Consider the following 72,089-nt stretch of genomic DNA (forward strand, 5'->3'; position numbering starts at 1 on the left):
GATAGCAGCTTTTTGGCTTTTAGCCCAAAACTGGAGGGAAAAAACCCAAATATCCATCAATAGGAGAATAAATCGATAAACTGTGGTCAAGTCTTACAGTGGGACGCCACAGAGCGACGAAAAGAACACAATGGCATGGATTAATTTTACAGCTACAATGACAAGTGAAACCAAAGTCCCAAAGAGGACATGTTGTATGATTCCATTTATACCTAGGTCAAAAGCAAGGAAAACTAACTGATGGTGACAGAAGTTGGAATAGTGGTTCTTTCCGGAGAAGAGGATATTGACTGGGAAGTAACTAACATGAGAGAACTTTCTGGTGGAGCTGGAAATAGCCTACACCCTGATCTGGGTGGTGGTTACACAGGTGTATACATATTAATATTCATCAAGCTATAGACTAAGATGTGTACATTTTACACACATGCCATGCATGGTACACCTCAATTTTTTAGGTGTTTTTTAAAAAGAGAGAGACGGGTGATGTGTGTCGGGCGAAAACATCATAGAAAGGCTAGAAAATGCGAAAGGGTGTAGTACATTCTCAGACAGAGAACTACTTCCTTGTGGCCGAAAGAAGGTGGCTGACGGAGAGGCGTGCAGACATGAGGCTGGTCAGCAAATGGGGGCCATGTCCAAAGAAGCCCGGCGGTCACAGATCCAAACTGGGTTTCTCCATAGCTTTCTCCAAAGCCCTACACGCAAGCTTCCAACCTCTGAGAGCTGCCAACCAAAAAGGGCCCGTTGAGGCAACCTCTTGGGGACGCCCATCCATCAAAGTGTGCAAGGAAGTAATGAGAAGATATACGGTCAGTGGCACGGAGAGAAATGTACTGGAGCCAAGGACAGTAGATGGATGGGGGAAGGGAGAGAGGGAAATGGGCGGCCCTCTCACTGTGCATTTATCCAGCAAGAGAGTCCATCCTGAGCCCAAGGGACAGGAGGACAGAAGATGACCCCATGTGGGAAGGCAGAGGGAGCTCAGCAGGAAAGCTAATGAATGTCTGTTCTTCTCCCATTACCCCGTCCCCTCTACACAGCACACAAAAATCCAGCGAGCATCTCCTCGATGGTAACTCTTTCCGCTCAGCCTGGCTCATTTCTTCATAACTGTGAGATGGCGGTGCAGCATTTTTAATTAACAAGTCGCGTCTATCCCACTGCACATTTATTTAACTGCTCAAGGCACCAACCAGGTACCTTGCGGGAAGGAGGAGAATTTTAAGAAGGCGGGAAGGGGGCGGGGGGCAGCTGCTAAAGGGTGTCAAGTGAACAGGTGCAGGCTTGTTAGTCACAGAAAACGCATAAATCTTTGAAATGAATTGCACTGATGGTTCAGTTTTCATTAATGTTTTCCTGGCCATAAAAAAAAAAAAAAAAAAAAAAAAAAGTAACACTCTATTTTCCTGCACCCCAAGGGACAAAGACACATTCTTGGAGAGAGGACCAGACTCAAACACTACACGTGTTCTCAAAGTGAGGGGCAGAGCCTATGGGGAGGGAGGTGGCCCAAGGAAGACCCTGGCCCAGGAGCTAGACACATAGATGCAAGTCTCCCTCAAGCCCCCTGCGAGCTGAGGAGCCAAAAGTGAGTCACTGATCACTGATCTGATTCTCAGGTCTCCCCAATGAAGGGAAAGAAACCATAGGGAACAGGAGTGTTGTAAATACGACACAAATCAAAGGCGAGGGAAACATGCACGCACTGAGCTCGCGTGTGTGCATCAAGGTTTGGGTTTTTTGTATGTTCGGTTTTGGCAGAGAATAAAAAGTGACTCCGGCTAACCTGGGAGTAATTTTTCAAGCAGAAAGAAAGAAAATGTCATTGGGAGCCTCCAAGGGCAGCCAAGGGCCTGGGGCAACCTACATTCATGTATTCTTTCTTTCATCCATTCATCTACCGTCCAGTAAGTCCTTTAGGAGATCCTGCCACGTGCCGGGTAGAATTTTTAGGTGAAGCAAACAAGACAAACATAATTTCTGTGCACTCTGAACATACAGCCTGGTGAAGATTTTAGAGACGTAAACGGGTCACTATCATCTTTCTTAATAAGTATGATCATGGGTAAATATGAATGGGTGATGAGAGCACAGATTAGCTCTGTGTCAGTCAGCTATCGCCACGTAACAAACCATCTCAAGAGTCACGCAATAGTAAGTGACTGGTACCCTACTCAGCTGGAGTGGCTCTGCTTCAAGCTGCAGGGCTGCAAAGATGACAGGGCCCAAGGTGACTCTGCTCCACATCTTTCATTCCTCAGGGACCATCAGGGCCCCAGGAGATGGTTTTCATGGCTGTGATGGAAGCCTTGCACCTATTAGAGAGATTTTAAACTATAAAACCTATTAAAGAAATACAGTGTTTTCTCTTTCACGTGTGTGCACTGAGCATCAACAACAAAGCATTGCCGAGTGGAAACTGGCTCAGGGCTGCTTGCTCCCTCATAATCTATTTACATGTCACTGATCTGCCCCACATCACCAACGTAAAGTACAAAGTGAGCTCCCTTGTTAATATTCTAATTAAATTATTCCAGGAGCATAAATTGGTTCAATCTTTTCGGAGGGTAATTTGATAGCATCTTCCAAATTTGGAACCTGTTGACCTTTGAACTCAGCCCTTAAACTTGCAGGAAGCTGTACTACAGAAATACTTGCACAAATACATAAAGACCTAACTGTTCGTTCAAATATGTTTGCTGCAGCATCGTATGGAAAAGCTGCAAAAGAAGTGGGACTCACACGATGCCCATTACCAGGGGACTGGTTAAAAAGAATGAGGTGGATATAGATATCCTTGTTTCAAACAACCTCCAAGGCAATCATCTAGCGATAACAGGTCACCAAACCACACAGACAACACAATCACATGTATATTTAAAAATAGATTACCTATATTACCTCTATAGATATGTGTATCTACACCTATGTTTTTATCCAAATCTATATCTACATACATGTGTATCTATGTTCATATGTAATCTATAGCTATCTAGAGCTATGTCTGTCTATATCTACAGATGACCCTTGAACAAGACGGATTTGTACTGAGTGGGTCCACTTATATGCAGATGTTTTTCAATGAATAGTGGAAATATATTTTCTCTTCAACATGATTTCATTGATAACATTTTCTTTTCTCTAGCTTACTTCATTGTTAGAATGTAGTATATAATACATATAACATACAAAATATGTATGAACCGACTGTTTATGTTGCCGGCCCGGCTTCCGGTCAGCAGCTGACTGTTAGTAGTTAAGGTTTGAGGGAGTCAATAGTTACACTTGGACTTTCAACTCTAGGGGTCCAGGCCCCTAACCCCACTGTGTTCAAGGGTCAGCTGTGTATCTACCAATGTCTATATCTCTATCTGTATTTATATAATAATCTGAGAAAGGAAATATTATCAAGAAATGAAGTAGAGGGGAACTTTCACTTGTGACTCTGTTTCTGTGTGGTTGGAGTTTTTCGTATATCTCTATATTACTGATGTAATTTCCAAAATTCAAATGAGCCTGAGCCACACCATGCATCCCAGGGAGGTCTTTCTTCCTGCTCACGGTCCCCCAGCCACGTTCATGCCAAGGACATCAGTCCTGGCCAGTGTCACAGGAGAGAGGGAAACAGGGACCTGGGAGTGGACTGTGGAGGATTGTGTGCGGCACACACTGCCCTGGGGCCAGCTCCGACTCCTGCAGATCGACCCCAGCACAGAGCACTAGTGGGTTTCTCCTGCTCCTGAAAGGGGCTCAGAAGTGCAGTACCCCTTCAGCAAGCTGCAGTATTTCTTGGGCCTCTGAATGCAGTGGCAGAACAGCTGAGAATGGCCGCAGCAGCAGCCACGTCAGAGCTGGACCTGCAAAAAGATGCCACATTGACTTGAACGAGCCAAAAACTAAGGAGCAAAGAGAAACAAGGACATCTCAGCCTGGAAAGGTGGTGGCACACAGCCAGGACCCCACCAGGCCTCGGATCACAGAAGCCCATCTGCCAGGACTTAGACACAACCTGGGGAGAGAAGCCAGCGGGAACCCCGTGACAAAGGTGACAGACAGTCCACCAGCCAATGGGCTGAGGGCTCCATACAGGCTTGAAGTGACCTTTCCTGCACACCCGAGAGCGTAAGCGGAGCTCTTTACATTACACAGCGCACACACGTGCAAGCACACATACATACACACGTGCACACCCGTCATCAAGATTTGTCTCAGAAGCAGACTCGGAGAAGGAAGGACACTCAGTGCAGCATGCTTTTCAGCAGCTCACGGCGGCGGGGGTGGGGGGTGATGCCCCACTTTCTGGGACCCTCTAGGAGGCAGCGTACCTCGCCAGAAACTTGCCTGACAATCACTGGTCCCTGGAAGGAAGGTCCCTGGGTGGGAGTGAGTGTTAACCTCCTCTGTTTATTTCCAGGGCGGCCATAACCAGGAACAGACTGAGTGGCTTCAACCACAAGCTATTTTCTGTCTCCCAGTTCTGGAAGCTAGAGGCCCAAGAGCAGGTGTCAACAGGGTCGATTCCCTCTGAGGGCTGGGAGGGCGGGATCTGTTCCACGCCTCTCCCCACCTCCCACCTGGTTTCTGGTGGTTTGCTGGCAATCTTTGGCGTCCCCTGTAGATGGATCACCCCACTCTCTGCCTCCATCTTCACACAGCATTTTTACCTGCTGCCCGTCTCTGTATCCAAATCTCCCTTTTTTACAAGGATAAAAGCTGCCTGGATTAGGGCCCACCCTGATGACCTCCTCTTAATTTGATCAACTGCCACGACCCTATTTCCTAAGAGGGTCACATTCACAGGGCCAGGCCTTAGGACTTCACTCTCTTTGGGAGAGGACACAATTCAACTTATAACGTCCCCCCAGCACTTCCAGCCATGCACAGGCCAGCAAGGCAAGCCCTACCCTGGGACCAAGAAGACGGCACCAGCAGCTACAGCCTCTGAGCCTGCGAGGCAAATTCTCCTGGCTGCACTTCCAACGCAGAGCAACTTGGGTTAAAGCCGAAAAGGCCTTCGGTCCCTCAATCATGACTAAAAGATGAAAAGTCCTGCCTCAAAACCAAAAGCCAAGTGTTTGTTGGGGCCGCGACTCTGGCCGGCTCAGCTGCCAAGCAGTTGTCAGGGCAGACGAGCAGCTGCATAACGGGAAGTGCCCCCTAATGGCCCTTCAAATCATTTCATTACACGTTGCAGCGAGAGTCGTGCTGGGAAGGCCATCAGGTTAATCAAAATACGAGGACAGCTCACCATCTACTCTTAATTAACAAATTAGGTCCCACTGCCGACTCAGCAAATGACCCTTGGGACGGTCAGAATGCTCAGGGCACACGTCCATATCACTGACAGCCAATCGGAACTTAAAGCAGGACCTCAGCGCCTGGCAGGAGGACTGTTCTCCCTGTAAGCACATTGGAAGAGCTCCAAAATGGCTCTTTAACCACCCAAACACCCGCCATCCTCTAATATTTGTTTATCGTATTCCTTGTGCTGCAGGGTTGGCTCAGTAAGGTGACCACCCATCCTAGTTGGCACAGCACTGCGGCATGTCCTGTGACAATGGAATTTCAGTGCTAACACCAGGATGGTCCCAGGCAGAGGTATTTGGTCACTCTCGCTGCCTGAAAACAAAGATGTGGCCTGTTTTGCTCATGTCTGTATCCCCAGGGCTATAATGCTTGGCACACAGCAGACCTTAAATAAATATTAATTGAACGAAAATATGAACAAACGAATGAATGAGAATATGAATGAAGAAATGAATGAGTCTGCCCCTCTCCCCAGTGACGCAAGGTAAGTAATTCAAACAGCCTAGAGTATATTCTTCCATGCTTTGCTTTGCTTTATGCTCACGCATGCACGCACACATACACACACACACATTCACTCAACAACACATAGTCCATCTCTTAGATGAATACATACAGATCTACCTAATTCTCTTTAATGGTTCATGATGTGCCATAATATTGAGTGTACCCCAATTTATTCTATTATTCACCTGTTGATTAAAATTATGTTTCCAATTATTTCCAGTGCGAACAACTCACCAATAAATATCTTTGCACACGTATTCTAACATGCTGGCCATTTTGTACATCAGGACAGATTCCTGAAGGTCAAGGGAATTGTGCGTCTTTAACTTAAACAGACAGGACTGACCTGAGTTAAGACAAAGCAAAGAAAGCTCACCTTAGCCCATCCCAGCGAGACTGTCAGGTAAGAAATCCAGTAACTGAGGCAGGCCCGGTGGCTCAGTCAGTTGGAGCTCCGTGCTCTTAACTCCGAAGGCTGCCGGTTCGATTCCCACATGGGCCAGTGGGCTCTCAACCACAAGGTTGCAGGTTCAACATGAGTCCCACAAGGGATGGTGGGCAGCGCCCCCTGCAACTAAGATTGAACACGGCACCTTGAGCTGAGCTGCCTACCGGATGGCTCAGTTGGTTGGAGTGCATCCTCTCAACCACAAGGTTGCCAGTTCGACTCCCACAAGGGATGGTGGGCTGCGCCCCTTGCAACTAGAAACGGCAACTGGACCTGGAGCTGAGCTGCGCCCTCCACAACTAAGACTGAAAAGACAACAACTTGAAGCTGAACAGCACCCTCCACAACTAAGATTGAAAGGATAACAACTTGACTTGGAAAAAAGTCCTGGAAGTACACTGTTCCCCCAATAAAGTCCTGTTCCCCTTCCCCAATAAAAAAAAAAAAGAAAAAAAAAAGTCTTAAAAAAAAGAAATCTAGTAACTAAACATCTCAGATGCCCACATCCCCAGCTCTCTCCCCAGGGTGTGTCCACCCAAGGGATTGCTTACTCCCTGGCAATGCAAAGAAAACTACCATGTGGTCCCTAGTCTGGAAAAGCCACAGTCCAAAACAACAGGAGCTATCATGTGTTGGACCGCTGCTGGGTGCCAGGTATTATTCTAGGTTCTTCCATACATGGGATGCTTACAATTCTGCAAGGGAGGAAAGATGCTCTCAGTTCTATAAAAGAATTGTGGGCCAAAGAAGTGATGTGCTTGCCCAAGGTCAAACAGCTGAACAAGTGCTAAAGCTGGGATCTGAACGTGGGCCTGGCTAACCCCAAAACCACTTTCCACTACACCAGTGGGCTCGACCTGGGTTATACTGGAATCACCCGGGCACCTTCAAACACCCACAGATGCTGGCCCCAACTCCAGAATGCCTGACATAACTGGTTTGGGGTGTGGTGCCCTCATCAAGGCTTGAAAAAGCCAAGTGATTCCAAACCGCGTCCAAGATTGAAAACAGCTACAGGACACCAGCAGGTTTCCCACTTGAACCTGCATCAAAGTCACCTGGACAATTTGTTAGGCAACTACAGAGTTGATTCAGGGGCCTTGGCCGGGGCCCCAAAACATGCATTTCTAAGCAGCTCCCCGTGAAGCAGATACTGCTGGTCTGGGGTCCATGTATAGCAAACACTGCCCTCCCTACGCCATGAACCAGCCTGTGACAGTTCTCCCTGTTTCCCAGATGGGAACAGGAAGAATCATGGAGCAGACCACGTCCATCTAGACAAGTGCAGGCAGCCACAGGGGGCAGTCAGATGGTTTTGCCTCACTGCTTTCTTGGAGGCCTTAAAGGGTAAGAGAGTGTCATTTGTGGGTCCTCAGTGCCCCAGCCTGGCCCTAGTTGACCTTCTTTTTTTTCCTGCCTGATATTTGTCATGTGTTTAAGAGGCCCACTTTTAATTAAAGAAAGCCCTGGCTGCCCCCTCACTCCCGGCCCCTGTTAATCCCTCTACAAACACATCCGTACTAACCAAAAGGAGAGGTGAAGGGATGTCGTGCGGGGAAGCCTGCAGGGTCTCTGCTCCCGCTCCCCATACAAGAACGCAGGATATGGTGAGGCCAAAAAGGAACACCCACGGAGCCATAGGTAGGGGAGTCATACCACTACGGTCTCACTGGAGGCTGGGTTCACTGGACGTGCGACCTGCTGTCCCTTTTGTCTGCAACCCACCGACGACTCTCTTTGACTCTCTTTCACTCTCCTCCACTCTCCTCCCTCTCCTCAGTAGCCGCAGCAGTTATATTAGTGGCCAATGGCTCACTGGTTACAGCTGACGGCCAACTAGCCACAGCTGATGGCCATGCAATCACAGTTGGCCATTTACTACCTGAGCCAGCACCTATCTATGTGAGGATGAGAGCCTGGAAACTGCTTTCTGGGGCTCTGTCCCCACAAGGGACCACACTGAAACTCCAGGATGCCAGCCACCTACATACAATATGAGCTGCATGTTCATTTTATTCCATCTTAGGGAAAGTGGGCAGCTCCTCCTGAGCTCCTGGCCGCTATCAGCTAGCTCCAGGCAGCTCATCCCGTGCCTTCCTCTGCAAAAATTGCTGAGATTCAATGGGCAGAAAAGACACTTGGAGGTCATCTGGGCCATCTCCCCACATCTTCCATCACCTGGCTGGGTGCTGCTGGCAGAGAAAAGTGGTCCCCTTGCGCCCCCTGCTGGCTCAGTTGGGAATGGCTGAAAAGCCAGGACTGCCAGAATTACAGGCCTTTTCCAAGGTTTCTGGTCGCCTGGGGTTGGCAGTTCTCCCTGCCTCCTCTGGTAAAATGTAAATTCCCCTGGAAGGGGCTTCAGTCTTTCCAAAACTGCCTTGAGTACCTGCAATATGCCTGCCCATTTGTCATGCGGGGTGTTATGCAGGGTCTCTGGTCCCGCTCCCTGCATAAAAACGCAGGATACGGTGAGGCCAAAAAGGAACACCAATGGAGCCATAGATAAGGGAGTCATACGGCTATATTCTCGCTGGCGGCTGGGTTGGAGATACAGGAAGCAGGAGCCACACGAGCCTGCTTCTGCTTCTGCCATCCACCTCCACAATCTGCCGGCCACTTCTCTGCCAACTGCACTCGGCGCTGGCTAGCTCAGCCACGGCAGTTATAGCAGTGGATTATGGCTGACCAGTAACAGCTGATGGCTAACCAGTAACAGCTGATGGCCAATCAGTTACAGCTGATGGCCATCTACTACCTGAGCCAGCACCTTTCCACGTAAGGCCAAGAGCCTGGAAACTGTTCTCTGGGCCTCTGTCCCCACACTATTCTTATGTCTATTACCACCTTATGCCCACAATTGTATCTCCAAGAGATACATGGACATTCAGTATCTCAAGTAATTCCAAAGCCTAAAATATTTACTCTGTTCCTTTCCAGGAAAAGTGTGCCAATCCCTAGTCTACTAGAAAAAAAAGAAGAGTTAAGAGGGAACTGAGTTTAGTTGAGCACCTACTATATGTCAATTTCTGTGCGAGGTGCTCTACACGCATAATCTCCTTAGTCCCCAGGACAGCCCTACAAGCTGTGCTTATTACCCACGTGACAGGTGAGGAAACTGAAGCTCAGAGAGGTCACTCAACTTACCTAAGACCACACAGCTAAGAAACAGCAGAGCTGGGTTCAAAGAAGCTCAGAGAGGTCACTCGACTTATCTAAAACCACACAGCTAAGAGGCAGCAGAACTGGGTTCAAAGACAGGTCTGTCTGACTCCAAAACTCATGTTTATCCGATTCCTCTAGGATGCCTCCCAGCTCACAGTCTTAGTATTTGTTCCCACTTGACAGATAAGAAATCTGGCTCATAGAGGTGAGGTGATGTGCTCGAAGGGATCTCAGCTAGCGTAAGGTGTAGAGGAGGAACTTGAACCCTGGCGTCTCATGGCAAATTCAGTGCCGCCTCCTAGCCTGAGTCTCCTAACATTTGATTAGGAGTAAGTTCATCAGATTGACTCTCTGTAATAATCAACCTCCGAAACATAATAGTAGGTACCAAGAGGGAAGGAAGTGATGGGTTTCTTGTTTTTCTGTGGGGGTTACTCCTGCCAGCCCCAGACAGACTGCATTTCTACACCAAGGGTAGAACCTGCAGTGGTTTGCAAACTGTCCTGTATGAAAAGCACCAAGGGCTGGCAGAGGTTAGGTGAGAAGGACGTCAAAGTAGTGGACTCAGGCACCTCTTCCCATTACTTCAATCAACTGGAACAACCCCACTGTTTGGCTTTATGTATCGAGCTGTCAAACAAGGTTTCATTTGGAAACAACACCTATGTGGTTAAGGAAATAAAGCTTGAAACCGATGACTTGGCTGAGTGCCAAGTCATTCGGAGCTGGCCCCAAGGTCCAGGGTCAGAGTGGGACTGTGCATTAGTCAGCTCGGGCTGCTGTCATAAAGAACCAGAGACGGAAGTGGCTTCAACAACAAATGTGTCCTCCCAGTTCTGGAGGCTGGAAATCCAAGATCAAGGTGTCGGCAGGTTGGCTTCTTCTGCGGCCTCTGTCCTTGGCTTGGAGACAGCCATCGGCGTGTTACAGGGCATCTCCCTCTGTCTGTGCCCACATTTCCTCGTTTTGTAAGCACACCAGTCATATTGGATTCGGGCCCAACCTAAGGATCTCATTTAACTTAATTACCTCTGTAAAGACCCATCTCCAAATACGGTCACATTCTGAGGTCCTGGGGGTTAGGACATAACATATGAACTGGGGGAGGAAGGAGACACAATTTAGCCATAACAGGGTGTTAGGGTAAGTGGTGTCACCTGGCTCCTCTCTCCTACAGGGTCCGCCTTAAGGGACAGGAGGGATTGCAAGGAGAGGAGAAGGTCCAGAGAGTCCGCTCAGGGAGAGGGCTGATAATGGCTGGAGCAGGGCCTGGCATAGCTGTGTGGGGTCCCTCCCAGCCTGCCGAGCACCCAGACCTCAGTGAACAGGACTTATCACTGCAGTCACCAGGGTAATTGGAAAGAAGCCGGCTGTCGGGGCAGGTCCTGAGGGTGGTATTTTAGCAGCAACCCCACACCTCCACCCCACCCCCAAGTTCCTCCATATCCGTGAATTATGGCCCCATGCCCCCAGCCCCTAGTCTGTACTGTGCAGAGATATTTTGTCTTTACAAAGGTCGCCTGTCTGAGCAGCACACCCCCTCTATGTCACTCTCTGGGTTGGGGGACCTACCTCTGCAACCTCAGGCTCAGCCGTCCTCAACCTCAACGGCAGGACGCTACCACCTGGAGGACCCGCCCCCAACAACTCTGACTTAATGGTCTGGGGTTTAGGGCTAAGAGTGGTACAGCACTGCGCCCACCACTCCAATGGAGAACAGTGTGGCATTGGATCCTGCCCAGCTCTCTAAGTGCACGCTCGACACCCACCCCCCCTCCCGCCCCCGGTCTACCGTCACAAGCAGGAGCTCCATCCAAGTGTCTCCAACTCCCTGGCTGGGCTCCCATCCTAGCCCTGGACCCCTCCCCCACGCCATCTGGCCTCTCCCTTTTCATCCCTTCCCCCCCACCCCCGTGAGTGGCCACCTCAATCCTCAGGCTTCCATCCCTGGGTCCTGTGCCCACTGGATCTGGTTGGCCTCTCTGGGAAGATGCTTCCCCAGGGTACCTAGCCCTAATAGGTCGCCAAGAAGATGTGAGATAGGGATCAGGACGAGGTGGGAGCTATTGTGGGTCGAAGTGTCCCCTCAAGATGCATGTCCCCCTGGAACCTCAGAATGTGACCTTATCTGGCAAGAGCGTCTTTACAGATGTAATTAGTTAAGATGAGGTCATACTAGATGGGGGGACTACATCCAATGATAGGTGTCAAGAAGGAAATTTGGACACGGACACATGGGGGAGAGAGCCATGTGTAATTGGAGGGGAGAGACTACAAACCATGAAACTCCCAGGATTGCCAGCACCAACCAGAAGCCAGGAGAGAGTCCCCAGAGGGAACACGGCCCTGCGACAGCTTGATCCTGGACCTCTGGCCTCCAGAACTGAGAAACAATAAATTTCTGTTGTTTTAAGCCACCCAGTTTGTGCTGTTTTGTTACAGCAGTCTTGGGAAATGGATACAGAGCCCAAGTGTGGGGTGCCACAAGAACACCCCAAACAGGCCTCCCACAAAGCCGACCTCAGATTTCTGACAGCTAAGGGGTAGTGAACAGCAAGAGAAAGTGGCCTGCGAGGAACCAAGTGAGAGATACCGGACACACACACACAGACACACACACACTCACGGAAGTCCAGGTGTCCAAACATGGGGTGCTCCAGAAGGACGTGGGAGCTGGGAGATTTGCATTGGAGGTCCCGCTCACTGAACATTGGTGTATTCATTCCGAAATGCAGTGTGATGTAGATGGAAGCAGGCCAGTATATATCCGGTGCCCACACGGCCAGGATGACGTGAGGTGCAGCTCTGGAACAGGAGAGAAGGGCAGGGATGGGCAGGGCGATAGCGTCAGGATTCCATCCAGAGTTCCTCTAGGACAGAGCGCAAACTGCAGGCTTCTGCTCCCACAGCGTCACCCGCAGCCCATCTTTAAACACCCGGCTGTTCCATTACCATCTGTAGCATGCAGACATTTCATCAGTGATCTTTATTTGGAGGATTTTAATGAAAAGGGGATCTCACCTGAGCTCCAACTGACATCTCCCAAACAGAAGAAGGCTCAGAGCAAAATGAGTTACTCTTACTTCCCTGGCAAGTTCCATAGAAAAACAGCATCGCGTGCAATGGTTGAAAATTCCACAGTCCTGTCCTCCTAGAGGAGGTTTTCAGAGGGGACACACCCAAGATGAGAAAAATTACTCAACAGGTGGTGGACAGCCCATCTTTGGAAGAGTTGCAATGGTCCACAATGGTCACGAGAGGCAACAGTTGTGTATGGAATGCCCACTATGCATGGGGAGTGTGCTGGGTGTTTCCTGCCATGACCGCTAATGCTCAACCCACAGCCCAGCGGGGTGGAGGGCACTGCCCACCTGCCAAGTAGTCAGGGGCTACCACTTGTAGGCAGAACTTAAGAATAAATTCCATCACAAGCTGGACCACTTTTTGTTACCACCATGGAAACCGTGCAACCCTCTTCCCCAAAATCTCTTTGTTTGTTCTAAGTTCTAAACAGTTGCCGCGGTACCCTTGAGTTTTAATACTATATAGTGAAACTTCAAAGAATACATACGTATGTCCATATTACTTATCCTTTCATCAACAGTGTGGTCAACATGTGAGGAGCTTGACGTAAGCCATCTTGAAGGGTATTTCTAGCGACGATGTTCTCAGAAGCTTCCAGAAAACAAACAGCTCTCCCAGGGGGCGCGTGCAGTGAGAGGGTCCTCACTGGAGCTCCACGTCAGGGGTTGCAGGGGACAGCTGCCCTGTGGGCCAGGAGCCTCTAGATGGCAGTGCCCAGCCAGAAACAGAGCCAGCTGAAGGCCCAGAAGGAATCGGAGAGAAGCCCAGGGGCCGCTGGCCACACAACGTTCCCCAACAGGCTCACACACCAGTGGGACACTCAGATACATACGTGTCAACTGCGTGATGAATGGACCAATGAATGAATGAATGGTCACTTGAGGGTTTGAAATTCTCAGTATGATAGTAGCTAACATGTATGTAAAGCTTCCTGCCCGGCTCTGTTCTAGCCAAATTTAAGATCATGCTGTGTGTATATTTCTCATTATATTATGAGCATTTCCCCATTTCTTGAAATACTCTTCAAGAGCATGCTTTAGAAAGGCTTCATAATTTTCAGGCTAATGAAACTGGTATGTTTAATCAGTCCCTTACGGTAGATTTTTACGTTATTTCTTTCTGCCTTCTACTCCAAATAATACTACATGTCATATAATTGCATAAGAATTGCCTTCCACAACTCTAGTCCCCTCTTGGTATTGTTTAGAAATGGAATTATAGGCTCAAAAGCTAGGGCAGATTTTCAGATACGTGGCCAACTTATTTTTCACAATGTTGAGTTTGCCCTCTCAGGAGCATCATCTCAGATTTTCCAGCGAAATAGTATCCACTTTTCCTTTCAAGTGTCCTCAAAACATAGTATCTCTTTTTAAAATTTGAATTTCACAAGGTAAGGTTGAACTTTTTATTCATACATGGATTGGTCATTTGTAGTTCTGCTTCTGAAATCCCCCTGTTCATATCTTTTCTTTATTTTTCCTTTTTGGCATATTACTTTCTTATACACATGTACTCGTATCTCCCCATTGTGTGTGTGTGTGTATAATAGCAGTAGATATTAAATTTGTTCTATTCCCTTTTTCCTTTCAATTTTGTTTATATAGGTGGTTTAAATTTATAACCATAATCAAGCTTTTATTTTAAAAAATATTGCCCATTACTTTTAGGCTTAGAAAGTTTAAATATTCATATATTTTCCTCCAGTTTTTAATTGTTTATGTTTTACATTTAACTCTTACATTTAAATCTGTCAATATATCTGGGAGCATGAAGTAATGCTCTAACAATTTTTTTTCCTCAAATAGTCAATTTTCCTGATAACACTTGTTGACTAAGCCATCGCCCTTTCCTGTCATTTTGTGCTATTTATTGATGAAACACCAGGGTCTTAAAAAAAAGGGGGGGGGGTAATTTCTGGAGTGTCCCTCCTGTTTTACTAGTGGTGCAAATACCTAAGTTTTAATTATCACTGTTCAACAATAAGTTTTAATCTCTACCTTTTATTTCAAAATTTCCTTAGCTATTCTCAGCTGTGAATTCTTTCAGTTCAACTTAAATACTTCTGACCCACTTCCAAAAATCCCTTTGGACTTTTATTAGAACGATAAATTCAACTATAAGTTAATTTGGAAAGAATCAACACTCAAGTGTGGAGATGGGGGAAAATGGGTACTTGCAGACATTTTTGGAGGCTGTGTAAGTTGGTCTTTGGGGAAGACAACTGGACAGCCTCCATCAAACGTTAAAACGTTCAAATATGCTTTGACCCAGAGCATCCACTTCTTGGTGTCTAGGAATCTCACATATATACACAAAAGCTGTTCACTTTTCACAATAAATGATGCAAAAATAAACTAAATGACATCACAGAAATTGCCTAATAAATTATGGTATAGCCAAATCTGAAATCCCAGCAGCAGGCTGGTCCACACGTACAGAGAAGCAAGTTCTCAATTTAATGTTAAATGAAGAAAACAAACTGCTGAACAAATGCCTACCACATGGAGTCTTTTTCTGTTTTTTTTTTTACTATAGAAAATGGTCTCAATCGGAGGTCAGCAAGCACTTTCTGTGAAGGACCAGACAGTCAATATTTGGGGCTTTGTGAACCATAAGGTCTCTGTCACTGTCAATACGTAAACAAATGAGTGTAAATAAAACTTTATTCACAAAACCAGGCTGTAGTTTGCTGACTCCTGGTCCAGAAAGAAAACTACCAAAATTATATCAGAGGTTGCCTCTGTGAGAAAAAACAAAACAAAATTGGGGCTGGGGGATAAAAGGGGGCTAGTAGCTCTGTCTGTTCTGAGTGAGAACCCTTCCATATCGTATTTATGTCATCAAATAAACACTTACATAGTGCTTACGATATGGCAAATGCTATTCTAACTTTATAAATATTATCATTAAATTCATTTACGCCTCGTAACAACTTGAAATTATCGTTACCCACATCTTACAGATGAGGAAACTGAGGCACAGTGGCGTGAAGTAGGTTTGCTCAAGGTCCCACAACTCTTGTCAGTGGAGCCAGGATTCAAATCCAGCAGCTTATGCCCAGGGATTGTATATCAGCATTCCTTTTTTAAGTCCTGCTGTGTTGTTCTATTCCTTTACATAGTGTTTTAATATTTTAAACCAGCCACATTAATAAAGAATTCTGTTTTTGTATTAAAGAAAAGGCAGTGAGTAGAAAATGAAGCTATTTTCTCTTTATGCTAAGACCACGAAACGCCACTATTAACTGGAATGAGCAAAAAGCAAGGTTAATTAAACACAGCAATGTTGCCAAATATCACACCTCCCACTGGACCACAAGTTGCAGGGAAACAGGTCTTGGGCCTTGATCAGGTAAAGAAAGTTACACAGGAGAGGAGAGTCCAGGCTTTAGAGAGACAAAATCTCTAGTTTGAGTCCCAGCTGAGCGTCCCCAGACAAGTCACTCAACCTCTCTGAGAAGCAGCTTCTCCATTGGCAAAATAGGCACACAGACTTGACTGAGGGGTTGCCATAACCAGGCAATGGGATTTGCATGTAAAGCATCCAAGAGACAGTTGAGAAATGGCCTTACCAGGATGACTGTCTCCCTGTGAGGATTACATAAATTCCTGCACTATTGGGGGACTTCCTGTTTGTCTCACAGAGAAGCCAGAGCCTGCTTTGCCCACAGCCATGGTTTGTCTTCTGCCACGTTAAGGGAAGGATTTAGCCACAATGGGGACCTAGGATGGGGGACCTAGGATGGGACTTCGGAGGCAAAGGCCTAAAGGGCAGGCCCAAGGCACCACCAGTACCCCATCTGATACAGATTGGGAATGGAGGGATTTGGGGAGTGGGAGAGCAGAGTCTAAACCGAAAGTAAGTATCTGGAAGTTACAGATCACTGATTCTTGCGTATCCCAACCCAGGACCCCAAATCCAGGACTGGCAAGGGCCCATTTCAGAGGTGGGCAAGGTGAGGATAGCTGTTTCTGAAGGAGCCTAGAAAGGCATCCACCCAATCTTCCAGGTGTTCTGACCCCCGAGAGGCCAAAGCCAGCCCCATCCACAGAACGTGCTGTTGGGGGAACAGGGTCTGTCTTTAAAACACATGAATTTAAGTGTCCTTAATGGATGCACACTCTGCAATTCACTGTCACCTCACGGCTGCCTGTATCAGTCACGCATCTGACCCCAACAGCACCGCAGGTGTCCCACCCACCCTGACAAACGGGATCTCAGTGAGTTTTCCCAGTCAGCCCAGGGAATTCTCAGCCAGTCTGATAGAAGAAGCAAAGATGGCCCCGACCAGGAAGCAAGCTCCACAAGAGTAGAGTAAGGACTGGCCTAGCAACTGAATTAGACAGGGGAGGTGGGGCTGTTCCTTAGCGCAAAAGGACTGTGGGATCCGGCAGCAGACTCCCTGGGTTCAAATCCTAACCCATCAGCACCCCAATTTGTTCCAGGGTCCCCACAGGATAAGCCCTACCCTGGGAGGGCTGTCCCTTTAAGGCTTTAGTGGGCAGGTCCAGCCATTGCCATGGAGCTGACTCTGACATATTTCTGTCTTCCAAATTCCAGGCCCAAACAGGAAGTGAGTCACCACAGGAGAATGCATGGCTCCCAGCCTTAGGGAGACACTCATCGCCAACCACAGGGCCCCCTGAGAGGGATTCAGGCTTTTGAGGGGTGACTCTGTGGGTAGGGAAACAAGATTTCAGCATCTGCTTGCATCACCGACTGGTGTGCAACTAGAAGGTCTCAAACTCAATCCAAGTTCATCCGAGTTGACTAGGACAAGCAGGTCACGCGAGCATCTTTCAGGGCATCCCCCCAAACAAGAAGTTGTTGAACACACACTACGAGGCAGCTAAATGGTTAATGTGAGGCAGTTACCCTAATTTACAGATGAGCAAACTGAGGCTCAGGCTAAGGCAACCTGCCCAAGGTCCTACTTCCCAACCCTCCACACCAAGCCTCTTGAATTTGAAGCCAGACAGATCTGAGCTTGACCCTGGTTTGGCCTGGTTTACCTTTTCAGTGCCTCTGTCTTCTCATCTGTAAAATGGGATCCCCTCATCCCCTCAACAACTATTATCTACTCAGTGACAGGCACAAAGGCAGGTTCAAGGGTGAACATACACATCCTCCAGGAAAGGTCGACCAAAACAAAAGTAAACAAGCAAATAAAATCACAAGGCATCGAGAAAAACAAAGGGCAGAGAGAATAATGTAGGTGGGGGAGGGTCCAAGGAGATGACATGGAAGGCAAACCAAAAAGGGGACAGCCTCTTCAATAAGTGAATTGAAGAGCATCCCAAAGGACAGATATAAATCCAGTATCTGAAACCTGCAACTGGAGTCAATGTTAACAAGGAGAAGCCTCTGGATAAGGTTCCAGGGGTTGGACCCCGCTGGGTGATGCCCAGGGAGATCCTCCTTGCTGACACCCACTGAGAATGCCAGCGGGGGTGACAGCTGACGTGCCCGAGGCTCTGGTCCTCCCCAGCATGACAGGGCCAGCTTCACTTGAGGGCTGGAAATAACGGACCCCCTTCACCTAAAGCTGATGGGCTGGGAGCCTGGGCAAGGATGCAAACGATCGCAGGGTGCCTGACTCTACTGGCCAGCTACCCGTGCCCGGGGACATGCCACTGCTGTGGCCTCCCGGGGGAAGGCCTCTGCATGGAGGATGCAGCAGAGGGCAGTCAGGAGTCCTCGCAAAACAGGATTTCACTGGACTGCTTGTCTCCCGGACGCACGTCAAATCCTGTTAGTCCTTGCACGTGGCGATGAGCCGCTGGGAACAAACTGCTGCTTCCCTTTGGGGTGGGGCCCTGCCGAGCCCAGGAGTGTCACCTAAGCCCTTCCTGGTGACATTCCCGCACCTCAACTGTCTGCTGACCTCAGCACAATCCTCTCAACCCCAACCTCTAGGGCACCACTTACCAGCCTCAGGACAATTCGCCAACCACTGCAACGCCCCCTGCCCCCACCATGGGAAAATGGAGAGAATGGCATCTTGTAGCCGCGCTTTCAGTGCTCATGGGAGCCAGGCACCCTTTGGCATTACCTCATTTCACCCTCATAAACAACCGTCTTTACAGACAGGGAAACTGAGGTGGAGTGGCTCAAGAACTTGGTGTGGTGGGGTTAGTGACACGGTAACCAGAGGCTGTATGCCCTCCAGACGCAGTGACCAGCACAGCCTGTGCCTGTGAGGGATGCACAGCATGGAGCTGCCCGCCCCACACCGGGGCAGCGGCTACAAAGCCAGGCACGGAAGCCTCCATCTGGTCAGCTGTTCAGTGAGACCGTCCTAGGCTGGGAGCGATCTCAGGATGCAGCTCTCGTTCCTGACAACACCTGTGACATAGGACAAGGCACGGGTCTGTGTAGGCGGTAAGGGGAGCGCGCCAACCTATTTGCACTAAAGACCAAGTGCCGTCTGCAGTGTACCTGCCCCTTCCAGACGCTTTTTCAGGAATACACAGATACAGGTAAGTCAGTCGGTGTTTTTGAAAGTGCACCCAATAACTCGACAGGGTAGGCAGATCTGGGGTCTGTAGGGAATGCGGGGTGTGCCCCACCCTGGTCTTTTGGAAGAGGGAACGGCTCCTAGTAACAGATTCCGAGTTACCTCACTGGCTGACATGCCCGAGGACCAGGGTTCATCCTTTTTCTGCTGTGTCCACCAGCCTCAGCCTTGGCGCGCTCCCCACAGCAGCAGGCCACCCCACTCCCGGCTTGCCTGCACCCAGGGTGACCTCCACAAGCTAACTGCTCGGGAAGACGTTTCACCCTGAACATTTCTGTACGATTTCCCTCCCTCCCAAGTGTATGTACTACCAACGCTAATTTTTTAAATGTCAACAGAGGTAACCGGGTGGTAGGACTTAGGATCCCTTTTTGTTTTATTTTTTGACGTTTTTAAAAGATAGATACCCTGTCCCCACCTCAGACCTTTGGGTTCGGTGTGTGTAGATGGGGAGTCAAGGAATCTGTAACCTCTACCAGCGTGACAATCCCACCAGGTGCAACAGGAGACTCCGCTTCTGATGAGCCAGGACTCACCACGCCCTGGGGCCTTGCAGATGCCACCTCTTTCCTCCAGCCAGCCCAGTAACACGCCCTGGCCCAGAGGCACGTCCAGACTTCCTCAAAGCCTGAGGGCCTGAAGGTGGATGAGCAACAGCCCGAGGGGGAGGGGCCAGGCCTCTGGCAGGACCAGCTGCCCTCAGCCTCGGGGCCAACCATGAGAAAGCCCAGTGCCACTGGCCATCTGCCCAGTAAACAATCTACAAAGAGCCAGAGCACCACTACCCTCGGCGCTCTTTGCAGAATGCACGAGGCCCTTGGACAGTGGTTCTCTACCGGACGAGCTTGAAAAATGTGGGAGCCTGGTCCCACCCCAAGGAGTCCCACCTAGATTGTCTGGTCACAGCCTGACCACGACTGATTCTGTGCAGGCAGGTTGAGAACCACGGAACTGAGGGGAGAGGGGGTGGGGACAGTGGCTGGTGTAGAAACCTGGAGAGCCCCCCTCACACTGAGAAGGGCATTTTATCCCGACGGACTGACGGTGACAGTGACAGCATTGAAGGGCTAACATGTGAGTGCCCCCTACATGCCAGCCGTCATCTCAGGCACCTTTATTCTCAGCACAGACCAAGGCAGGGATCACCCACAGCTCCCCAACCCCAAAGCCCTGCTCTTCACCACCACACCCTGCTTCTTGAGATTGTGAAGGCCCCCGAGGAAATCAGGGACTTTTCATGAAAACAGTAAATTTCTTCAAGCCACCGTGTATCTCCTCACTCATTCATGAAATGTCCAAGTACCTACTCTGTGCCAGGTGCCGCCATCCAGAGGGCGGAGTTTTCGAGCTGGTTGTGGAATCAATGCAGTTCACACACAGCGTACTGTTCAGTGAAAACAGCAAGAAACTACCAAGGGCGGTGGGCAGACAGGTAGGTAAGAGCGGCTCTGCAGCTTGTCGTAGTTATGATGACGGAGGCGCATGTGTCTCCACACGAGGTCTTGATGGCAGAGGTTTCTTACTGCTAAGCATAATCCAAAACGTTTGAGAAACACTGAGACGGGCAAAAGACGAGCCTTAATATACAGCATGTCACTGAGCAAACACCTAAGGAGCCTCATATGGTGAATCAGAGCTTCTTAGCAGTTACCAATTTCTACTATACTCTGAAATCAACACTGTCACTGCGGTTGTGACATCACCTTGGGAGAAGAGCTGGGGGGAAGTCATTACCATCCTCCCCCAGCACCCAACGAGTCTGGGAGTGTTCCCTCTCCCCTAAGGGATTTCAGCCCTGGCACCACCACCCCTGTGGAGTATCAATGGTCGGAGAGTCTTTCCTCCAATCCCAAAGCTGCAGTAGCACATACCTTGGTGGATTCATAGAGGGCATTTGGACTATGGATCCACTGGGCCCCCAGGTGCTGAAAGCCACCCAGGGAAACCAGTGGTGGCTGGCTGCCCCAAGCACCCCCAAACACTTCTCAGTCAGGCTGGAGAACTGTTTCCAGCCTTCTGAACCCGCCTCATTGCTGAAGCGGAGAAAACCCAGGACCGCTGACGCTCTCAAAGGCAACTCCGTAAATGTTCGGAGCCCTGGCCACTTCCAGCCCCTCGGAGAACACACCTACCAGATCAAAAACAAAGGAATGCCACCGCCCTCACTAGTAAGGCTGCACTGCACCCAAGCCAATGCAGCAACAGCACACATACTTCCCTTGGGTTCAGAAGGCGTGGATCCGACCCGAGGAGCAAGTACCAATAACTAAGTGAGGCGGCCTGTACTTGCCGGCCTGTGGCATCACCCGGGCAGGCATTCGACCTGAGAAATAGGATCGCACTCACACGTAGACAAGACTTCACAGCACACAAGCCTCACTGTGTGTTTGGTACCCACCCCTCTGGCTTCAAAATGCCCCAGGACACGGCGAAATCGGTCCACTTTCAAGACTGGACCGTCCAAGTTCCTGTCTCCCACGATGACTTACACCCCTAGTGTATTTTCCAGCTCTGGTGCATAAATAACCACCCGTCAACCAGCTTATTTTAATGGCTACATACATGAAACTTAAAAAAACATATATAAATGGTTTGGAGGTTACTCTCCAATTCTATTCAGGTTTTATTTTTGGGGAGGAGGATGAAGGAGAAAGGCAAGTTAAAAGGGCCTTTATACTAATGTCTGACCTTTTAATTTTCTTTACAGAAATGCATGTGTGTTCATTTTTTCAATGGCACGTTAAAAAAAAAAAAAAAAATCAGTCATTCCAGAGTCCTCAAGGATTCCACTGATGGGAGGCAGGTTATAAATGTAGCTGTAAATTATCCAAGGAATTCCAGTCACTAACGTCTGCACCACTTTTTTTCTGTTATACCTATTTCACAGATGATGAAACTGAGCAGAGAGAGGCAAACTTACCAGGTTCCCACACACAGTAAGAAGTGGAGTCGGCATTCAAATCCACTCGATTTCAAGCAAAGAATTTTCCTTCTTATGAGGGGGCAAAAAGCAAACGAAAATGGTAAGATCACTTGTGCCTGTGAGTAGCATAGATACCCAACACTGACTAAGACACGGGAAAAGGTACTCTTGTTACCGTGGTGATGAAGTATAAATCAGTACCTTGCAGATGGTACTTGGGGAGGACCTATCAGTACTTTAAATATGAATTCCTTTGAACCAGCAATTTTACCTGCAGAAATGTATCCTCCAGAAACCTAAAGAAACCAGAATATGCACTGCTGCACTATTACTAATTATGAAAAACTGGGACCCCCCATAAACACCTGTCCATATAATACCATACTATTTGGTCATAAAACATGATATATATTGATGTGACAAGATCAGCATATACTATAAGCTGCTGTGTGGCTGGATTTTTGCAGCTTTAAATGGTCTTTAAAGTATTAACTCAAAATACCAATGAGGGGCCATCAGAAACTTGGAACAGCCATCGATGAAACGTCCTAGCTTTGCCCAGGGCCACAACATCTGTGTGGGACCCTCAACACCCTCTCGTGTCACAGGCTGCTGTCTGCAGAACTTGACAGAGAAGAGGCAGGTTCCATCACAAGAAGTAAAACCCTGCATCTCACCACGTTCAATGCCATCAATACAATACATGGAATGATAGCCAAAACACTGTGCCCCACTAAAACATCACAGCTCAGAAACGTTCCAGTGTGGGGTCTGGAGGCTTGGGAGGTAAGGTCATCTGAACTGATGGAAGCTGTAACAGCTTTCAAGGAGGGTGAACGGAAGCAGGTACTACAAACATCTGGTTACAGCAACCTTCTTCAACTAATAAACCTTAAGTTTCTTTTAACTTTAAAACAAGGGCATTTTTCCAACAGAACCTTCCAAGTCACTCCATCCCAAGAGGACAGAATATATTTGACGATTCCCAACCTCATAACTAGACACCTAAGTAATCAATCTAGTGGACAAAGTGACAGCTGTATGAAATAAAATGATTGATTTACTAACCTAGTCACTAACTTCTCCAAAAAATCCAGGCGGTAACCATGCCAAAAGGGATGAACGGTTCATTCATAATTTTCTAAAATTAACTGTGCTGCCCATGTCCCCAACTGAAGGCCCCATTTCCAAATCATCCCTTGGCATCCTGCACCTTCAGAGCACTCTGAGGTTGGCTCACATGCACTCCGACTTTGGCCCTCCCTCTTACTATACAGGAAGTCAGCCCAGCTTTCACTGCTATAGGGAAACCTTAAGGCCCAAAGCCCGAGTCACTCAAGTTTGATGAATTCCAATAGCTCCCAGGAAAACAAATGTAGGCGGCTAGTTCTTTTTTTAAAGCCTGGACTTCGTTTGATTACATCAAAGAGCTATTCAGATATGGTGACCAAAACAAAACTGCAGACAAGCCCCATAGTTTTTTGGTTTTTTAAATTATTTATTCATTGAATGATTTAATGTGTGTACCACTACTCCAGCTGGGTAAACCACATTGAAGAATTTGACTGCAGGTCTTTAGATTCAGCCAAATGCTTTCCATTAATTTTGCTCTATAAAATACTAAACATTAAGTTTTTAATGCTTCAGTCATGCTCAGAACACTGCTGTATAAGGATGAATTCAACCCCCTCATGCCAAGTTAGGGTGACAGGAACAGAACTAATGAGTTATGATGTCTAAAAGAACCAGAGAATCTAGCTTAAGATGAGAAGAGGTTCTGTTCCCCCAAAGCAAAGTGTTAAGTTTTAAAATTCAGCCTACAATGCTCTCAAGAGACTGGGGAAAAAAAGAAAATCAACGTTATTTAAAAAGTTCCACATAAATATGCAATCTTCCATGATTTGTTTTGGATCTAAAATGGCACAAAAGGTTTCAAAAATCTAGCAGTCAGAACTAAGTTTTCCTAAGAGAAATCATTTCTCTTTCCACTCTTAGGTGTCACGGTTAGTCTGTGCTCAGGGAGCACATGAGAGCAATGGAACGGAAAAGGAGGGGTTACAATTAGGTGACAAACAGCATTTGAGATTTAATGTAATGGAAAAAAGCAACGAATGCTGAAGTTTTTAAAAAGTTTAATGGAGCCAATAAGGCATATAAATTGTGTTCTGGCAGACATTAAGACCTGCTTTCTCTTACCAAAGAAAATGGCACATGTTTTATCAAAATTTGACAATTGAGAGTAAAGGGTACTGAGATTAAGCGTCAGAGCACCAACTAAAACAAAACAACCCAAAAAAATTGTCACTCAATTTGGAAAGAGGAACTAGAACCAAGGCATAAAGGGGAGAGTAAATATGTGTTCCTCAATCTCAAAATCCTTTAGGAATAGGGGTTCTGGCCACTTGTGAGCAACACATCACACCACCAAACCCCAATTCCAGAATCTAAATTTACAACCATAGAAAAACAAAAATAACTTCTAATGCATTTCTTGGTATATTCCAAAGGGAAGCTTGAAAGTATTCATAATACAGAGGCTTGTCCGTTTTCAGGTAAAATGACAAATTGCTATAATTCTTCCTATTATATCCAAGCAAAAAAATGATCCACTTTTGCAAAAATTGAGAAATACCTCACTTTCATTCCTAGTTTTAGTATGGAACTGACTTTTTTAAATAAGGGCTATATCGATAATACAGAATTTCGGTTCGCACAACATTTCCAACATTCATTCACATCCCACCCAGTTAATGAATATTATGGTTAACTTAGCAAAGTTTCCTCACATAAAGATGTTACTAAATGGCTGCAGAATTGCAAACTTGAACAATGTGCTGTGAGTAAATTACTGGAAACCCTTGCTGATTCGCAATGGTGTTTTAAGGATAAAAACAGGAAGTAACTGATACTGGACTACAAGTTTGCAAGGAAACGTTTTTCACTGTCCTACTTGATATATATTATATAATAATATGATAGAATAAATTACAGTACCTGGCAGGCTGACATCAGTTCTTCATCTATGAGAGACTATCATTCAGTTCAAGGTATTAAAAATGAAGATGAAACATGCTCTAAAACATTGTAGCTACAAGAGGTCGTATATTTACTCAAAAGAGGAGTCTATTGAGAACTTTTATTTAGGTCTACCTAACATCTAGAGAACCTCCATGCGATTCCATCTTTTCCAGAATGAGATTCCAAACTGCATTTTTTAGGAGAGGGACCGGAGAGTTGGGTTTTGCTATTGGTGACCACATTATTGGCAGATGAAAGACTTTTTTTTTTTTTAATCTTTCACCCACGCCAATGGAAACTGCACAAAGTAGAGCACCCATGAAAAATATTAACAGGACAGAAAGACTGGAATACCCTCCCACCATCCATCTCCCTTCGCAAACTCTAAACCAAAAAGCCCCTTCTCAAAGTTCATGAACTCATCTACTCAAGGTCACCTTGAGTACTGTCTACATGTTAACATTTACCGTAAGGATAGTACCCTGCGTGGGAAGTAGTACTTGTCTTTAAACTGAAGAGCTTAAGCCTACAGGGTGAATCTGGGGGAGATTTAATAATATTGCTACTCTTAGAGCACTAACACACACAAAGTGAATCCAGGAAAGTTCTGTGTATTGGTTCAATATTTAGTACTAATTGCATAACCATCATAGCACCTCTGTACATCACACAATCACCAGAATTAGCAAGTGCTGTGAAAACTAAACACAGGGCATAGTCCAATAATTCGAAGTCGCACACTGTTACTATATAGAAACCAGGTGCATGGTACAGCGCTGCTGCAAAAATGGAAGGCTAGAGATTTGACAAGGAAGCCAAATCGTGTGTTTTAGACAATTCTGGGAACCTGGCAATATTGTTGGAAGCAAAATACTCAACACAGCAGGAAATGGACAACGAAAAAAAGAAAAAAGAAAAAAAGCATTCTAGAACCAAATAAACATCTGATATTTCCTTTCCCTTTGAGAATAAATACAGTTAAGGTCACTTTTAGCCTTGGAACAGATATATATGTTTGCCTATGATGAACTTCCTAACCACTACACGGTATCTGATGTCCTCTGCTAGGGGTATAAATTTTAAGAAAGCCATAGTTACAAGAGGCATCTACTGTCAATACCTACAACTTCCTTTTATGGCAACCACTATAGAATTCACGTGTCTTAAACAGTGAACAAGGGAAGATGGCCTCATGTTTCCTTTGCAATAATAGTAAATGTTGAGGATCAAGTGGCTTTCAAGCAGCATGGTGGGTGTGAAAATGTTTGCGGTTTAGATCATTCTGTTGCGTTTATGGGTTGGTGAGTCTGTAATGACATCGCCACACTGGGCTGAGGTACGCTTTCTAGTTCCACCATTGTCCAAGTGGAGTGCCATTTCTTCTGATATGAAAGTGTTCAAATCGACATCATGGAGTCCATTTCTCCTTCGACTAGCACTGGATCCACTGCTTACATGTGTAGGAGAGCCTGGGGTACTCGAACGCACGCTTATACTAGCCATTGCACCACTAAGACCTAGGAAGAAGAAAAAAGGTTTTAGAGTTGCTCAATTATCGAACCCTCTTGAAAGTAACCCACTTCACTTTCAATGTTGTCATAGTGTCAAAAGATGTCTGCCTGTTTTCCTCGTAAGGGGGCCCCAAGGAACAGTTAAGTTTTATTCTGGAAAAATGAACCATCGGGCTTTGACATGAGAGGTTTTATTTGTTAATACTACCAGTATTTTCAATATTGGTTAACTACCAACTACTGGAAGCTTATGTGGCAAGCACCATACTAGGTGTATAAACAGATCATAAAATCCTCCCATCTACTCTCTTTGACAGCTGAAGACAGGAGGCACTTGCTTTATAAATAGGACATTTTGGTTATCAAAAGTCACCATTCCAACAGACCCCTCTGATGTGGGTGTGGGTGTGTGAGCACACGTGCACATAGCGGCACAAGCAGTCATTTCCAGGCCTGACTGGGCTTGTTGCAACATCTCTAGATAAGGTGACTTCATAATTTATCACCCAAAACAGTACATTGCCAAACCCGGAAAAGGGTCACTATTAAAAATTCTGCGGGACATGAAGTACAAAATGAGTCTGCCCTAGACAAAAAGAGCTGTATGATCACCCAAGGTCTGACCTCTATTTGGCAGATACCCCTTAGGACAGCCTAACTCATTATGGTCTATAATCCTTTGGAGAAGGGGGGAGGGCAAAGGTGGCATAAAAAATCCTGCTGCTTTGCTTTCGTGGGTAAGTTATGAAATGCAGAACAGACCCAGCACTCATTGCTGGACACTCATTCCTTAGACTCTTGAACAGTTAAGGAGGCAAACAGATGTTCCACTCCTAAGTGTTCAGGATAAACCTGTAAAAGGCACATGAGGCAAGAAACATAAACTATAGCACTGAACTGAAAAACCTAAGATCGCTAACAGTGGGTTTTCCATCTTACAAATTTCGTTTTATGCTATTCTAGCCTCATACAGGGATTTTGTTATTGCTTGACTAAATTTATATAACACAATCTGGTATAATCAATGTTTCCAAAGAACAGGACTTAACATAAGCTTAGAGGTTGATTTCATGGGGGCCCATTCTTTCTAGTTTTATGCCCTGTAAATACAATTTAAATTTGAACATCAATTGGAAAACAGATTCTGCTTCCTACCACATCCAATCTCTCTAATTCCCTGACACTGTTCTCGCTACAAATAATCTGTGAACATTCTCAAACCCAGTCTCAACCACCTCCCATATGCTGTTCATGTTCTGTAGCCCCCACCTCTCCCGCAAACTACTCTAACCAACCAGTCCCCTCGCTGAGCTCTCTGTAGATGCATGCACCCCTCCCACTGGTGGCCAGAAGAAATCTGATGGTGTCCCTCTTTAAGCACTAAACACCTTTCCAAGGTTAGCACCTACTTAAAAAATAATAAAATACACGCACTAATATTGGAGACTTCATGTCTAGCAGTAAGTACTTTTCCATTTTATCCTCCAAAAACCCTATGACATCTGTATTATCTCCATTTTGTAGATGAAAAACCAAGATTAAGTAAGTCGCCCAAGGTCACACAGCCAGTAAGCAAGATCTGGGACTCCAACTCATGCAGATTCTATATTCCTAGTCGCTTATACTGCCCCCTCTTAAAGTCTAAATCATTTTAGCATGGAAGTGGCTTGAGGATCTAGGCCCTGGCCTGCCTCACGTCCCATCTCTTTGACAGTTCTTCTCCCTGCCCTCTTCACTCCCTCCCCCCCGTAAGACTGAATCAGATGATTTGCAGTTCCTTAAAATGGTTGGGCCTTACACCTCCCTTTCAACATCTGCTCCCCACTTGTTCCTCCGTCACCTCCTCCCCTCTGAGACCTCTCTCCTGGTTCTCCTACCTCTCCTTTTTAGTCTCTTGCTGGCTCCTCTTCCCTCCTGCTCGAAACTCTCCGCTCCTTCCTCAGTGGCCTTTGCGGGCGTCTCTTCTGCCCCTGACAGGTTGGTGATTAGCCTTGACCCCTCCGCTTACCCATCGTTTTCCAAATCGGTGCCACAGGAGCAGACACTTCTCCTGAGCTCAAGGACCCATCCATTTTTCTAACTGCCTGTTGGACACCTCAAACTTAACATTTTCAAAAGGAACTGCACTTTCTTCCCCGGCCCACAGGTCGATTAAAAATAAAAGGACAAGCAGCATCTTAAGCTCATGTTATACAGCACAGTACAATCATTCGCTTCTTCCCACAGTGTCTTTTCATCTCTATCTAATGAATTTAATCCAGTGCCTGGCACATAACATTCATTCAATTCTGAAAGAAAGAAAAAATGCTTCAAAGTCCTACCCCTCATTTTGAAATCCAAAGCTGTTGACGTTTATTCACCTCTCCAATACCAGGAAAGAAACTCGGGTGGCTCTCTTCACTTAAAGCTTTGCCATCAAGTTAGAAATGCTCAAATCGCTGGCATTGTTTTAAAGTTCTTCACCAAGACTGTCAACTCCTTGAGGAGAGCTGTGCCTTCTTTCTAATCTCAAAGCTCATAACATACTACTAAAGGTGTCCACATACTTTAAACGATAAACCTTTTCATACTTGTTTCATAATGCAGGAAGTCCTAAGGTAATTATACTGCGACACTTGGGCCTTCAGCAATAAACTGGGCTACTTCAGTAATTAAAGTCAGGATGCCCTTTATCATTTGAAACCACAAAAAGAACTCAAGAAACCCCACCCCAACCAAGGCCCCTCTTAAGGTAGGAGTTCCATGGCAGTATGTTTAACACCTAAGGACAAATACCCAAGGCTCATAAGCCACTCCATCAGAAGTGAACAGGCACACCAACTGCCATTCTCCATGAAAAAGAAAAGTGTAAACATCAATTTGATCCATTGGAAAATTCCCCAGGAACTTCCAGAAAACCACAATCTTTTTTCTGTTAGGTGTATGGAATTTAGTTTGACAGCAAAAGTAAAATCACAGTGTGCAAAACGACCTATTTATTACCTACTCTCAGCAGTGAAAATTCTTTTCAAAGTTTATCTAATCTTCCCAAAAAAAAAGACTTCACAAGTGTCACAAAAAAAAAAAAAAATCAAGATTAACAACCAAAAAATATGTGTATTTTAAACAGCCCAAATTTTATTTTATAAACCAGTGACAGCTACTAGAAGATGCTTTAGGAAACCTTAGCTAAACCACATGAACAATCAGGCCTATACAAGTACAGAGAATCTAAACATGCTTCAGAACTAAGAACGAAGTTGTACAGCCCAAGGGCATACAACTTAAATTTCTACCAAAAACACACTTTTTCAAAAGGGCTAGGGGAATATCAATTGACAAAAGCAGTAGAACAAGTAGTATGATTAGACAGAGAAGTCTCAATTGCTTAATACAAGATAAACTTAATCAGTTTTAAAGTTTCTGTATCCATTTTAAATGATTAGTGAAGGAGGGGGGGTGTAGATTAAGATGGTTTAATCATACTTTGAAAAGAAAGCTCCCACTGGAGTTAAAACAAAGTTACAAGTCCAGGTTATAGGAATCTAGGTTACATGATAAATTGTTAAAAGTAGCACAAAACTATTATTTTCATACCAAGTTCATGCTTAGGGTAATAAGAAAATCCTGTTTTCAGAATGACATGTGGTTCCAGTTTACCAGCACATAGTTAGGTCACATATAGACAGAGAAAGAGCAAATGCAGAAGCAATCCACCTCCCCTTCCTCCACCCAGCAGCCCCTGGCCTGGAGGCCGCGACTGTACTCTCTCCTTGCTTCCCACCCACTTCAGCCCTGTGAGAGCAGAGGGCTAGCCCTGGAGGAGAGAAGGCAGACTGTTATTACTGTTGATCCACTCAGCACAGCTTCAGGACCCTCTGCAGATCTGCTCCACCCGTTTTCTCATCTCCAGCAGAAAGCGGGGATTTGAAATCCCCATGACTTAAAGTGGTTAACATCCTGACAGGGAACCCTAAGAAACTGGCATTGTTGCATTTGAAATGAATCGCACATTCAAATGGTTACCACTCCCTTTGCACAAAGTTGTGTTCTGAGGTTTTAATCAAGAAGCACACGTGTGTAAATGTGGTGTTTTAAATGCACCAGCGGAGGAGTTCAATCACTGAAAAAGGAATCCTACTAGGAAGATTTTGGTAATTTGAAGTAGATACCACTCCCCACCCCAATCTGTAAATTGTAATACTGAACTTTTATTGAAGCAAAGCACACTAAAATCAAACCAATTACAAAGATACATGTGTCACACCAAGAAAACATTTTCAGTTATGCTGACAGCCCAAAATGCTTTCAATTTTCAAAGACAGTTTTAATGCCATGGGAGAAATGCTCACGACGTTAAAATGGAAAAAAAAAAGCAAGATACAGTACCATATATGCAGTATGATCTCAACTATGAAATAATTTTAATATTTACACATTGAAAAAAAGACTGGAAGAAAATGCACCAAACATTTAACTGCAGTTATCTCTGTATATAGTTGGATAACAAGATACTGAATTTTTACTTTTCGGAAACTTTCAAATTTTCCAAGAAATTAGTGTTTATAAATCAGAAAACTAGTGAAAAAATTAAACTCTAATGTTGAACTGCTTCCCAACTACCAATGGGTTATTAAGTTAAGTACTAGGTGAGTAAACTTGGCTTTGAGGCAAGGCTACTTGAACTCCTCGATGAAAAAAAATTCCAACAAAATTTTATTGCAAGTTCAAAACAATCTTGTATCATTTGATGTTGGAGCTTTAATTAAGTCCTACACCTCCAGAAACTTCAATAATTAATATCTAATTTTAATAAATAAAAAATGCCAACTTTTCCTCAAAAATTTTAATGCTATCTTAATTGCCTTAATTGCTCTTTTTCTTACAGGCTGGTCTGAACAAAGGGCGTAATTTAGAAATTCCAGCCTTCAGAGGAATTAAAGAAGATTCTTTGAAATAACCAATTTTAAACAATTAAGAAATAAGACTGCTTTGGTGCATTAATCTCTTACATCTTATGTTCCAAATAAGTTATTAAAACATTTTACTGTTAAGTAACTATTGACAGTTCTGTTATTTCAGGAAGATGCAGACCAAGACATTCAACAAGCATTTATTAAGAATCTAATTATTCCACACACTGCTAGGAGTGTGGGCAAGAGATAAAGGGATTCTATAAGATGGATGGAATAGAAATCCCCGCCCCCACAGGTCAGTTCCAATTAATCCTCTGCAACAGAAAATTGCAAGGCATTTCTTTTATACTATATTATTAGTTTAAAAATACCTAACACCTAGTTAAGTTAGTTAAGCCGTCAAAATTTGCTTCTAATATTTATCTTTATAAATGGAAGGAACGAAGAGTGATAGGAAAGAGGGAGAAAAAGAGAACGAAGCACAATTACTTAAATTTCTTCTTAAATGTTCTGGGTCTCAATTGGAAAATTTTACCAGTAAGATTTGTTCTCACCAATATTTGGTGACTTCTAGTACCACTCCAGTGCACACAGGCCAAAGAATAAATGATACAATAACAAAAGCTACAATAACCTGTGCTCAAAGGAAAAAGAAAATCCTATTGGTTCAAGCTGCCTAGAATCACAGTTGTCCATAAACTCTAGGGGAAGAAGGTATCAGTTTTATGTGTTGAGCATGACACAATGGGGAATTTGGCTTACATTTTTTTCTTAGTAAAAACTCCTATCTGACCTTATACCCCACAATTTCAAACGACTGCACTTTCTTATCAGACCCTACACGCAGTTAGTTTATCCAGATCTAAGAATCTGTCAAGCAACTTAATGATTGAAATGAATTAGGGTCTCCTCATAGCCCAGAGAAAGACTTTGTTAGACAAAAGGAGAAGGCAGAAATGGAGCCCATTAACTCCTATGGCAAGGTCATTCCTGGACTTGTATATATACTTGCCTGGGCTTATATATACTTCAAACTGTTTAATGTAATTCTATTCACCTAGACACTCCTTGAGATTATTTGATTCATCTTTGTATCACCTGCTCCTACCAATAAGTGCCTTCAATAGAGTGCTTGGTATTTACTGTGTTCAGTAAACGCTGGGCAAAATACAGAATGACAATATAAACTATTTTTAAATGACCACAGCTTCCTCGGGAGGATTATAATTGCAGAAATCAGAATTCATAACACTACATCCACCAAAAAAAAAAGTTTTCAAACCAAAAAGACGTCAGACTTCAACACTCACTAAGGAGCTAATCTTTTAACTCACAAGGTTCTTTCTTTAAAAAAGAAAAACTTTTTTCTTTCTTTTTGAAATTTTCCTGTATCATATTAAAAGTTAGACTGCCTACACAAGCAAATGCAGTAGCCCACTGTTTTTGAACTTGTTTTAAACATGAAAGGAATTTAAAACTGGACAAGGTGGTATTTTAACACCAAATGCCAATGACAGCAATGTTTCCCCCCGGACACTAGACCCTGTGTGTTTGAAGCCTTTGAGTTTGAACTGATGAATTTTAGAGAGAGGGTCAACACAAGCCCAGTGGGGTTGCTTTCTAGTACTGCAGTCAAGAATGTTATCAATTTGACTTTTGGAACTAAAATCAAGTGTCTCTGATTTTTATAAAACAGTCTGAACCAGGGCCAGAAACTTACCAAGACCATCTATGAGATGAACTGACTGAGAGCAAGGCTTTGAATCAAGTTATCGTGAGTGAAGTCTGCGTTGGCGTCCTGCTTCCTCTTCTAGACAGTGTCTCCCTCTTCCCCCTCCATGAACACATGACCCATTCTTGCTCTGGACCCTTTCACCTCATTTCCATGATGGCAAACCAATTTAGAATGAAGACACCAATCTCAAGCAAAGGCTTTCCAGACACCAGTTGGACCAGCCAACTCAGACCCTCTCTCCATCCAGTAGAAAGAACATCGCCAACCTCACTGGTTTATCATCAACATGAAACAAGCTCAAGATCTTAGCAAGTAACGTAAGTAGTTAACAGTAAGTTTTAAATTACCCCCCTCCCTATGGAGTGACTGCTGCAATTTAAAAAGCCACCCTTATTGAAAAGGGACAGGAAAAGTATGCCCAAAGGCCAGTGGAGCTCCAGGTCTAGTTTTGCACTAATGCCACCCAGAGGCCAAGAGGACCCTCAGCAGGCTTAGAACTCTCCAGAAGTCCTCCTCCTCTCAAGCAGAGGACACTTACAGTGTTGTAGGACAGGTACTTCGCAGAATTCCTCATTTAATGGATCACTTCAGAAACAACGTACGTCACCTTTCCCAAAGGAGAGTACTGCCTTGGAGAGGTTCACATCTGGCCCAAGGTCATACTGGGAAAGGAGCCTATATACAAAGCCTAAATAAACACTCTTCCTACTGCAGTCAAACAAATACAGCAGGTCACAAAGCCTACTGATCTTCAAGACTACTGAGCCAGATTCTCTTAGGGGGAAACACCAAGAAGAGACACAAAACTCATGTATTTTCTCATGTTTTTAGACGAGAAAAATAAGCCTGGAGCCCTTTCCCACCCCACTCCCCAGGCCTACCAAGGGAAGGGGGAGAGAAACCCCAATGTACCCACACACAGGCATAGTGGTTAAGAGCATGCACTTGGGAGCCAGACAGATTTAGAGCAACTATTCTACCACTTAATAATCTGTTCGATTTTACCCAAATAAACCTTTCTTTATCAGTAAAATGGCAATGACCCCAAGGTAAGTGTAAGGATTAAAGGAGACCCTCCTTAGCAGGGGTGCTGACACCAAGTAAACACTGAAAGAATAGGTCTAACGGTGACTCATTCTCAGGTCCCACTCCCAGTGTCAGCTGTTCTCATTTGAGTTTACTTTGTAGGACTCTTAAGGTACATCTGTTACGTTCTATCCCTATTGCTATCTTGGGATCTGTATCCCTCCTCAGGCTTTCTGAAGGTTCTCTGCCCAGCGTTGCACCCACTCACAGGATAGACTTCTGAACTCCTGTGTTAAGCTCAGAACACATCTACACCAGGTCCCAGTAAAGACAGAAGCTGTAAGACAAGGCCCCTGCTCTAACGTAGCCCCACTCTACTGGAAGGGACAGCCATGGAAACAATTCGAACTGGGAGAGCAGACGTCCAGTTCAGGGAAAGCTTGAGAGAATGGGGAGAACTGAAGGATAGCTTCCTCACAAAAGAGACTTTTGATCAGTCTTAAAAGGCGAACAGGCAAAAGGAAAAGCTTAGAAAACAGCATGAAAGTATGGCTAAGAAACCTGACCCCCAGCCAAGACCAAATCACAAGGTCCTTGCAATGCCCTGCCTTTTCTGATTTCACCCTACAGGCCATAGGAAAACAGAGGTGATTTTTTTGGTGGAGTGACTAGATCAGCTCACTCCAGTGGCCCCAGGAAAGACAGACTGGCAAGCGGGTCACTCAGGACTGGGAAACAAGCAGGAAGGAGATTATTGCAAGAGCCCAGGGCTCATCTCCTCCAGAGAGCCTTCTCAGAACCCACAGCCAAGCGGCACTGTGAAATGTCCCTTTCTATCCCGAGAACATCTTACATACCACATTCAAGACATGAAGATAAATATGTTGGCCTCAACAGACAAGGAAGCACTCCATGCATTTATATATTCCCAGACACTGCACAGAATCTGCCAGGTACACATCTGCTAAATAGCTAAATGAGGAAAAGACGTGTGTTTGCTGTGGTTGGGGCTGGAATGATGAGTCCAGTTTGAAACCTTGTGTAAAACAAATGCCTGTGGGACACCCAGTAGAGACCTCCACCAGAGAGAGGAGCGTGAGGCACACACGTTTGGCAGTCAGGACTGAGGGTCTAAACCAGAAGTACAGATTGTGGACATTAAAACTGAGAAGGCACTTGAGGTGCTTGCAAGTCAGTGAGAGAACCTGAGGAACGGTCAGAGAGGCCTAAGTCATCTCAGAAGAGAAGGAAAATCCTAGAAAAGAGAGGTAACTAAAAAGAGGGATAATGAGAAAGGTAGAGAACCACAAAATGGTTCAGATGATTTGGGTCTATCTGAAATCTGTTTACATTAAGAGGAGGTGCCAGGTATTAATACAGCACTCAGTAAATTTCCAATAATGTTCTTATTTTAAGACAAGCATTAACAAGGCAAAGACAAGGAAATCAATTTAGCGCATGCTTATGTGTTTGATTTCTCCGTCAGTTTAATACCCAGATGACTAGATCCCATGGCACACAGAAAATAAGCAACATATATTGCAGACAAGTGCCAAAATAAAGCACTGGATTATATTCTTTAAGCCTCAATAACCATTACTTGGCGGTTTTGATTGAAACTGATAACCATAAATTGCTGTACTTCTGATTGAAACTGTACTCAGACTAAGGCTGCTGAGGGTGTGATCAGAGGGTCATCACATCCTCACCGTCTACGTGAAATACCCTACAAATACCTTACATCTCTGCCCTTTTTCTTCAAATAAAGGGCATTTTTTAGGTACATCTGGATGTGTTTGGTGCAGGTGAGAATTTAGGAGCTGATAAAGAAAAAACTACAAAGGGTTATCCTTATAAAAAGTGATACATGAGGTGTGTGGAAAAGAATATATGCATGTGACCTCCTACACTCATGTTTGCTTCGATTATAAACTTCGGTCTGCCTCGATATACCAGTTCATTTCCTGCGTCCCCTCTTGTACTCCACAACCTCATAAATGTAACTTCCTCTAGTGTAGAAGTCCAGGACTTCAATTTGACCTCACATTTCATATATTTGGCTCAGCAAATTGTATGCAAAACCGAATTCTGACAAGTATGTACCCTAGTTAAGATGTTTCCAAATACATTTTAAAAGATCACCTAAACAATTTTCACTTCAATTCACAGACGATCCAGGTCATCAGGACACCTTACTATAGTCATTAAGCTGCATGACTTAATTAACAATGACCTAGCATTAGAAATCATTCAAATTACTTTAAATACTCAAATCAGACTAGCATTATCCTCAATATACTGATGTTCTCTGAAACCACTGGAGCACAAAACTCAGTATAATTTATGTTCCTGTCTACTGTTTCAAGGGGTCCTATTACTTCCCCACAACATATTGTTTTCACTACGTTAATTCGATGCATGAACCCTAGGAATGAGAGTACACTGAGTCTCCAATATATTCTGGATTGACACTACTACTTGGTAAATTTATTGACGGGAAAGATTATTTTCCTACACAGCTTTGTAATTGAACTTTCCTAAACCCTCACAATTTAAAAATAAGTCAAAATTATCGAGTCCCTTCCTAAAACCACATCATTAAAACTCCCCAAGTTCAGGAAAATAATAAATCACAAGTTGAACAGTTTCAATTTAAGCGAATGTAAGGGGAGTTGGAGGATATAGTTGTTTGGGAGTGGGGCTGGCTTGCCCTTTTTACAATGTATACAACTGCACTAAGATTTTATAACAAGAGTGGCACTGATGTTTCTTAAAACTGTTTTCTACAGTATAGCATAATACAGAAAAAGGACACTTTAACAAGAAGTATGGAATGAATCATAAATCTACTTGATAAAAGAAATGCAGACTGCTTAAGGAAAGACTACTACATCAAATACTATCATGCATTAAAATTAATCTCACAAACTATGTAGACTGCTATTCAATTTTTCCAAACTTAATGGTAAAAGATGTGAAACTCTGTAACTCAACAGAAACAGAACAATCTGTTTTTTGCCTGAGTTTCGAAAGTTCTGGTGGCATAACTATTCCACTATTAGAAATAACAAGTAGTTTTAAGTAACCTCATCCATACATCATGGACTTTCTTGCAATGTTTTTGTATTTTAAACTTATCAACTCACAATCACGAGGGGCAAAAAAACCCAACATTTTTCCAACCCTATGTTCTTACGGGGGTTTTAAGGTAAAGAATCAAGATTTGCTAGAGAGAACAAGCATCTCTGTAAGAATTAAAGCTTCAAAGATATACAAGCCTTTTGCATATATCCCACAATTTTTCTTACCAGATTACTTAATATTTTAGATGACCTACATACACTATGGCCCAGAAATGGTTAACTTTTAACAGGACTCTTGACCTAACTCACTAATCGCATATGCTTAGTCACTTGCACAATCCATGTTTCCATCTTGGCTTCAACCAAATCTTGTTCTGTTGCTTTATTTTTACAGTAGTAAACGTTGTCCTATCCAAGTACCTCTCCCAGTTCTTTTAAATAAAAAGTCTGTATTAGAGAGCAACAAGCAACAAGAGACTTACTGACTACACATCCCAGGCTTCTCCAGTAATAATTAAGCCTAATGACCAAGAATGCCTTTTTATGGCATGTCTGGCCTGGGGAGATGGTGATGGACCTGTCCTCTGCCTGTCCTCACTATCAGGGACCTAATAGCAAGGACCTAAGGGACAAAAGACATAAGGAAAGTCCATTATTCTTACATCTGTCCACTCCCACTTGGGTCATCAACTCTCACCCTCTACAGGCACACTCAGTAACTCAGGGTGTCAAAGGGAGTTCCTGTGAGAGCTCGCCCAACAATTATCTGCCTTATTTGCCTGTCGTTAACCAGGCTCTCCAGACAATTATTAACGTAGTAGAATTCTTAAAAAACATAACTCCCTCTTTGACTCAGAAGAGTAAGAAAACATGTACAATATAGGTGCAAAGCAATAAATTCTAATCAATGTTGCAAAAGATTCTGTTATTGTAACACCAATAAGCTCAAACTAACTTTCTAAAAACATTTTTTAGGATGGGCTAGCTAACATTCAAAAACTGCCCATATAAGTTCTTAGCTTACATTCTATTTAAACATTTCTAGAGCAAGTAGTTACTATAATAGACAAAAAACAGACAATATATCTGAACCTAAACCTAAATGTGAAAATGGATCCACAGGCACACTCTTAACCATTTTTCCAAAGAAATATGTTTAAACGGCTTTACCATGCAGAGCTATGGCTTCCCGGAAGGGTTGCAAATCAGTCTCTACAGATGAGCTAGTTTCCGTTGAAGTAGCTCGGTTAGGGGACACTACAGTCAGTCTTGGGGGAGCTCTAGAGTTTCGTGGTGGAGGAACTTTTCCACACAGGAAGCTGATCAAATCTTCTCTACGAATAGTTCTTCTGCGCTTTTTAACCCAAGCCAACACATCCTTATTGCGTCGCTGATAGCCAATCTGAATTCCAATATCAAAACTTCGCTGATGGGTATCCACGCTTTCTGTTAGAAAAAAAGAATAAGAAAAAAGATACATGATAATCAGTAGACACAGGCTGCATTTCCTTCTAAAGAAAACCATTTCACAAGTTAACCAAAATGAGTATCATGAAGTACGGGGTTCTCTATTATGCAGTAACCTATTAAACTGCATTGCATTTCGTTTGGGCTTGAAATGTTATACGGGACATTTAATAACGGTCTAAATTCAGTTTACAGTTCACATAGTCCTAGAGTTTCTGCCTTGTTCTGTAAAATTTTTTTAAACAGAGACTACTTACTGTCAGCCGAATTACCATTTTTAAAATGCTATTCCCTTAAAAAGCTTGCTATAATCTAATTAAGATAGCTTATTTAATAACGCTAATGATGGGTAAACTATTAAACGTTTATTAGTACTATCTATACTCAGCTTCACCTGAGAAAAACAGTAATATGAATACCTTGAAAGCGGTACTACTATCTCCTTATTGCAAATGACAAACAGATATTGAGCACTGAATAACTCCACCAAGATCACAGAAGAATATATACAGGAGCGGGGACTTTGCTCCGGAGTGTGTGGTTCTTCAGAAAAGAGTGAACTCTCATGAATTCTAAATAGGAACATCACATCAATCAACAGATAACTAAATACTGCAAATCACTCAGGCCACTCTCCCCAGCACTCTCCACGTCATTTCAGACACGCTCTCCTCCTGACAGGTTCAGCACCAAGGATTGGGACACACACACTGAAATCAGCGGCAGGCATTTTAGAAATCAGGAAAATTCTGACTGACTACTTACCAAACAGCACGGTGGAAACAAAGAGTTATACTCATTTCCCTACACACACTTTCACTTCGTTCTGCTTCCAGTTCCCAACAGTTTTCCATTAACTCATAACCACTCCATTCCCAAAAGACATTGCCTTAAAATCTCTCAGACTGGCCTCCCAGTCTCCCTGTAAATACTGAACTCAAGTTTTCAAAAAGGCGATCCCTGCGCTTCAGGGTTTTACACAGTTGGAAAAATAGTAACTGGAAATTTAAGTCACTGCAATTGGTATTTAGTTGAGCTGCAACACCAGCAGAAAATCACCAGTGTTATCATTAATGAAATTAAAGACTGTTCCTTTATCTCCAGACCTTTTGTAAAAACAGGAATTCTTGTGTAACACAATCATTCATCTATTAGTTTTCCTGGCCTTGATTTTTTAAAATTCCTTGTGTGCTACATCAAAGGTAGACTCCGAAAGGAAGCGCAACAATCAATGAAGAGCTGTGTCCCAGAAATAAAGACAAGGAAGCAGACATCACAAGGCTCCCAAACTGCATGAATTTGCATTATTAAAAAAGATGGCAAAAGGCCAGCACAAGCAGAACATTATTACAAGGCCGACTCCTTAGCAGATCATCAGTCCTTATTGCTAAAAAAGTAAAAAGAAAAATGGAAGTTGTCCGTGGGAGCACTCCTGCAAATATTAAACTCCACTGATCAGTTTGAGAAAGGAGATTATTCTAATTTTAAAGACATAAAAAGCCACTCATTTCTCCAGTGTCTCACTAGGTGAATAATGGCCAAGTTCAACGTGAATCACTGTCTTCTGATTTCTCATTTCACATAAAGGAAGCAGGAACTATTTTAAACGTAATGGCATTGAAGAGGATATTATACCACCTTCCTATCTCTTAAGTCTTAAAGACTTAGATGAAGTCACCCTCAGAGAGGTAGATAAACTCTTTTTTTTTTTTTGGATAAACTCTTAAGATGACCTTGTCAAGCTGTATCTAGATCGTAAGTGATTCTGAAAAGAGCTGGAAGAATTTTAAGAGAAATCAAGTCAGTGAGAAAAACCAAGTCCATCTCATGGCACCACAGAACAGAGGAGAAACATAAAATTTGTGAATCTAGAAGCAAACAGTTTTTTACAAACCTACCCTACACCTGAAAGAACTGTTACAATCAAGCTCATAACTGGAGAAGTTTCTCTTTCCAAGCAGAATGACTAAGGAAATTTTATTTTTCAAGAACCAAATGGAGGTAGGTCCAGAACTGGAAGTACAAAGGGAAAAAAGTTGGAAATATGAAAGGGATACACGGAACACGCCTGAAGAAGGCTTAAATGGTACAAAGTAAGATGAAGCAGGCATGTAAATGTACACCTGGCAAACCAGACAGCAAAAAAAGACACTAAGCCTGATACAAACACCCAGAGTCAAAAGGAAAGGACCCCATGAGGTGGTTTAAAAAAAAAAAGACCATCCAGGGAAGAAAGAGCTTGCAAAGTTTTTGTGTGTTTTGATTGAGGGCACAAGGAGGCCTCAAAAGTTAGATCTTCAAGGGGCTGATGATTTAATCACAGCTTTGAACAAAGTTGGAAAACAGTATTCACTGGTTTCGATGGAAGACAGCTATATTAATAAGTGGTAAACCTCTTAAATTTTATGCAACTGACCAATCCTTGCACCTCAAAAATTCTGCACAAGTCTCAACATTAGACCCAACCAAGAACACTAAAAATCAGGCATCTTGTGAACACTGACTTTTACAGGCTAGAAACAGTACAAGAAAAGCATCTGTAACATTTAAGGTCTTCTGGTGCAGGCTTTTGCACTCCCTGAGCATAATTTGGTTTTATATCATTAACAGCATATCCTGAAAACCAAATCCAATTACTTTACCACCCAGAATAATCCAATCTCAGTTATTTCCCTAAATAGAAAACCTCATGTTGACAGTAAAGCATTTGAAATACAGTCCTTATGTTCAGAACTTTCAAATTTTACTTGGTTGAAAATAAAACCCTCCTGTCATATCTTGAACTAAGTAGGAGAAACCTAAATGCTTACTGAAGAATCTTAGGCATGACTGGACTGGATTTAATGTAATCATGGGTTAGTTTAGTGGCCAGTTGGATAATAAACACACAAGAATGGCCTCCTGAAAGCTCACAGCTAAAGACTGCTTTGAATAAATCTGAACCCTGAGAATACAGACACCCAAATTCTAGAAGTGCATTACACAGAAACAGTGGGGACAGTCTTGGGTCCAACACTATCTTACTGACACCAACGTCACTGTGGAAAAGGGCCATTAGCTTGAAGGTTAGGGCATCAAAATGGCCATCTAACCTTTAAGCACAACACATCATTTCCTCATTCAAGAAACAAACTGGCTCCTGCAAGTCACAGGACATGTCCCATGTTTCATATTTTTTAAAATGCTTTTTAGATAAGCAGCTGAAAATTAACTCACGAGATTTTTAGCAGTCTAATACTCCCACCTCTGGCAGAGGACAGCAGACAAAGAATCACCATTTGAGGTGAAGACCAAATGCAAAACTTTCTTACATGATATACTGACAAAATTCATCAGATTCCACTATGTTTCTGATGCTCACAAGCCTTATGTGAGTCAGCCAGAGCAGGTATCCCAATCTCATAAACAAAAAACAGAGGCCCTTGCCCAAAGTTAGGTTAAGTGACCAAGCATTTTTTCCTTAACAATAGAGAAGCCATTTCCCATTCTCCTTAGAGGTCTACAAACCAGAAGAATACACTGTTAGTTCAAAACAACACTTCCAAGGACTGCAAATGACAACAATATATTTGAACTTAACTGAATGAATCTGCACTAACTAACCGACATGTCTGCCATGGGGGGGGGGGGTGAGGCGGGGATGGATATTTAAGATGTTCCATTAGAAACAAAGATCTCAGTCACAGCCAAAATGAAACATTTTCCAATCGTCTTGAGAAAATAACTCCTATGTATTCCCTAACTAAGTAGTACCAAAACTAAGCACTAACTTCTAGTTTCTTACATATTTACTTAATCTTCACCCACCACACAAAACCAAGGACAGGAACCAAGGAAGAATCACTGCAGCCACAGTTGCCTGGCATCCAATCCTCCTCCCTTTCCTGAAGTTCCTCCCAATTTTTGTCTGGATAGCTCTAGGGAAGCTTCCGCTACATGTGCTCAAGGGGTGGAACACGTGGTTTAGTCCTAAATCAATCCCAAACCATGGCTATAGATACGGGTTCTGAGCAAGCATGTGCCACACCTCTGGCCAACAGATTACGTAAGTCACTTGCTACCGTTTTCCCGAAAATAAGACCTAGCCGGACAATCAGCTCTAATGCATCTCTTAGAGCAAAAGTTAGGGTCTTATATTAATTTTTGCTCCAAAAGACGCACTGGAGTTGATTGTCCGGCTAGGTCTTATTTCTGGGGAAACACGGTAGCAGCTCCTGGGAAAGGAAGCTTCCGGACTCTTCTAAGCTTCCATGAGTGGCCCTAGGACGTGAGCTGCCAACACTGAAACCAGCCTGAAGACAAAGCTCACACACGCACGTACATGCACACAGAGTGCAGAGCTACACAGCCAGGGAGCTGAGCCACTCCATTCAGGCAACCCCACCCTTGACCTGCAAGTTAGAGGAGCCAATCCACGTCCCTACCACTGACGCCAGCCTTGTATTGTTCTGATATTTGCAGCCAAAACATCCTTTTACAGAGAAGTCACACATAAGAAAATGACTGTCTTCTATAAAAACTCAGACATAATCTAAAAATGGTATTAGTAACTGAGGCTACTGCTCCTCCGTATTAAGTTTAAAACAACTTACGACAATGTTTCTAGTTATGATCCACACAAATGTGTTTTGAATAAAGTCTTGAAACTCAGTAATACTTTTCTGCAGCAAGGACAAACACAAACCAGCTCCAAAAAACACCAAAATTTAAGGAACCGAAATTCCAGTTACCTGTCACCAGGCAGTATATGCTCTCCCTGACCATTTGTTTATACATCTCTCACCACTTGGCCCACAAATTTTCAGTATGTTCAGTTCACTTTCAGTTTATATTTAAGTCCAAAATGGCCACACTGAAGTGAGGCACCGTATTATAAAAGGATTTGGCCTCAAGGTATCTTAAAAATAAGGATTTAAAGGGCATCACACTATTTTTGTCAGAAATTCTGCCTACATTTAGCCCTTTCAGGGGAAAAAAATGAAGAAAGTATACACCACAAAGCTTATTCCAACACGAGAAAAAAAAAGTGAAGACAGCAAAATAAACCAAAATATCTTCCCTTCCTCCTGAGAACTGCCCGTAGCCAGAAACATCTGAAAAATAGAACTTGACCTCCAACAGTCAACTCGAACACTCGAATACTCCTGTATGCTGGCACTAAACTAAGAGCGTGTACTCTAAGTTGGGGGTATTGATCCCCACTTACAGTTGAGAAAATGAAGGCGCACAATGGGGAAGTATCTTGCCCCATTATCTGCCTCCAGGATCTTACCACTAAGTAGTAACAGTAACAACAGTGTGAACACAGACAATCTAACTGTAGACTCCATGAAGACGCTGGCCTTCCCCAAACACTGTTCGAGTTCAAATGCTGTTCAGGGAGAGACCAGAAACATCTTTAGTATAAACCACACCAAGAGAAAGCTCTCAACATATGTGGTGTAAGTCAGTATGTAACAAAAATTTCAGAAGCAATTTTAAAACATAAAGGGACCAAGAAATGAGGCACAGCATAAAACAAGAATAGAAGAAAAACAACAAGCTAAGAGATGATGCTACGGGGAGGGATCAAGCACAGCTCATCGAGGCTGACGAGCGAGGACATCAGCGCTCACCACACAGACTGACCCTGTGAGGCTCCGGGAAGGCCTGTCTGTCCTGGAGGACAACCAGCCCAACCTCTCTGCTGAGCAAGTAGCCCCAAGCAGAAGGAATCTGGAATTAGATAAGGAGAATATGTACTTCCCTAATGAGGAGTCAGGAAACAGAGCTTGAAACCGCTTTTCCAAGAAAAGAGGGGGGTGGAGGGGCCTTAAGGAAGAAACAGGCTTGACCAAGTGTTTCCCAGGTAAGCCAACCCAGGCCAGAGTAAAATGACCTCAGTAACTTTTCACTCCCTTCTTTAGTTACAAATACCAAAAAATGTACTAGGCAAGGGAGACACAACACGACTGAATACTGAACAAACATTACCCTCTTTAGATTTACCAAGTCAAAGTAAAAACAAAAACTAGCAATCAGGATTTTTCTTCCCCTTTCCAAAAAAAAAAAGGACGTCAAACTCTGGTCCTACACTTTGTGGAGTAGAAAGAACCATGAACTCCATTTTGTTGAATTCTGTCCACACTGAGGTTGAACACAACTCTCCTCCAAATCCTTCCAGCCATATTCCAACCAAACTAACTAAATGTTCAATTTTTCAAAAGCCCACAGGCAATCAAAAGGGGCCCTCTGTTAGGCTTTTACCTCAATGGGACCTTCCAATGTGCTCATTCTAGAGATTATGAAGAAGTGGGTGAAAGCACCAACCTTTCCCCAACCTGAAAAATGAGCCACTTTTTGCTTGCTAGGTAAGCGCTTAATCATACAAAATACAGGAGCACTGCCTACTTAAAGGGATCCCCCCAAATTTTCCCCCTGTAAATTACATTTAAACATTCAATCAGAACTGTGAGCAGTGATTTAAATTTACCACTACTTAATTGTGCATCCACTTGTGACACTACCTTGGCTAATTTTATTAGTCCTATTTAAGGTATCTCATTCCCGTAGCTGAATTGTGTTCTCTGAACACCACACCCTGAAGAGGAAGAACGTGAGTCTCTGCAGAACACGAGGCTCTGCGGAACATTATCCACGCTCCTTAAAATCAGATAAAAAATAATGTTGCTACACTACCAAATTCCACAAACCACAACTACCCTTTCTTCTATCAGGTAAAAAAGGAACGCATTTTATTTAACAAAAATAGAATATAAAATAAGACTAGTTAAGTCTAACAATCCAGTACTTCCAATAATGCAAGAACCTCATGTGATTTTTATTTTTAAAAACCTGAATGCTTCTCATTAAGTTTTCTGAACAAAGCAAACTAGGAAATTATAAGCATTTTTAAATCAAGTAATCAAATTCGAGATTATTTCAAAGTTCAGCTTCCAAGCCCATCTTATGTGAAGAGTTAGCATTAAAGAAAACTGCTAACTTTAGTCCTAAAGGGGTACATTCTAGGAGTGCACAATAGCACCAAAAACTGAACAGAAAAGCCAGAGGACATTTTTTGTATGGCCTAGGGAAAAAAAAAAAAACCTGGCACATAGAAGGCGCTAAATATGTGGTGCCTTCCTTTTAAGAAAAAAGTTAATTTCAACAGAGATAAACCATGGTACCCCTATATAACAGAACGCTACTCAGCAAAAGAAAACAAAAGGTACTACAGTACTTATTAATGCAGTGTGAATTCAATGGATCAGTTTCAGAAACATTATGGGAAGTCAAAGAAGCCAGACACAAAAGGCTACAACTCTACGTTCTAATTATTGACACTATGGAAAAGGGAAAACCATATATACAGCAATCAGATCAATGCTTGCTAGGGGTTGGGATGGGGGAATAGTCTATTTCATGTTTGTCAAACTCAAGCTATACATCTTAAAAGGGTCAATTTACTGTACGTCATACTCTAAGAAATGAGTATTTGAAAAAAATGAGTTGTAAGTATTACTTCAAAATTCCCTGTCTGGATGAAACCAAGAGCCATTCCAAAGAATGCCCGAGATCCTCAAACACTGATGGATGTTAAAGCAAATTTACTTAGGAGCCAAAATTTAAGGAACTCAGCTTTATAAAATCAAAGCTGACCACTAGGGCACCATTTAATGTTTCCCTTTTCTTGATAAGCCTGGATGGACTATTCATTTCTCATTCCCTAAAATTAACATTCTATCCACCAGTTTCAGTTTCCATTCTCAAATTACTGTCCCCAAAAACTGCAAATTCTACCCAAGAAATTTCACAGTAAGGGCTATTTTTCTTATAGAATGCTACCATCGTGTGCATGTTCTTACACAAAAATAAGGATCTGAGACTCAAGTCGTTTCGCCACCTGTGCTTCAACCTACCGTGGTAACTTTGAAATGCACAAAGTTCCATTACTATTGTCATCAGCTTCTAGAAGTTCAAAAGCGTTTAATTACATTTTTTACTAAGATTAATAGTCAAATTCAAATCTTTGGTCCATAGAAACCCTGCCAAAAAGCAAATCCAAATTTCCAAATCTTCAAAATCAGCAAGGCTCAAAATGCAAACCCACTGTCACTGAGAGCACAACAGGCAAGAACGTTTACTTATCTTCATGTCATCAGAGGGGGGAAATTAACTCCAGAAAGGCACTGCCATAAAACACAACTCTATTAACTCTGATAACAGATTTCCTGCCAACAACACACAAGTAGATATAAGGTAGTTTTCAAGACATTTTATGAAGTTGCTAGGAAAGAGCAGCATGCTCACGTGGGCACAGGTTATTACAATTAGCTAGTTCCCAACACACTTAAACGCCAGATGAACTACCATGCTGTGAGTTGCCTACCTCAAGAATCTTTCCCAGGAGGTGCTTACAAGCTCCCCCCTACCTCTGTGCCACAAAACCATAAACTCTTTCTTCCCTTGGGTACCTTTTTCAACAGAAACCTCCTCTCACCCTGTCTTTCAGCTCTGGGCTTCTCAACTTTGGCAATACTGACATTTGGGGCACGGGACAGGGGAGGAGAGGGGGCTGTCTTGTGCACTGCCAGATATTCAGTAACCCCCTTTCAACAATGACATTAAAAGATGCCCCCAGACATTACCAAAGGAGTGGGGGGGAGGGGCGGAGCGTCAAAATCGCCCCGAGTTGAAAATCAGTGTGTGATCTAGTTAAGACCACCCACCATCGAAGTTTCTAAGTTGCGACATATTCAGGATTAGTCGTTCGATTCAGAAGCAGAAAACACTCCGGCAGTCACAGTGCAGGTAAAGGTGGCCAATGCACTTGGAACGCAGGCCTTAAACCCTCCCGCAGGCTGCCCTTCCCCTTAAGCCGGCAATGCAGCAAGGTTATCTTTACCTTTGTAGAGGTTGGTGACGGCGGTGGCTGCGTTTTGGAAGGGGACCCAGAGAGAAAGTCCTGGCTGCTGACACACTCGGTCTGAAAGAGTGACGAAAAGGAAGGAACAGAGACAAAGACAGAGAGAGAAATGTTATTCGAGCGTCAATCACTCCGGAACGGCCATATTAGGTTTCGCCATTTTGTTCAAGGGTTTCGGGATCCCACAGCGACTGGGAGGATGGCAGGAAGGGGGTCGCGGCGGGACGCATGGGGGAGCGGCGGGCCTCGGAGGCGCAGCCCGGGGCTGAGCCGCTGCGCAGGGAGGCGCCCCTCAGTCCCCGCCCCGAGGCCCGCGCCGGGTACAATGGGGCGGCCCTGCTGCCTCCCTTCGCCATTTTGTGACTGGGGGCTCCTCCCCTGCCCTCCCCGGCCCGGGGGCGCCCGGGTGCCGGCCCCGAGGAGCGGATGGTCCCCGGGCCCGCCTCCAAAGAGAGCTACCCCCGCGTCGGCCACCGGCCTCCCTCGAGTGCCCCCTTCCGAGGACCTGCCTCCTGCGCCGCCATCTTGTGGGGAGGGGGCGGCGGGGCGGCGGCCGGAGCCGGGCAAGCGGCCCCGGGGCTCTCGGCCGAGGGTCGGGGCCGAGGCGGCGGCGGCAAGATGGCGGCGGCGGCCCTCACCTTTATAGAGCTGGGCCACGGCGGTGGCCGAGTTCTGGAAGAGGTGCCACAGCTTCTGCTGCTTGTGTTCGGGCTGCGCCGCGGCCGCCGCCTCCTCCTGCAGCTCCGGGGGCAGCTGCTCGTCCTGCTCGGCCTCGGCCAGGCACTGCCGCTCCCACTTGGAGAACCAGTGCTCGGGCCCGTGCTCCTGGATCTCGGCCTCCCCCTCCTCCTTCCGCTCCTCCATCCTCCGCGGCCTCCCGCGGCCTCGCCGCCGCCGCCGCGTCCTCCTCAGGCGGGTCTCCCGCGGGAGCGTCGTCGTCGAGTGGCCCGGCGGCGGGGCCCAGCGGCCGGCGGCAGCTCCTCGCGGCGGCCCAGGCCTCCTGCTCCCCGACGGCCTGCGAGCCCCGCCCCGCGGCCCCGCGCTGCCCGGGACGACCCCCGCCCCGGACCTCCCCACACCTGGGCCCCGCTGAAGGTCGCCGCGACCGGATGACCGCCACCGCCCACGCCTCGCTGTTCCTAGGCCGACTACCGCCCCGCCATGGCGCTGCGGACCCCCTAGGGTCGCCGCCGGTGACAACCGAGCCCTCCGCCCAGCCCGGCCTGCGCAGCTGGGGCAACCCCGAAGACTGAGGAACGTCGTCGCCGGCACCGTCGACGCCTCTGCGGCTGCTGGTCCCCGCCCTCCCCCGCCCACATGCTGACTGGAGAAGCACCGCCCACTTGGCCCCAGATCCCCTGCCCGATTGGGGCGCGCCCGCTCTGAGGACCCCCATTGGTCCGATCCGACCGGTTCCGCGTGCCGGTGTCTGAATACAGCACTGTGATTGGCTCCTCTGCGTGTCTGCCTGAAGTGGGGAAAAGGACTGAATGTCAGGAAGGATGAAGTCGGAGGAGGGGGAGGAGCTGCCAGTGGTTGCGTCGGAGCCAACCAACAACAACAACAAAAAAAAATAGTGATGTGCATGCGCACTTGCTGGCTGCCCCTGCCGCTGGGCTTCCGCGGCAGTCACGTGACCTGGCCCAGCGACCGCACCCCGCGGGGGCTCTTCCGGCGCTTCCAGGCTCTAGGGGAAGCAAAATCGGGTCCGGCCACTGCGCCGCTGGGACGAAGGGGTGTGGCAGGTGATAGTCTGTTTAGCCTGTCCCCTTGGGCTTCCAAAGGAAGGAGGGAAAGTGGAGACAGTGCATAAAACGCCCAACTTGCATCCAAGTTTGCAAAGTGCTTCCCTATTCGTTTATTGCAGAGTCCTATTTCTAAGACGGGCACATTGAGTCTCAGAGTCCAAAGAAAAAAACTTGCAGTTTGCGAAGCCAGCGAGCCCTTCCAGCGGCCTGCACGCACACAGCTCCTGATGGGGAGCACGTGGGGGGCTCTCCGCCCCCCGCCCCCCCCCCCAAGCACCCCGGCACACTCGGGGGACACTGTCTCCAGAGGATACCGCAGCTGCTGCCCAGCTACCCGCGAAATCGAGAATAAACCCCAACGGGAGAGGGTACCAAGGCCCGGGCACGTGTGCGCCTTCGCGAGTGGCAACCCCCGCACCTGTCCCTAAAAGCACATTCCCGGTCCACGTGCGGGTGCCTGCGTCACGCGCCAGCCTCCGCCTCCTCCCGCCGGAACCCGTGTGGCTGCGCTGAGCAGGAGGCCCCCTTCCAGGGGGAAAGTGCTGCGCCCGGCCTCTCGCTAACCCGCCCTGCGCACACGCCGTGTCACCCCTGCGGCGGACTGGGTCTGTGAGTCCGCGGGCCGGACTCGGGGCTGCGCACGGGGGTCACCGCCCCGGGGCTTCCCCTGGGGCTCAGGGCCTGGGGACGCAGCAGCCACGTAAACGGACGATGACAGCACAGAGGCAAAACGATTACACGCTGGCGGCGGGGTCATGAGCCCCTGTGGGCTTGGAGCCGTCAGCCAGGGGCAAGATCTCCCACTAGCTGCCAGAGTGCGCTCCTACCAAGCAATTGTGCCTTATAGCCATCACCTCTGGAATACAATCTGACCTCCTCATCATGACCTATAAGTCCCTGAAGGATCTGGTCCCGCCTCTAGTGTTTTCAGCTCACGCCTGCCTCTGCCTGGCTGCTCAGCCACTCTGGTGGCCTTTCTGTTCTCCCGGGACACTAAGCTCTTTACTGCCTCAGGGCCTTTGCTCTAGCAGTCTCTCTCTCTCTCTCTCTCTCTCTCTCTCTCTCTCTCCCCCCCTCCCCCTTTTGAAAGGAGGAATGTCATCGAATTCCAGGACATATTTCAAAACCTCCACGTGGAGCTCTTACCCGTGCTGCATTCAGCGCTCTGCTGGAGGTGAAATTCTTTGACTTCATTCAGTCTTGGACTCTAAAGGTGCCGCAGCTCCCCTGGAGATGCGGGTGGACCACAGCCATCGTCACCGCAGCAACTAGACGACTGTCTAGTAAGTGTAGGAGCATAGGGGGAAGAGATGTGTTCTGTCCCCTTTTTAAGGCTTTTCCTGGGAGAGAAATGGCAAGCTCATGATCGACTCCAGTCTAAACTCTCTTACCTCATCTGGTAAACGGAAGGACATGTTTCTCTCTGAAACTCTTGTTTTCAATACAAATACAGCAAACGGTGAAATTTTAAAGAAATATTTTTTTAGCAGAAATGGGAAGGGTTGTTATGTTCTCCTCCCCTTGTTATGAAGTGCAACTTACCTTGGGCAAGTAAATTCTACCTGCCTTAAAAAAAAAAGAAAAAAGAAAAAGAAAAAAAGAAAAAATACTGCTAGTCTGTTAGCTATGAGACTAAAAAACATTTGCCTGAAGTGTGAAACAATTTCAGACCTCATGGGGGAAATGTTCCCAAAGGTCTCTCAAAACCGAGCATATAACTGAGCATATAATATAAACACAACAGAGTCGACTGGCTCCCTTCCCAACAATCCATTCCACAGCTATTCTTTGCTAACAGCCTGAATTGTATTCAAGTGGGCAGGGCGCCCAGCTTAAGGACTACATTTCCCAGCCTCCTTTGCAACCAAGGGAGGATGATGAAATAATAAGAGGAAGTCATCGGGTGTGGCTTCCAGGAAAGCTATTTAAAGGGAACTAACTTAGCTTGCCCTCTTGCTCTTGCTACTTCCTCTTCCTTGCTGCATGGAAACAAACAAAATAGCAAGGGCTGTAGCAGCCATCTTTGACCATGAGGTAACCTTAAGGAAGGAAGCCGTATGCTAAGCATGGGGTACAGAAAGGAAGAAGCCTCTGATGTATTTGTGGACGTCCCTGGGCTACCTTTTTGGTTTTTTGTTTTTTGTTTTGTTTTTTTTTGTTTTTTAAGTAGAGGAAACCTCTAGTTTATATAAGCAACTGTGATCAGGTCTCCGTACCAACAGCTAAACACAATTCATTACTTCTTATGGGATGTAATGCTGATGGCAATTTACACCGTGCTAAATAAATGTAATACTCCATAGTCTGGGAGATTTGAGGTTTGTTTTTTTTTTTAATCTGTGCTTTCACTTTGCTTTTACCCACTGTTTATGCGACTTTTCCCCATTAGAACAGTGTGTTCCTTCCATGGCTGGTCCTCAGCCTGGAACTGGAGCTGCAAGTTGCTACGGGTTATCAGCTAGCACTCAGGTTAAGGATATGATCTCTCATTCTGACTGCCATCTGAAGGGTGAATCACAGGCAATTAAATGCATACTCAGAAAGGCTGCCTGTCGTCTTGCCGCATGGATGTAGCTTTATGGCTGATACCCAGAGCCTGACTTGGAGGCACATTTCAGCCCAGTGGTGACGTCACTGGTAAAGGCATCTTATCACAGACTATGTTTCTCAGGTCTCCTGCTGCTCACTGCTAAATGATTCCTTGACTTGCCTGAAAACTGTTTTAAAAGTGGCACAGCTCTAAGAACAAAAAGGTTCAGGCCCATTTGCCAACATGGGTATCGCCAGAGAACCAGCTTCTCACTGAGGCAAGATATCTGCATAATAAAATCGCACTGCTGACCGCAGCCTGCATCCTGAAGCAGCAGTAACACACACCCTCATATTCAGTCCACTACCCTCTGATTCTCACACAGGTCACCTAGGGATAATGCAGAGGCTGGTTCTGTAGGTCTGTGCTGGGGTCTGCGAGTCTGCATTTTTAACAAGGTCCCAGCAATGCCGAGGCTGCTGGTCCACAGACTGCATCGTGAGTAGGAAGGCACTTTCTGTCTGTTCTCACAACATAGGTCTTAGTCTCTGTCAGCCTTCTTGTCATTCAGCTCTCCTTCGTTCAAATGTCACTTCCTTCGAGCAGCCCTCCTTGACCAGTCCAATCAGATCCCCATCACTTTCAACCATTTCACCCAGATTTTTCTTCATGATGCTTATCAGTCTTGAACGAGGCATATTCATTCTCACTTGCTTGTCCATCTCTCTTCACCCCCACTAGAATGTTCCATGAGCTCAGAGGCATGTCTGCCGGCTGCCCTGTTCATCTCTATATGTCCAGTCCCTAGAACGGTATCCGGTAAAGAGGCGCTTGATAAATACCTTCAACCTCTCCTTCAGCTAGAATGTTCTTCCAGAGATGGGGTAGTCGCTCTCAGATATCTCAAGATTTGGAAAAAATGCTTATTTTCTGATGAGGAAAGGACTGTGTCCACTATGAAAAACATTCAAAACTACAAAGATGAGACAATTACCTAGGCAGGGAAGGAGAGCAGCCGATTCGGGGTGCATTGATGGGCAGGGTACTGCTGAGGGCAACTGGGTTTCAGTCCCTCTGGGGACCTCCAGGAGTGAGGAAGCTGGGGTCTTGCCAGTCACTGGTCGAGATTGGATGGGTGGTTGTGATGTCCCAGCATTTCTGCCCCCCTCCCATGAGCAGGTTGAGCCCACTCCTGCAGCCAGAGCCAGACCTCAGCCAAAGAATCACAGGTGCTAACAGAGCAATGATGTCCATGGGCATGGTAAATGCCAAGGTGATAGAAGCGGGTGCCCACAGGGTCTGCCACACAGTGTCTATCCAGAACGGAAGCTTACTCTCTTTTCTGGGAACCGCCTGCCACCACCCCATCCCCAGGTCACCAAGATGAACCCCTAAGGGCCTTGTTTTGAGGACCAGAGGCAGCCCATACATTTTCAGCCTATGTGCAAACTAGGACAAAGAAAGGGTGCCTTCCTCAAATTATTTTTCTGTTGAGATGTAACACACACCATTCAGTCTACCACTTGAAGGTGGACAGGTCAGTGATTTGTGTATTCACTGTGTTGTACAATCATCACCAAGATCTGATTCCAGAACATTTTCCTGACACTTACAGGAAACCCCACGCCCATCAGCAGTCACTCCCCATTCCTCTCTCTCCTCAGCCCCGGGCAACCACTAATCTACTTCCTGCCTATGGATTTGCTTGTTACGGATATTTCGTAGAAATAAAATCATAAAACATGTGGTCTTTTGTGTCTGGCTTCTTTCATTTACCATAATGTTTTTGAGATTTATATATGTTGTAGCATGTATTAGTACTTCATTCTTTTTTATGGCTGAATAATATTCTATTGTATGGATATGCCCTACTGTTAATCCATTCATCCACTGGTGGACATTTGGGTTGTTTCCACCTTTGGGACGTGAATCATATTAATGGCCAGGTTATTTCCATTCTTCCTTGGAGGACATAAACTAGCCCAGGAGCCATCCCCTCAAATTCATTTCTTATTGTGCTGGAGCTTAATGGTTTCTAATATATGCATGTTGCCACTGCTCCACCATTGGCATTTTAGCATTTTTTCCTTCCAGCCTTTTTTATTCATGTAATTCCTCCCCATGGTGTGCTAGAACCAGCTCCTTTGGGCTTACTTAGCTAGCGTACACCTACCCAACTCCTCCTTCAGTGACATCGTGAGGGAGCTTGAAATCAGCCACGATGGGGGTCTTTACACCATGGAAATTAGCAAATGCTACAAATGAGGGATTTTCTTTACAGTCGGTTGTTAACCACTTACCACCACACCACCTACCTTACTCCAACACAGCAGGTTCACCCATTCACGTGTCCACTATTTAATACTCTCCTAAAGTACACCAGGACTCTGCATCCCAAGAAATGAAGACAGACGATATATAAGTAAACATAGAAACCAACAAAATAATTCTAGGTAGTGATAAGGCACGAGGGAAATTAAAGGCAACAGCTGCTATGTTGAATACAGTCCTTTTATCCTTTTTGTTTTTTTCACATCACATCAGGAACAATTCCCCAAGTTTTAGAAAGGTCTAAGGAGCAGTCTTCGCAATGGCTGCATAATATTTATTCCTTGTGAGAACATTCTCATTTCTTTAAGCATTCCCCTATAGTTGAGGGTTTCTCAACCGTGGCACTATTTCTATTTGGGTTCAAATGATTCTTGGGCAGGGGGCTGTCCTGTGTATTGTAGGATGTTGAGCAGGGTCCCTGGGTTCTACCTACAAGGTGCCAGTTGCATTCCCTCCCACACACACAGCAGTTAGGACAACCAAAGTGTCTCCAGGTTTGTCTGCGGCACAATCACAATGGTTAAAGATTACTGCCATAGTCGGACTTTACATTGAGGCTTCCGAGAGGGAAGTGGGTCTCAGAGTGTGGCCCCTAGACCAGCAGCAGCATCAACACCTGGGGATGAAATGAACATTCTCAGGTACCTCTCCAAGTCCATGAAATCAGAATCTCTAGAGGTGGGACCAGGCGATGTGTGTTAACAAGCCCTTTAGGGGATTCTCATGCACGCACCCATTTGATAGGGGGCTGGGGAGGAAGGGTTCAGAAATCAAAGTAGTGTGTGAGTGTGGGTGGCACCCTGCAATGCGGGGTTGTGGTTGCATCATAACAATGTTTTCCCTTCTGGCTCTTCCATGGCTGGCGCAGGTGATTAGAGCAAATTAGCTGAGTTCAGGTGTACTTTTGACTTAAGTACCCCTTTCAGCTCAGGATTACTAAACACCACTTATATTTTACCCCAGGGAGGCTCCAGGAGGCTCCAGGGCCAGAGAAAAGGTTAAAAATAGAAAGTAAATGTATCATCTGACTAGAGGCTCTAACCACCACCTAGGGTTTCACTAAGGCTTGTAAACCTTGGTTCTTTAAATAAGAGCATTTTGGTCTTTTCAGAAACTAAAGAACCACAAAATGCACAGCCAAGCCAAGACGTGCCATTAGCAGTTACCTCTTGTTCTTGTAACCATCTTGTACCTCGAGCTACCGTGAATTCAGTTCAGAAATATGGGTTTACTTGTTTTCTCCCTTGGTTCTTAAATGGGGCTTATCCTTGCTTACTGCTGGGACAAAAGAGCCTGTGGGCTAGTGATTCTCTACTGTGGCAGCACTGCCCCATCCCACGGGGGCATTTGTAAAGGGAGGAGGGGGGTGGGTTGTCACAATGACTGGGACCTCTGGCATTTAGTGGGTTAATGCCAGGGTTATTAAATGTCCCGTAGAATGCTCGTGGGAATGCAAAATGGTACAATCACTTTGAAAAAGAATCCAAGAGTTGTTTTTTAATTGAGGTAAAAGAGGTACTTGACATTATATAAGTTTCGGGTGTACACTATTATTATTTGACATCTATATACACTATGGAGTGGTCACCCATCAAAAGTCTAGTTACCATTCATCGCCATACGGTTGACCCCCTTTGCCCTTTGTCCCACCCCCACCCCAACCACTCTGTTTCCCTCTGGTAACCACCAACTTGTTCTCTGTAACTATGAATTTGTGTTTCCTTTTTTTGTTTGTTCATTTGTTTTGGTTTGTTCAGATTCCACGTGAGCAAGATAGTACTCGTACAGTTTTTCTCTGTTTTACTTATCACATTTAGCGTAATACCTTCATGTTGTTAATGGCGACATGCAGTCTTTTTTTTAAGACTGAGTAGTATTCCATTGTGTGTGTGTGTGTGTGTGTGTGTGTGTGTGTGTGTGTTAGTTGTATCTTTTTTATCCATTCATTCATTGATGGACACTTAGGTTGTTTCCATACCATGGCTATTGTAAATAATGCTAAATGAACATAAGGGTGCAACTATCTTATTGAATTCATGTTTTGGTATGCTTTGGATACTCAGAACTTAAAATACAACATACACTTGGGATGAGACCCAGCCATTCCACAACTAGGTATTTACCAAAGAGAAAAGAAAGCCATACTTACGCATGAATGTTCATATCAGTTCTATTTGTAATAGCCCCAAACTGGAAGTGACCTGAGTGCCCATTAACAGGTGAACAGATAGACTGTGGTACGTCCATACAGAGGACTATTGCCCAGCAATAAAGAATGAGCTATTGGTACACTACACAACATGGGTGAATCTCAAAATAACTATGCTGGTCTGAAAATCAGACCAAAAATTTTTTTTAAAAATGTGCTTTTTGATTCATCCCCTTTACATAAAATTATAGAAAATGCAAACTAATCTATAGTCATAGAAAACAGATCAAAGGTTGCCAGGGATGTGGGGGACGGTGGGAAGAAATTACAAAGGGGACTCCATTGTAATCCCCCTTGGGAAGGAAAACAGTTCGGATGATATTTACATTAATTAACTCTCTATGGGGCAGCTCACAACCTAGCAGCTAGCTTCTTTGCTGGCTTCTTTCAGCAGTGGGAGAGAGAGCGCCCCCAAGACGGAAGCCACTGTTTTTTATAACCTACCCGTAGACGTGAGGTCCATCACTTCTGCTATATTTTTTATTTTAATTTTATTGGGGAATATTGGGGAACAGGTGTTTCTCCAGGGCCCATCAGCTCCAAATCAGGTTGTTGTCCTTCAATCTAGTGGTAGAGGGTGCAGCTCACTGGCCCATGTGGGAATCAACCCAGCAACCCTGTTGTTTAAAGCTCGTGTTCTAACCAACTGAGCCATCCAGCCACCCCACTTCTGCTGTACTCTATGCATATGATGTAAATCAGTAAATCCCACTCACACTAAAGGGAAGGGAATTACACCAGGGCATGCATACCAAGAGACATGGAGCTTTGGGGACTCCCTTAGATGCTGCCCACCACATATAGACAGATGCCACCATACGTATGAGAATGCAAACATGTAGGTTCTCCAGTTCTGTCCAAGCCAGAGCACATTAACTCTGGCCAGGCAGAATGGAACTACTTCACAGGCCATTTTCTTTACATCTTAAAAAATGAGCACCACTGCTCCCGCCCCAGGGGTCCTACTGTGTTTCCCCGAAAATAAGACCTAACCGGAAAATAAGCCCTAGCATGATTTTTCAGGAGGATATCTCCTAATGCATCTTTTGGAGCAAAACTTAATATAAGATCCAGTCTTATTTTGGGGGAAACACAGTAAGAACTAATGGTGCTGAATCCGCTTGGCAGAGCGTGTTTCTGTGGTTTCTCCCAGCAGCTGCAGCAACAGTTTGTTAGAAGAGATCAGGGGAGGCCTAGAAGTGTGGTGAGATGAAAGGCGTGAGAGGTGGTGCCCTGGGTCCTCCAAACAGACTGTCTGGTTGTTTTTTGGAAACATCCATCCATATGTTGCACTATTCAGGACAGGTTGTATTACTGTGAATGAGCAACCAACAATAACAAAAAGATCGAACTGGCTAAATACACAAAAGTTTACTTCTTGCTCAGGTAAAGCTGGCTCTGGGTCCAGGCGATTCTCCAGGGCTGCTGTCCTCTACGGGATGATGTGTGGGGTGACTTGGGGATCCAGGAGGCTTCTGTCTTATGACTTCACCCTCTCTCTGCCAAGCCTCCTCCACAGAGGGGAAGATGAGTCTGGAGAACCTTGCAGAGGCTTTTTGCTGCCTCCAAAGTGAGGACAAATCTGTTCTGATCATATTCCATTGGCCAGAGAGAGTCACATGACCCTCCCTAAATCATAGTGACTAGGGTGGGTATCTCCATAGAGCCAAGAAGAAAAGGAGAAGTGGATATTGAAGGAAGTGTGAATTTCAACTACATATGGCAAAGAGGGATTTAATGTGGACCCCAAAATTAGGAGGTAAGCATCCCTGTCTAAACATTAATGTTGTAAAACCAAGCTCCTCAAAATTACTCATAACATTTTAATAGAAGTTCCCCCGGCCACATAGATGATTCCACCTGTGTTAATATTTATGGTAAATCCTGTGTGTATTAACTCATTTGGTCCTGACAATTCCCCCAATAAGTTTGGTATTTTTATTCCCACTTTATAGGGGGAGTGAATGCTACACAAATATATGGTTTCTTACAAAGGTGAAGAAAATTTTGGGGAATCAATAGCGATGGTTGCACAATTTTTGAATATGCTAAAACCCACTGAACTATATACTCTAAAAGGGTAGATATTATAATATATGAATTATAGCTCAATTTTAAAAACACAAAGGAAGTCTGAGAAACTGTCACAACCAAGAGAAATCTAAGGAGACATGACATCTAAATGCAAAGGGAGGTCCTGGATGGGATTCTGGAACAGAAAAAGTGCATTCGGTAAAAAATACACATATAAGAACAAAGTGAGACCTTAGTTAATAATAACTAAGATCAATATTGGTTCATTAATTGTGACAAATATACAGTAATAATGTAAAATGTTTCTAATACCAGATCATAGGGGAAGGTAGGTATGGGGTATATGGGAAATCTATGTAGTCTCTGCAACTTTTCTTAAATCTACAACTGTTCTAAAATAAAAAGTTGGATGTAATAAACAATCTGGATACACCCAATCGTGATCATTTGGGCCACTTAAAAAAACACACACAAGGATTCTTGCTTCTGGCTTTGAGGACACAAGTTATTCTGATTTTGTTACCAGGAAAACTGCCCATCTGGAAACTGAGCCCAGCTATGGCAGGTCGGGTCACCTGGGAAGCTGTTGGGTGAGCTGAGGATAAACACCAGTGATTCTATTCTCAGTAAGTAGCTCTCACCACTAACCATCCTGCCTTCCCCTTCTGTTTGTCTGTACCATGTCTGGGCCTGAATTATCCTGTCTTGATTCTGGTAGACTTTAGGTGTTAAAAAATGTTAGATCTCAGTGGAACTGGCTGCAAGAAAAATCTTACCTTTTTTTAAACAGGTGACTAACTTCAACATTAATGCCAGTGCTTGCAACTAAGAAAATCAGATGATGCAAGGCTAAGCAGAAGTGTTGGACTGTCAAATGACATGAGACCAGGACACTGGTTTGCAAGCATGCACCGGTGCCCAGCCCTGAGAAACTGCCCTTGAAGAAACACCTAGGAGAGGGACGTATTAAATAGAAAGTAACTGCCCCGAACTTGGGAGTAAGGGTCTTGTGAAACTTTATACGAAATTGTACTTTGAAGAACTTAAAACGTGGAAAAATAGGGTAGTGAACTATCACACCTGTGGACGTTTGGAGACATCATTGACATCCATTCAAATTATATTTAACAACAATAAAAATAGCAATGGATAACATTTTGCACATGCAGCAATGCTGTGTTTGTTCCCTTTTTAAAAGGAATCCTGTGACCCCCTCTCCCCACAAAACCACGTGTGGAGGCTGAGGCCTGAATCATTCTGGATACACCCCATGGAGAGGCCTGACTCAAACCAATTCAAAAAAGAAAGCACCAAGGAGCCAAACTCTTGACTTTTTACGGGTTTCTAAGGAGGCTTTTGAAATTTGTGGCAGAGATAATAATCTTGAAAGCCAAGGCTTTTGATTTGCAAGAGAGAGGCTTTTTTTTTTTTAATGGTCTTTAAACTTCAGGTTGGAGTTTCAAAATTTTGGACTCAAAAGCAATTCCCCGAAGGAATCTGGGAGTAAAGTTTATGGCACAAGAGACAATAACATCTGCAGGGGAAACTGATGAAAAGTCAGATTATTCCCATCCCTGAGGCTGAAAGATTTCAAAATGAAAGCAAAAATCCTGGGGAAGAGGAATTAAAAATTCCAGGAGGCTGGTGACTGGGTGAAACTGTGCCTGTGAGCTGATGAGCTGACCATTGGTGAAATTCTATCCATCGTCTATTCTCTCTGCTTTTGTACATTTTTGGAAATTTTCCATAAAATTTTGCTCTTAGTTTTAACACGTTGCGTACGGTGGGGTTTAAATCCCTCATACCCCTCTGTTCCGGCAGGTTTTTAAAAGAAACTACTTTAAAATGCACTCTTCTCTTTAAAGCGTAAATGCTTCTATGTCATTTATTATTTTTCTATGGAATTTTTTAGGATTTACTCACCTATGATGTTAGTAATCCCTCCTGGTGTGATACTGCAGAAAGCAGCTTCCTTTGTTATCAACGAAACACAAATAATTCAATAAAATGTGCAAAGTAAAAAGAGTCAACAGTAAAAACGAGAATTCTCGTTATCCGTCCTTAACGCATGGCTCAGAAAAAAACGAAGATTCTCGTGATCCGTACGCAACGTGTTAATGTGGAAGTTGGAAGACCAGCAAGAAGTGGTGATGTGTCGACTACGGTAGTGTTGCTGGAGGGGATAGAACAGACTGGAGAGAGGCAGAAGGATTCAAAATATATCTGACCGTATTCCACTGGATTACTTTAACATCTCTTGCCTTAAATCCCCATCCATTTTCCCTCCTTCTTTACTTCAAGAGCTTATTGCACCCAGCACTTGGTCCCCACAGACGAAAAATGAGTTAGGAGAAGATAAATATTGGGGTAGCCATTGGTGTGGGTTCTTGTGGGGACAGAGTCCCAGAAAGCACTCTCCAGGACCTCGGCCTCATGTGGGGAGGTGCTGGCTTGGGCAGTGAATGACCATCAGCTGTGACTGGTTGGCCATCAACTGTAACCGGTTAGCCAAATGGCTACTGATGTAACTGTGGGGCTGCCTTGATTGGTTGGTTGGTTGGCAAGCAGAGAAGTGAATGGTGGAGTGGGGATCGTGTGGCTACTACTGTGTGTGTCTCACCCGGCCGCCAGAGAGAATATAGTGGTATGACTCCCCTACCTATGGCTCCGTGGGTGTTCCTTTTTGGCCTCACCATGTCCTGTGTTCTTATGTGGAGAGAGGGACCAGTGGACCCACAGGCTCCCCTGCATGACAAATGGCACAGCGAGCAGGGTCCCCCGCAAGACAGTTCCTGAGAAGGGTCTCTGCCCGTGACACCATCTATAGTCTGAGGAACTCTAGAAACACCCAGAAGCCTTGGGGCTTTATCTAGGAGCCAAGGAAATCTTAAAGGGTTTTCAATAGGCAGTGGGACTGAGCTGATTTTAAATGTCCCCTCTACCTCAGATACTGCATGGAGCGCAATTCGGAGGGGGCTACCTGTGGAAATGGACCAGTTAGAGTATGCTGTACCATTCTAATCCTTTAAATGACTCCTCCAAACAACCCTGTTAAATGGGAATTATTATCCTCATTTTGGACACAGGGAATCTGAGATCAAAGACATTGAATGATATATCCAGCGTCACACCGCAATTACCTGTAAGGTTGCTAAATAAAATACAACAAAACATGGCATGGAACATACTAATACTAAAAAAATTATTCACTGTTTATCTGAAATTCAAATTTAACTGGGTGACCTATTTTTTATTTGCTAAATCTGACAACCCTAATTATGACCAAGCCGGGATTTGAGTCCAGAGTCTGGCTCCAAAGTTCTCATCGTTTCTCCAAACTGTCCCGACTATAGGGCAAGGATTCGCTCTGGTTTATCTCTACATCCGTGCTCATCACCTTGCCGACAGACAATTAATTCCCAGCAAATGTTTGTTGGGTGAATATATAGGAGGGCATGCAACGTCAGAGAATTTGGGGGCCTTTCTGGACAATCAAATTCTAGAAGATAGATAGATGATAGAATATTATATGCATAATATATGTATATATTATATATATTATGTATATATAGTGCAGATTCTGATATCAACTCACTGGGTTTGGATCCTGCTACCATCACTTACCTACGAGCTATGTGATTTGGGGCAAGCCACTTAAGCCTCCTGTGCCTCAGTTTCCTCATCTGTAAAAAGGGGGATGATAATAACCGTACTAATAATAGCCCATTCCTCATAGGTCAGAGGATTAAGTAAGCGAGCCTGTGCAACGCCATGCTTCATATCAAGTACGACCTCAGAAAATGTTGGTCCTGACTAGGGGTCAAGAGTGAAAGAAAGAAGCAACTGAAACGCTGCAAACCTTCCTCACATTGCCAATAATATACAGAGAATTTTCTTTCCGGGTAGGAACTGTTTCTTTCTCGTGTTGTCCCTAGCGTGGTACATAGAGTCCTGCTCCCAGTAGGGGCTGCAGTAAATATTGATTCAATAAATAAATCACCCAGGAGAGGATTTTCTAATGAGACCTGAATTGACCTCTAAAAACAGCTAAAAACCAAAAGAAAAAAAGAATCCCACAAAAACTGTATCAGATGTATACTATACATCCAAAGAATGGCTATTATACATATGTAATAAAAACAATGGTTCAGAAAATGTTTTGACACTGGCGATTGAAAATTATGAAGTCCCTGATCTGATTCAGTCTTAATTAAACCTGTATTTCAAAACAAAGTCCATAAGTCAACACACAGTTTAGAGAGAAACTCAGGAACTCAGTTTGAGGGACAACTCCAGAACGTGACAGTGAGTGAGCCAAAGCAACTGTTAGGGAAAAGATTGTATTTTGAGACAAATGTTTGGTAACTCAGAAAAAGCAAAAAGGGTTTGGGGGTGTCAGGCCACAACACAACACTCATTAAAGCAAAATTTGTTCGGGTCTTAAATTCCAGAGGTTATAAACAACCTGGCTGAGGTCATTCATGCCTAATTATTGTATCTAATAATTAACTTGTCTAATTAGAGCAAAGGTTTTGGAGTATGTTTCTATTCCCAGATATTGAGTCATCAGTGACCCAGAATAAATCATTTCACTCTATTTGTGTCTTGGATCATCCACATAGAAGCACCCCTAGCCAACCCCTCAGGGAAATTCCAAAGGCTTCATAACTACTATTTGGAAAACAGTATATTTTGTATATATTAGGCCTATAGGAACATGACATCAATATGTTTTGTATGTTGGGTTAATTTATTTAATTATTCAACTATGTTCCAGGTATATTGAATATTTATTAAGATCCTACTCTGAGGTAGGCCCTGAGATAAGAACGCGGGGTGCAATAGTGAACAAGACAGAGGGGCTCTTGAACTCATAAACTTATAGACTACTGGTGGAGACAGATGTTAAATAAGGCAACAAATAAAACAATTACAAATTGTTAAGTGCTATGAGGAAAACTGGTAGAACTCTGCCATAAATAGTAGCAAGAGGGGTCTACTTTTGATGGACAATTATGGAAGGATTCTTGGAGGAGGTAACCCCCAATCAGAGACTTCAATGATGGGAGGAAACAGCCAGGTAGAATTGGTGCTCAGTATGTGTGGAAGGCACGAAAGGAAACAAAACTGAATGGACAAGAGTAATAAGTGATTGTGACAAGCATAGACTTTCTGGGTTTAAATCCTGCCCTGCCACTGACTTGCTCTATGCTCATTGTGCAAGTTAATTGCCGTTCTTCCATGCCTCAATTTCTCCATCTGTAAAATGGGAATAACAATCCTTGTTTCATGGGGCTGTCATGAGGACTCAGTGAACTGATATTTCTGAAGCTTTGTGAAGCTTTGCCCAGCAGGGAACCAGTATCATGTACATCAGGGTCCCAGAGGCTGTTGATGTGACCCATATGCACGCCCTCCCTCACCTGAGCTCATCTACAGCTGCGGAAGAGAACGTTTCCAGTTTCCTCAGCCTTTCCCAACTCAAGGACCTACATCTCTCCTCTTCTCCGCCTGGGGGCGCTCTTCAGCTCAACCAAACAGGCTGAACCTGGAAATGTGGGGAATTAAATTACCCTGGAAATGAGGGTTACTCTCAACCAGTGAGGATGGAAGTTGGTGGATAAATGCCTCAGGCGCTGCGCCCTCCGTTGGGACCCCTCTGACCTGTACTCTACAGTAACTCAGGGGAGCCCCAGTGAAAGTGAGCCCCAGTTACCTGCCCTAGTAACCTGCTCCTTAACGCACCCTCTACTGGTTCTTCTCCACTTCCTGTCTCACTTCACTCCCTCGCAGTGCTTCCTGGAATCACGTCCCAGGGCTGGGATGAGGCAAGCAATGTGTCTAGACTGCAAAATTGAAGAAGGCATTTCCCTGATGAGGGGATGAACAAATGTGGTCGGTCCCTGTAATGGAATAGTATGCAGCCACGAAAAGCAGTGAAGCTCTGGTATTTGTTACAATGCAAATGAACCTCAAAAACTACAATAAGTGAGGGAGAGTGATTCAAGATGGCAGATTAGGAAAAAAAGAAAGAAAATAAATGATTAAAATGGTAAAAAACAAAACAACAACAAAAAACTGCAATAACTGAAAGAAGCCAGACAGAAAAGGTCACATATTGTATGCTTTCATTTAGATGAAATATCCAGAAGAGGCAAATCCATACAGACAGAAAGCTGCCTAGAAGTTGTCAGGTACTGGGGAGGGGAAGGGGAATGGGAAGTGATTGCTTCATGGGTGCAGGGTTTTCTTTTGGGGTGCTGAAAATGTCTTAGAACTAGATAGAGGTGATGGTCATACAACATTGCGAACGTACTCAATGTCACTGCATCGTTCACTTTTAAATTATTAATGTTATGGGAATGATTAATGTTATGTGAATTTTACCTGAATTTAAAAAAAAATGTTACACATACAGAAGCTGAGCAGTTTTCTTCTCTACTGCCCTGGTGCTGGGAAGCTGGGTGTGGGAGTCCATGGACGCAAGGTCTGTTCAGTCCTGAAAATCACGTTGCACTTACTTCCTAAAATGCAAGGAGGGAAATTCATATTTTTTGAGGCCCTACTATGTGCCAGGTCCTATGCTGGACACTTTATAAGAACTGTCTCCATCAACCCTAGTGATGCTCTCTTGGGCCTCACCTGTTTACTTTTCTCCACAGTGCTAATCACCGACTAACATTACAATATTTGTTCATTGTTGTTTTTCATCACTAGAAAGTAAGCTTCATGGGGGCAGGAATTTTGTCTGCTTAGTTTACTACCATATCCCCTGTGCCTGGCTCACAAGAGGTACTCAGTAAATACTGAATTAGGTGAAGAAACCTAGCAAGACAGGCCTTAGCATCTCCAGGATACAGATGGGGAAATGCAGGCTCAGTGATTTCCCAAAGTCCCATGATTTGTAAGTAGTAGACACTGAATTCGAACTTGGGGCCATCTGGGGGCACAGTCCAAGCTGCAGGGAGTTTTCCTTCACCTACTTCCTATGCCCTGCGATGATGAGTAAGAAGTCTGAAAATCATAGGCAAGGCAATTACTCATCTCTTAGTCCAAGCAGAGGGAAATCGTGACCCAGAGCTGAGTCATCTCCACTTCCCTCTGTGCTGACTCGTTCATTCCTCCAGGTCTTGGCCTCCCTGAGCTCTTCCCTGGGCTGACGCCAGGGTCTTCACATTGCCCAGATTCATGTCTTGTCTCAATGCTGACCTCTTGACGGGGATGGTGTGACCCAGACAAAACCACAGATGTGGGTCCAGGCCAGCAGTCCCCAGATAGCCATGCAGATCTGGACACAGGAACTGAGACGCTCGCGAGGTCTGAACGCTGACAGTGGTGAGACTGAGGAGCGCTGCTGCTATGAGATTTTCTTGGATGAACGGCACCAGCGTAGCCATGCCTATCTGCCTTATTTAAAACACTAATTAAATGCAATTTAAAAAAATACCCACAAGCCTTAACATCAGAAAGGGATGACCGTCATCACGTGTACAGATGTTGTTGGGCACTTGTAGCTATTTCTAGAGATTTCTAGGAATGAGGATTTAAAATCTCCAAGAAATATCGTTAGGTTGTATACCCAAAAAAGGTGCCCCAGTTTACACCCCATCACCAGGGTAGGAGCACCGAATTCCCACACTCTTGCCAACACTGCTAACCTAAAAATATAAAGGCCTTTCAAACTGAGAGGCAACAAGCACTTATTCGAGAACAATAAGAATAGCTATTCAGGACGCACTGATTGAGGCAGAAACCCAAACAGTGTTCCGATTAGGAGACATAGGTGATGGGTATTTATAAGAAGGGGAAGGGGAGCCATTACATCAATAGAAGGAAGGCATTTCTATTGGCACAGATAGGTTAACATAGTGACACTAATTTTAAACAATATTTTTAACTTCTAGTCCGGTACTCATGAGACCAGTAGTCATAATAACTGCTTTCTTGTTATCTTTACAGTTTTGTTTTGTTTTTCAGGAAACAAGGTTGCTTAGGCCCAGTCCAAAGGTTATTTTGTCCTATTTTAACATTCCAAGGTCTGAGGCATAAGACATAAAGGCAGTTCCTCTGGCAGGGCGGCTCTGGCTCCATTTTAAAGTGGCTCCATTTGTGTTATTTTTCACCACTGGATGGATGTAGCTTTTGCATACTACCACCAGATGGGGGTGGTGGGAAAGTTGTATCTCATTTGATGGTTTACTTTGCATTTCCCAGGTTGCCAATGAGTTCAACTATCTTTTCAAATGTTTATAATGACCATTTCTATATTATCTTCAGTGAATGCCCTTTAGGGTCTGTTAGGGCTGTAGATATTTAAGGTTTTGTTCTCAGTGCACTCCAATTCCACACTGTAGTGGCTGCTTTTGTTCCAGCTGTCCAAATCCTCTCCCCTTTCCCATGATAACAGTCCATATGTCCCACTTCTCACCAATCTCCCATATAGTCAAATTCACAGCCTTTGACCTAAAGGTCCATTCTATTGCCTGGGCCACAGTGGTGGGGTTAGGGCAGAGCCCATGACTCAAGAAGGACCAGCCAGAGAAAACAGGGCTCCATTCCTTGACTCCTTTTATGCTGTTGGGTAGAGAAACTCTGTCTTCCTCTTCATTTGGTTTAGTGATACGGGGAAAATAAAGTTGCCAGGGATCCCCAAGAGGAGCTAGAAAATGAAGTAACCCCCCAAGAAGGCAAAGCTAAGGAATGCAGAGATTGTGAGGCTGGGTGGTGTTTATTATCTAAGCCCCTGATGCAACCTCATTCAAAGTCAAACTGTACCTGAACTTCTGGTTGTGAAACATTTTTGTTGTTGTTGTTTTAATTTGTTTTGTTTTGTTTTGAACAACTTCGGTTGAGATTGTTGGGCTTTTGGTTTTCGCTTTTTTATTTCCCACCTTGCCGTGAGTCCCGATTAATGATGTGCCCAGAATAAACGAAACGGATTCATTCATATTCAGGCTAACTTGGCTCTCCAGCCTGAACGTACATAGCTATGCTTCTAGGTATGCCCAGGAGAAGTTACGTGTGATTTTTCCTTTTTTTTTTTTTTTAATGCTAAACCAAATAGAAGGAATGAGCCCACACTGCTTTGGAGGGAGACGAGGTAGGCATAGAAGTAAGAACACCTGGCTTATCAGATCCTTAGAGACTTTAAGAAAAAAAATAAAAGAGAAGCCTTTGTCATCAGAACGAACAGCATGGGTGGCAGGAATGAACAGCCGTTCTCGTTACTTTTTGTTTGACTCAGGTTTCTTTGCATGGGTGTGGGGGGTGATACGTGGGCTGGTGGCCCTCCTTTGTGAAAAGAACCACAGCTGTCACGGAGAGGCTTTTGCATATTCTGTGAACAATTGTTTTTGCATTCTAATTTTTCTTTTCCAAATAAAAAGGACTGCTCTTGAGATTAGTCAGGGGTACCCGGGCTGGGACAAAGAGGCTCCTAAGTGCTGATAACACAGGGGTTTCACCAGATAGCAAGAGGGGGAAGGGCTGAAGTGAGTGGACAGAGCTTGGGACTCCCCGGTTCAAACCCCGACTCCCCCACTTGCTAGCTGTTCCAATTGCTATGAGTGCACCACAAAATGCTCCCAAACTTGGTGCCATAAAACCACCATTTACTACGCTTATCTACCTCTGGGTTGAGAATTCAGCCAGCACCGCAGCCCTGATGATGGCTTTTCTCTGCTCTTCCTTATCTAGGGCCTCAGTGGGAGACTCAAAGGCCAGGGATTGGATCTGAAGGCCCCTCATTCACGTGTGTGTGTGGGGGGGGGGCGGTTGATGCTGCTTGTAGGTTGGGCCTCAGTTTCTCTTTCCTTGGTTGGTTTGGGCTTCCTCACAGCATGGTGACTGGGTCCCAGGGCCAAGCATCCTGAACGAGAGAGAGGCGGCTGGAAGTTGGAGCATCGTTTATGACCTCGTTTTGGAAGTGTGATGGCCTGTGCGTGCACAGTACATGTGCTACAACAAGGAATGTGAGCACAGTGTGTGGTTTTCAACTGTAGGATCACGCTGTACACACTCTTTTACTACCTGCCTTCTCTCCGTTAACCTGTCTGGGAGACCAGATAAGGGCTGACGGCTGGGCCACTGAGTTGCACAACTACCGAAGGCATCTTTGTAGAGAATGCAGTGTAAATAGGTTGGAGAGGAAGAGTCAGGCCTTGAGGATTCAGCACTGTGGATGGGGCATGGCTCTCTGCCCCCGTACCCTACCTCCCCACTCCTACTCCTGATCCTAAGTTGTTTATGTGTGTGGTAGATACAACGATGACTAAGATACAGATGGCCCTCAGGGAGCTCAGTCATGGGACAGACAGCTATGTGGTTGACTAGTAACTTAATAATGACGTACATGGATTACTTTCTTATTCAAGAAAAAATAGCTGTAACAATAATCGTGAACATTTATGCGGCATGCACGGTGCTAGCATTTTCCATGTGTTTTCTCAGTTAATCCTCGTAACTACACTATGATGGAGATAATCATATAATCCCATTTCTCAGATGGAGACACTGAAGCTCAGAGAGGTAAACCTACAGGAGTGGATGGTCATGACCTTACACATAGCACACATACTGCCATCGAGGGAAATCTCTATGCGTGGTATTTAGATAACCATTGACGGTGGCCGGGTATTATATTCAGCCAACTGGCCTTGGGCATTAAAGTGCGTCCTCACAACAGATTTGCCTTGTTGGTCAGCTATTGAGTTATTCATGCTACATTGAGGGACCTACGCTGAAACTCACTCACTTTCTACTCACTGCAACCTGACATGGCTATCTATCCTTGAGGGCCATGGTCACATCCTGTATGAGCTTGGTGTCTGTGGAAACCGCTAGAGCGGGGCAGGACGCTTGTTCAGGGGTGTCCAAGGGCTTACTGGTTTACTCCCTGAGATGACCTCTGCTGTACCTCTCTCGCCCCCTGCTGTCTGTTTTGCATACTACAGCCGGCGTCACCTTGAACAACCACATCTGACCCCACTCAGACACCCCTTCGGTGTCTGCCCACCATTCTTGGGGTGCAAAGCCCCTCTCCCACCGCGTGGCTTTCAGGCCCCCCTTACCACTGCAGCCCCGTTTTGCTCCAACAATGTACACTTTACAGTTATGGAGAGGGCAAGCTGCTGTGGGCATCGACGCCCCACCACAGGTCAGCCTGGTCAAGCCAGCCTGCCCCCTGCGCTGGAGTCAGTCTCCACAGGAAAGAGATCTGCTGTCTGTGGCTTCTGGCAGGCTTCCCGGCTAATCCCACTGAGGACCTTTTGTCATCATCCCCATCCCCATCAATGGTGGCCGCACGTTGCCCCGCGGATGCCTTCCCAGAGCCGCAAACCATCCCCAGGAGGCTCTGAAACACAGCCTTCCTTCCTCTGCTGAATCAGTTCCCCGGAGGAAAACCTCAGGACTCTGGACACCCCATTCTCCCATCCCTCCTTTTGCTTTCTTCTCCCCCTTGCAAAGTGTCTCCCAACCCGTTTCTACAGATAAGCCCAATCCTTGGAGACCTCAGGCTTTCAAGCCAGAGCCTGTGACTGGCTGTGAGGTGCTGAACCCAAGTCGCAAGGTGGACAGAACCACAGACACCGTTAAGCCTTCTCTGCACCTAAGCGAGAAAACAAGAAGTGGGGTGGAATCGTGACCATATGCGCTGTGTCCATTTGGGCTGCTGTAACAAAAATACCACAGACCGGCGGGCTTAAAGAACAAACACTTATTTCTCACCGTTCTGGAGTCTGGGGAGATGGCGATCAAGGTGCTGTACATCCTGTGTCTGATGTGGACGTGCTTCCTGGATTGCAGGTGGCTGCCTTCTCGTGGTTCTCACGTGGTGCAAGTGGGGAGCGAGCTCTCTAGGTTGCCGATGGTTCCAACTTTATCACTTAATCACTTAATCACCTCCCCCACCTCCTAACATCATCACATTGGGGGTTAGGACTTCAATTTATGAATTTAGGGGGGGCACAAACATTCAATCCCTGAGCAGCACCTTGAAGAGTCTCACATCTCTTTTTGGAAGACGAAGTCCTGGTTTCCCGAAGGGACTTGTTATACTTTGTTGTCCAAGAGCCATCGTTGGATGTTCAACATCATTAGCCATTGGAGAAATTCAAATCCAAACCACAGTGAGACACCACCTCACACCCCTAGGGCAGCCATAATAAATAAGCAAAGCAAATGCTAGTGAACATGTGGAGAAACTGGAGCCCTCGTGCGTTGCTCGTGGGAATGGAAAATGGCGCAGCCGCTGTGGAATCAGTGTGATAGTTTCACAAAAAGTGAAACAGATTCACCATACAGCCCAGGAACCCCACTCCTGGTGTATACCAAAAAGAACTGAAAATTGGTACTCAAACAAATACGCGAACACGCATGTGTATAGCACTATAATTCACAAGAGCCGAGAGGTGAAAACAACCCAAATGTCCATCAACAGATGAATGGATAAACAAAGTGTGGTCCATCCCGCAATGGAATATTATTCTGCCATAAAAAGGGATGAAGTTCTGATACCTACTACATGGGTGTCCTCAATAGCCTTATGCTAAATGAAATAAACCTGACACAAAAGGTCACATATTGTACGACTCTGTTTATACGAAATATTCAGAATAGCTAAATCCATAGGAGACAGAATGCACATTTGTGGTTGCCAGAACTTAGGGGTCAGGGAGAATGGGTAGAAACTTTTTAATGGGTACAAGTTTCCTTTCAGGGGGATTAAAATGTTTTGAAACTGAGTTCCAGTCAAGAAGGCAAAGTAGGTAAATGCTGTGCTCACCTCCTCTCACAACTACATCAAAATTATAACTAAATGACAAAACAACCATCATTGAGAATCACCTGAAATCTTGCTGAACCAAAGCCGTACAGCTATGGACATACAGAAGCCACCGTGAGACTGGGAGGAGGGGCAGAGATGCGAAATGGGCTGGTCCCACACCTGCATTTGGCCATTAAAAATTGGAAGGGATACTTCAGCTGCGGAGTTCCCCCCAGGAGGAGTGAGGGGTCTCAGCCTCTCCCCAACCCAGGGCTCCAGTGTCGGGGAGAGAAGTCCCCATAATTTCTGGTTGTGAAAACCAGTAGAGATTATGGCTGAACGAGGGCAGCTGGCGTCCCAGGTGCTCCTCTTAAATGGACCATGCACAGACTTACCAACAGAATCACTGGCTCTGAGCTCCAGCACTGGGGCAGCAGGAGGAGAGGCGACAGGGACATACAAGGCGGGACTGAGTTATGTGGCTTCAGGACGAGCGGTGAAGGGACAGCTTTCTCCAAGACAGAGGAGCTGGTGGAAACCATGGTTTCTTTGTCGAGCCCTCCCACTTCCTGGCGTGCTGACGCAAGCAACCACCATATTTGAGTCTCCATCAATCTGGCCCCGCCTTGCTGACCCTGAGACCACGCCCCACCCAATTTATGGGCACATCTAAGCCACTTCCAGTTGCTTTCTCATACCATCCAACTGCCTTAATTCATGCTGCAGACTTTCTAGAGGCCCTCAAAGCTTTGTGGAACCCAGGCAAGCAGCATCTAGCTTGAGTGTGTCCTGTACCTCTGGCTGAACAGCCCTGAGCCCAGCACTAGAATGAGTCAGAAATAAAGGATACAATAATGGAAATGACGAATACATTAGAGCA

The 72,089-nt window shown here is 45.0% G+C and overlaps 1 protein-coding gene across 1 annotated transcript; it reads right to left on the reverse strand.

Annotated features, from left to right (window-relative positions):
- Positions 1–24,066: 24,066 nt before the first annotated feature.
- On the reverse strand, positions 24,067–48,890 carry HAPSTR1 (HUWE1 associated protein modifying stress responses). The gene is made up of 4 exons (XM_019718823.2): positions 48,230–48,890; positions 47,571–47,651; positions 38,390–38,665; positions 24,067–26,486 (listed from the first exon to the last, which is right to left on the reverse strand). The coding sequence occupies exons 1-4, from the start codon at positions 48,453–48,455 to the stop codon at positions 26,242–26,244; spliced, it is 828 nt and encodes a 275-aa protein (XP_019574382.1). The 5' UTR covers positions 48,456–48,890; the 3' UTR covers positions 24,067–26,241.
- Between the last annotated feature and the right edge of the window lie 23,199 nt (positions 48,891–72,089).

The sequence above is a fragment of the Rhinolophus sinicus genome, linkage group LG18 (genome assembly GCF_036562045.2).
Source record: "Rhinolophus sinicus isolate RSC01 linkage group LG18, ASM3656204v1, whole genome shotgun sequence".
NCBI lineage: Eukaryota > Metazoa > Chordata > Mammalia > Chiroptera > Rhinolophidae > Rhinolophus > Rhinolophus sinicus.

Bases quoted from the DNA above. Each gene is read 5' to 3' on its own strand.
- HAPSTR1 (XM_019718823.2), bottom strand. From the start codon at position 48,455: ATGGAGGAGCGGAAGGAGGAGGGGGAGGCCGAGATCCAGGAGCACGGG. The intron at 47,652-48,229 runs GTGAGGGCCGCC...TCACTCTTTCAG, and splicing joins CGTGGCCCAGCTCTATAAAG to ACCGAGTGTGTCAGCAGCCA. The intron at 38,666-47,570 runs GTAAAGATAACC...TTTTTCTAACAG, and splicing joins CGTCACCAACCTCTACAAAG to AAAGCGTGGATACCCATCAG.